The sequence below is a fragment of the Moschus berezovskii genome, chromosome 16 (genome assembly GCF_049115385.1).
Source record: "Moschus berezovskii isolate FMDL1 chromosome 16, NW_MosBer_1.0, whole genome shotgun sequence".
NCBI classification, from domain to species: Eukaryota; Metazoa; Chordata; class Mammalia; order Artiodactyla; family Moschidae; genus Moschus; species Moschus berezovskii.
Genome location: NC_142475.1, coordinates 36,715,671 through 36,787,759, shown reverse-complemented (window position 1 = coordinate 36,787,759; position 72,089 = coordinate 36,715,671). Strand labels below are relative to the sequence as shown.

Below are 72,089 nucleotides of genomic sequence, written 5' to 3'. Positions count from 1 at the left end.
TCTTTCTACCCTTGACTCAGATTTTCTTTCTTTTTTTACCTAGGTCATTCCCATCACTGCACAAAATTCTATACTATCTTCCATATTAAAAACTAAATGGGGACTTTTCCTGGCCATCCAGTGGTTAAGCCTCCACACTTCCAATACAGGGAGTGCAGGTTCGATCCCTGGTAAGGGAACTGAGATCACATCTGCCACGTGGTCAAAAAAACAACAACAATCTGCAAAACCCCACTCTACCCTATATTGTTTTCAGTTTCCTTTTATCGCAAACTCCTTGAAATATTATCTGGATCACAGTCCCTAATTCCTCTCCATCCATTCTCTTTTGAACCCAATCCTCTTAGGCAACCACCTATTACACCCATGAAACTGCACTTGCCAATATTTCCATGGCTAGGGTGACAGTACATCTCAGTTTGCACAGACAGTCTGGGCCTTTGCCTGTTCTCCCGGAATAACTTGTCACTATCAAAGTGTCTTGGTTTGGATGATGAAGTATATGCTCACCCTCTGTATGACCTCCGCATTGATAAATCCAGCTAAATGAGTTCTCAGTCCTCACTGCACTTGAGGTACTAGTATATAACACAACTTATCACACCTTTTCTTTTCACTTGTCTTCCAGGATCTCACATTCTGGTTCTCCTCTTATTTTTCTAGTAGTTTCCCAGGTTTTTCATCTAGTTCTTCCTCATCTTTCTACTTAGTGAAAGTTGCAGTGCCCAAGGGCTCATGTCAATTGAATTCTCTTCTTCTCTACCCCATCTGTATTCATTCTTTTGCTCTCTCCTCTGGTTGCATGACTTTAAATACCATTCCTGTACTATTCATACCTACATGTGAAGCTTTATCCTGAAAATTTTCCTTGAAGTTCAGACTCATACATCTAACTATCTATTTGTCTAACAGCATCCCACAACAGATCCAGAAGTGAACACTTGACGTACTCCTAATAAAAAATTTGTTCCTGCTCCAGTCCTCTCCATCAAAAGTATTAATACCAACTACAGCGTGCAGGAGGGCTTCCCCAGTGGCTCAATCGTAAAGAATCTGTCTGCCATGGAGAAGACGTGGGTTTGATTCCTGGGTTGGGAAGATCCCATGGAGGAGAGAATGTTTACCCACTCCAATATTCTTGCCTGGAGAATCACATGGACAGAGGAGCCTGGAAGTCTACAATCTTTGATGTTGCAAAGAATCGGACAAATTAAATGACTGAGCACGTGTGCACAGTGTGCAGGAAACAAAAACCCTGATATTATCTTTGACCCACACTTTCTCTTACAACCAGTATGTCATCCATACCGATGTATCCAGTATACCATCAGATCTTGTTTGCTCTAATGTACAACTCCTATACTTCTCACCATCCTCGCCATTTCCACAGGGGTCTCTCACCTGGATGACTGCAGTATCCTCAAAATAGACCTTCCTCCTTCCATCTTTGCTTCCTTAGACCACCTTCTCAATAGAGCGGTCAGAGCAATCTTTTCCACAACTAAGCCACATGTCACTCTTCTGCTCAAAATACCCCAGTCAGTATAAGATCCAAATTCCGTACACTGACCACTGGCCTGCTGTCATCCTACTCCGTTCACTTTTCTGATTTTCTCACCTCCTTTCTGATGTTCTCACCTCATTTTCTTCCCATCACCACTTTGCCCCAGGCACAGGGGCATCTATGATCTCTCCTGCTTAGAGTCTGAACACTCACTGTTTCCTCTGCTTGGGTTACTTTCACTGTTCCTATGAGCTACACCTTCACCTTCTCATTGAAGTTTTCCTTATCATCCTTTCTGCAATGGCAATTCCATTCCTTCTTGTACAGAAAGTCCCCTAAATACGAACGAGTTCCAGGAAAGTCTCTTGGACATTTTATTTACACAGTATATTACTGACTGTAATTATAAGCTCTATAGGACAGGGATTTTTAACTGCTTTGTACCTTGCTGTTATCCTGGTATTTAGAATAAGCGTTTGGAACAGTACACACACAATACATAGCTGTTGTGCATATGTTATTAACTGAATGCTGATTTTATTTCTTTTGCAGGAATTCTTCCAAGTCTCTGGAAATTTGGGAGAATGAAGGGACATTTGCAAGTGTAGCTTGGAAAGGCATATCGGTTCTATTTTCCTTTGCGGAGGTGGTAAGCAATTGCCCGTAGGACACATCTGGTCTGCTGCTTCTTTTTGCAAATAAAATTTTATTGCCATTTGCTCATTTGTTTATCTATTGTCTACTGCTGCCCTCATGCTCTAATACCAGAGTTGTACAGTTTCAACAGAGTCTATATGGCACACAAAGCTTAAAATATTTGCTGTTGGCTCCTTTATAGATAAAGTAAATATTCCAACCCTTGTTCTTCTCTGTTTCCATAATTTTAACTGAGGGTATTGCTGATCATTAAAAGAGGATCGGATTAAAAGATTAATAAACATTCTCAATTAATAAACATTAATAAATATATTCTCAAGTGAAAATGAAATGAAGCAGAAGATGGTTTTCAGCAGGTAAGTTTCATTTAGACCACTGGGTGTCTCTCTTCCCTAAACATTACAAGTAAATTTTGAATCAGACATCAGCCAACTTGGGGCTGTGACATACCAGACAAATATTGACAGTTGCTAAGGCAACTGGGATAACTTATTGCCCAAAGGATAATATAGGCGCCAATTGTGCATGCCATGTTTCTCACATAGAGGAGAGACAGACATGAATGAAAAAATGTATTTCATGATCTCTCTTCAACTGTGGCTTAAAAACAACATATAGCTGATGCTTATCTTAATTCCTCTTTCAGTTTTTCTGGAAATTAACACTTTGAGGGTCCTTGCTGCTGCTGCTAAGTCGCTTCAGTCGTGTCCTACTCTGTGCGACCCCATAGACGGCAGCCCACCAGGCTCCCCTGTCCTTGGGATTTTCCAGGCAAGAACACTGGAGTGGGTTGCCATTTCCTTCTCCAGTCAAAATATGTCACAAATGGGCAATCTCTTTGGTTATCAATTCTTTTCCCAGTTATCCCTGGAGTTTATCTTTCCAAATTGTGTTCTAATGGCCAACCATAAGGCCACATGTATTTTCTAGCTCATCCATCTTGTCACAAAAGTGGTTTCTGCAGCATCTTTTTTTTCAGCGATTTCTTATTGGTCAACACTGGAATAATTAGTCTGTCACTTTCTTTGCCTCCTACAACATAGTTGGAGAGAGTGTTTAAACTTGAGCTTTTTCTGACATTAAGCTTTTGCTATTATGCAAGGCTTCTTCACCGTGGCATTATTGGCAGCTGGGTTGGATAATTCCTTATTGTGAGAGCTTTCATGTGCGTTGTAGGATGTTTGGAAGTATCTGTAACCTTTATCCACCAGATGCCAGTAGCAATTCCCCTGCTGTTAAAATAAAAATAAAATGTCTTTAGATATTGTTAAACATCCCCTGGGATTCAAAATCACCCCAGCTAAAACAATGTGCTAGTCAATCCTAACCATGTTCCTTCTCAGATTATCCTTAAGGCATCCTCAAGTGGAGCTGAAGTTTCAAAACACAGGGCAAGAATTGGTAGGAATCTTACATCAACCAAATTGCAAAGGAGAACCTAGTTTTACACAAAGTTAAAAAATACAGAAATTAAAATATTGATTATAACAAGTCCAGAAAGATCACTCAGTGAGAACTGCTTTCATTCAGTGAGATACAAAATAAAATCTCAAAGATAAAATCTCCCAGAGGAAACTTTGAGGTTCTTTTTTTCTGGAATATATAATCATATTGTGTGCTCAGTCATGTCCAACTGTAGCCTACCAAGCTCCTCTGTCCATGGAATTTTCCAGGCAAGAATACTGAAGCAGGTTGCCATTTTCTCCTCCAGGAGATCTTCCTTACCCATGGTTTGAACTCACGTCTCTTGCATCTTCTGCATTGGCAGGTGGATCATTTACCACTAGCAGTTCCTGGGAAGCCTTTCTGGGCTGTATATATAGAAGTCTTGCTATTGTGAACTTCTGGGCAGTGAGAAGGATGGGCTCTGACCATGCCTTTGCTCTGCTGTCCTCAAAGCCTTTCCAGTGACTGAGTTTGGCTCTCTGAGTTTGGAGCATCTGGGACTGATTAAGGCATGGCATCTAGGAAACTTGTACATTTGACATTTGTCTTCTAGAAAACCATCAGCCTGTCCACAACTCTTAGGAATTGCTTAGCCTTTGAGTGCCTCCTTGAAGGCTGGGTGATCCCATTTCCCACTGGACAGGAGGGGCTGGGTGAGGTCATTATGACGATTCATATGCAACATGCTGGGCTGTAACTCCCAAAGGAGCTTGAAATATTGATTTTATGCATGTCATGCTAAAGGCTGAACAGTTGTAATCCTGCTTTGTATATTACTTCTTGAAGATTTAAAACAAGATGGCTTTGCCACCAGCATAGCTGACATATTTTAATTAATCTTTGTGAAAGAGCTTGACATGTTTAAATGAGCTCATCCAAATAGAATCAGTTATCCTCCTCTGATATAGAATACATTGGAATGAAGCATGATTTATGAAGAATAGAAATCTTGCCCTCATTTTTTCATTTTTTTCTGGGGTATGTCTGTCATCTTCATGATGGGTTATGATTTATAAAGTCTGTAAGAGTGTGTTGTATAGCATATTTTGGTATGCCTTGCAATACGGAGAAATAGGTAACTCCCAGTCTATGACGATGGGGTGATACATACTTAATGGAGATTGTCTTCTCCTAAGTTCTCTAATGGATACTGCTTAAGAATGTTCTAGAAAAGATTGAAAGCCACAAAACCAATGGTATGCTTTGCTACTCCTTTGGAAAAGTCAGGCAATTAAAGACTTACGTCATTTGTGGGAAACATGACTGATGGTTCAAATGAACTCATTACAAGCTATTTCTTTTGAGTTTATAGATTGCATATTTTTCTCTCAAATACCAGTTAACGAGTGAAATAGGCAGGAAAATCAGTACCTCAGTGAGTGGCTATGAACACCGAATGAGATGCTGTGTGTAAGAGTATTTGGAATGGAAATCCATCTAGTTAGAACTGGAGTTACGCCATTAAGATGCTGGAGTATAAACCGGACCTAAAAAAGAGTCAACGGTTCCTTTGTCAATAATTCTAGGGTTTTTGTTTCCACCAAGGGTGAAGTTCAAGCCATGTTGAAAGAAGATATACAGTTTTTCATGATATCAGAATAGATTGGATTTTTGGGTTTGATCTTTGTTTTTGAGGCAAAATTAGTGCTTGCCCTGAGGTGGTTTTGCTTTGTTTTGTTGTGTTTTTTTTTTTTTTTTAACGTAGTCGCTAAGTTGTGGCCAACTCTTTTGGGACCCCATGGACTGTAGTCTGCCAGGTTCCTCTGTCCATGGGATTTCCCAGGCAAGAATACTGGAGTGGGTTGCCATCTCCTTCTCCAGGGGATCTTCCCAATGTCTGAACAAACCTGGGTCTCCTGCACTGGCAGACAGGGACTGTCTGAGGGACAGCTGAGGGAAGCTCTGTCCTGAGGCATCCTCCTTTTTTTTTTTTTTTTTTTTAAGGTGAACTCTTGAGGTTATCAGCGGTAAGGACAGAAACAATGCAAAATGAGGTGTGAACCAACAGGAGGGCTGCTGAGAACCAGCAAAGGGGGCATGGAACAATTGTTGTTGGGTGGGTGTGAGTTCCGGACGAATTCCCTACATTATAACTGATGACTTTCAGCATCAATTTTGCAAAGGGAAAACTTTTATTTAAACCATCAGGGAAAGAGAGTCATAAAGTTCCAGGTCTCATTTGTTTGTTTGTTTGTCAGTTAATACTTTAAGCATCCAATTCCTCCAGCTCACGGTCCTTTCATTCTTTCATCATTTTATCCTTTCATTTTTTATTCAGCATTTACTGAGTTTCCCATTTTGTGTGAAATTATTGTTTAATATTTTGTAAAGCGACTTCACTTTCACTTTTCACTTTCACACATTGGAGAAGGAAATGGCAACCCACTCCAGTGTTCTTGCCTGGAGAATCCCAGGGACGGCGGAGCCTGGTCGGCTGCCATTTATGGGGTCGCACAGAGTCGGACACGACTGAAGCAACTTAGCAGCAGCAGCAGCAGAGGAGTAAAGACTGTTGAACATAGCCCATAAACTATTATCTGTGAACCATAACAATGGCTATGATGGCTTCAGATTGATGGATAAAGATTCTTTCTCAGTTGTGCTCATATAGAGATTTCTCTTATGTTTGTTTTCTACCTCTTAAGAGTAAGGCTGATTCCAAAGATGGTATACTGAACTTGAGAAGGGCAGTTCAATAGTTTCCTCTAGAAAAGAGGCCATTGGTGGGCGCACAGACCAACTGTTACAGTTCAGTGTCATCCTAGTGGACCAATGTATTGGGGAATGACTGCATTTTCCAAAAATCTCTGAAGAAAAAAAGCAAGAAATTGAAAAGTTGAGAGAGAGAGAGGTGAAAAGAAAGTAAATGTGAAATCTTGGAAACAAAGTAACAGCTTTAATACTACTTCCTCCTGAGCTGTGGTGTATCAACTACCCTTAAAGAAGATGTACATATATCAGGCTTCCCTGGTAGCTCAGCTGGTGAAGAACCTGCCAGCAATGCAGGAGACCCTGGTTCGATTCCTGGGTTGGGAAGATCTGCTGGAGAAGGGATAGGCTACCCACTCTGGTATTTTTGTGCTTCCCTTGTGGCTCAGCCGGTAAAGAATCTGCCTGCAATGTGGGAGACCTGGGTTTGATCCCTGGTTGGGAAGATCCCCTGGAAGAGGGAAAGGCTACTCACTCCACAGAGATGAAAAGAAGGCAAGTGTGAAGTCTTGGAAACAAAGTAGCAGCCTCAATACTACCTCAAGCTGTTCCTCCTGAGTTGTGATGTATCCACTACCCTTAAAAAAGATATGGTACATGTACAGGATGGAATATTACTCAGCCACTAAAGAAATGAAACAGGATCATCTCTAGATGATCTAGATGGAGATGGAGATAGAGTCTGTCAGGCAGAGTGAACTAAGTCAGAAAGAGAAAAGTATCATATGTTAATGCATGTCTGTGGAATCTAGAAAAGAATGGCACAGATGAACCTATTTCTGAGGCAGGAATGGAGATGCAGAGGTAGAGAACAGACCTGTGGACATGCGGTGGGGGAACGGGAAGGTGAGATGAACGGGGAGACTGAGATCGACATGTGTAAAACAGATAGTGGGAACCTGTTGCAAAGCTCAGGAAGCTCAGCTCGGTGCTCTGTTAATGACGTGGATGGGAGGGATGAGGGGGTGGCTGGGAGATCCAAGGGGGGTGGATATATGTATGCATACGGCTGATATACTTCATTGTATGGCAGAAACTAACACAAATACTGTAAAGCAGTTGTATATATTCCAATAAAAAAAATTCCTTAAAAAAAGAAAAACAACGGATTCATGTAACCAGCAGGGAATCTAAAATAGCCAAGAACATGTAAATGGTCTTTCATTCTGTGGAAGACACAAACCCTGAGTAATTTAAAATTTAGCCAAATGCCTGTGAAGGCTCTAGATAACCAACAAAAGGACATTTACTCTGGGCTTAAGGCCCATGGAAAAAATGCCACACACCTAGCTAGCCAGGGTAGCGATGAGAGTTCTTGGCTGTTACTATTTTTTTTCATAGTGAGATTGTAGAGTTCAGGGAACACTCAAGTGAAATAATGTCATTTTCCCCTTCAGGAAAAAAATAGTGACTTCTCTAAACATTTTCAAAGCTATAAATATTAATCAAAGACGAGCAAGACACAGAACTAAAAGAGTGGTAGAAAATTAGTAGGTGAAAAAGGTTTTGTGCAATTTACAAGATTTGAGTGTCTTATAAATCCACAGTTAAGTTGTATAGGGCTAAAGAGACGTGCAACTCAATGCAAAGTGCTGGGAAAAAGTGTGCTCACTAAAAGGCAGGACTTTGTGTTTTTAAGGAAGTCAATGGAAAATAATACTTGGATTTACTTTTGTTCCAAGGTTGAATAATTTAAACTTCATCAGCCATTCCAGTGTGGTATGAAGTTCAGCTCTTTTTGTCTAAGAACCTGTGTCCAACATTGGAAGAATTATCTGTGATGATCAGTCTAATAGGAGAAGAGGTGTGTGGTCAGGCCTTAGACAGTCTCAAGCTTTGATCAAGTGAAAGTATTAACTAATTAATACATTTTTCTTGGATAAATCATAAAGGCTAATTTTAAAAATGGTAGTAGGCACTACTAAACAAATGACTTGTTTTTAAGATATGGAATGATCATTAACTAGTTAGTAACTTCGGTTATAAACAAGTTGTTAGAATGAAATGACCTACTTCAAAAAATGGTCTGACCAATTAAATGAATCTGTCTACAAAACTTTGCATTTATGGATGCTCCTTGATATCTTATTTCAGTCCAACAAATCAGTGCCTCCATAGAAAAGCCAAATTCTTTGATTGGTGATATAGTTTTAGTAGCTGGTTTCCTGTTTGATTTTTTTTTAATCTTTCAAATAGGTTGGGGGTTGTATACATACAGTTTTAATTAATATCTTCATTGCTTCATCAAAAAATTTACAAACAACAAATGCTGGAAAGGGTATAGACAGAAGGGAACCCTCTTGCACTGTTGTCAGGAATGTAAATTGGTACAGCCACTATGGAGAACATAATGGAAACAACTCAAAAATCTAGAAATACATCTACCATATGACCAGCAAACTCACTCCTGGGTGTATATCAGGAGAAAGCCATAATTCAAAACAATCCATGTGCCTCAATGTGCACTGCAGCATTATTTACAATAGTCAGAGCATGGAAATAACCTCAATGCCCATCAACAGAAGAATGGATAAGGGAGATGTGGTACATATATACAATGGAATATTACTCAGTCATAACAGGAATGAAATTGGGCCATTTGTAGAGACATAAGTAAACCTAGAGACTGTCACACAGAGTGAATGACTCATAAAGAGAAAAAGAAATATCATATAGCATGGCTTATATGTGGAATCTAGAATAATGATTCAGCTAAACTTATTTGCAAAGCAGAAATAAAGAGAGATGTAGAGAACAAACTTACACATAACAAGGGGGAAAGGAAGGGTGGGATGAATTGTGAGATTGGAGCTGATGTATATGCCCTGCTGCTGCTGCTGCTGCTAAGTCGCTTCAGTCGTGTCCGACTCTGTGCGACCCCATAGACGGCAGCCCACCAGGCTCCTCCGTCCATGTGCTAACTAATGAGAACCTATTGTACAGAACAGGGAATTCTACTCAGTGCTCTGTGATGACCTAAATGGGAAGGAAATCCAAAAAAGAGAGTATATATATGCATGTATAAAGGATTCACTTTGTTGTACAACAGAAACTAACACAACATTATAAAGCAACTACACTCCAATAAAATTTAAAAAAAAATACTTCACTGCTTATTTTATCACCATAGTGCCTAGAAAGACCAGAATAAATCTAAAGGCTTTGGTGGTTATTTTCTAATCCAAAAAAACAGAAGTGCTTCTATTGCAGTGAGTTCAACCTTTAAAATGTTCATTATAATAAAAGAGAAAAGGAGAAATAAGTGCACTGCAAGCTCTTGGGAAATGATGGTTAAGTCATGCTATCATGAGTCTGGTCTCTACAGCCACGTGCCCTGGAGTTTGAATCCTTATTAGTCTTATCTGCAAAGCGGGGTAATATTGCTCACCTTTTAGGGTTGTGGTGAGGAAAAATAAGGTTATGAAGACAAAATTTATTAGTGCATGGCTCATAGTAGGTACTCCATAAGTATCCATGTGGATACAACCACAAGAGTTGTTGAAGTCAAAATCCTTGTCCACATCGCTGTTACTTAGGACTTCCCAGCATGCTGTTTAAGCCTGGATGTTGATTTTCTCAATTTAGAGATGTGTGTGCTGTTACTCTTCTTTGTTTCTATTTCTCTTTTAATGATTGTATATTGAGTTAAATAACTATGTATTACATACTGAAATTGTTTATTTGTGTGTAATGAGTGGTTTCTTTTGTTAACAAATCCTTTGAACCTGAAACAAAAGTGAAATTTTTGACAAAAACAAGTACATGTAACCCAGGATACAGATAGTAAAGCAGAGGGGTTAAACAAATTCTGGATATGGAATGGGAGAATTCAGATCCAATCCTCACCACATAATGGATTTTTGATTCTGTATAAGCTGTTCATCTTTCCAAAGCTTTGCTTTCCTCATCTGGAATTGAGATAAAATGGTATCGCCCACATAGGATTTTTATAAGGAGTAAAGTGAATGGATCATCTGTGTAAAAGATTTTACGTGTTGTCTGGAACCTGATAAGCTTGATAAATGTTAATTCTTTCCCTCTTCCACCATCCTCTCATTCTTTATCTCCTTCTTAAATTTTAAACATTCTTAAAGAAATATTTAACAACATTTTTGTACTTCTAAAAGTGGGACTTATAAAAGTACTTATAATTGATGGTATGTCCTAGGTCATTTGGAAGAATTTATTTCTTTTTGATGTATAATTGTTAATAGTACTTCTTAAGATTGATGCCTCATAAACTGAGATAGAATTTGGAATTATTATTATTACTGCTAAATCTGACCATGTGAAGTATGCAAGGAAATATGAGAAACTTCAGTTAAATACCATTATGTAGCATCAATTTTACTTGAAGATTTAGGTGGTAAAAACTGAATAACCAATTAGAAAATTTAAATGTTATTTTTATATTTAAGCAAGCATGGACAGATTCAAGAAAAGTCAAGATTTACGTAAATTTTTAAGAAGAATGTGGCATGGCCTAGAAACTTCAGCTCGAAATGCTACATTTATGTTGGAGTTGTTCGCCATGCTCAGCTGTTTGGAATAAGGTGATGGAAGTTTGAGAAGCCCAGTGTGAGGCAGTGGCAAGAAAACCAAAGGAGGTCCCTGCCCTGATGGAGCTTAGAGTCTAATGGGAGAAAGACGTGAAAACAAATAACAGATGCAGGGCATTTTAGTAGCTATGATAGAATCGCTACGAGGAGCATTTAGGCACAAAGGAGAAATGTGGCTCAGGTCTGTTCAAGACTTAAGGGTGCAGTTGAGAAGACTTCTTAGAGAAAGTGACCTTGAAGTATATATTTTTTGTCTTTTATTTTATTAATGTATTTTAATTGAAGGCTAATTGCTTTACAATACTGTGGTGTTTTTTGTCGTACATTGACATGAATCAGCCATGGGTGTACATGTGTCTCCCCGTCCCAAACTGCCCTCCCTCTTGATCGTCCCAGCACAGTAGCTTTGAGTGCCCTGTTTTATGCATTGAACTTGGACTGGTCATCTATTTCACGCATGGTAATATACATGCTTCAATGCTATTCTCTCAAATCACCCCACCCTTGGCTTTTCCCACAAAGTCCGAAAATCTGTTCTTCATATCTGTGTCTCTTTTGTTGTCTTACACAAAAGGTCATTGTTACCATCTTTCTAAATTCCATATATATGCGTTAATATTCTGTATTGGTGCTTTTATTTCTGACTTACTTCACTCTGTATAATAAGCTCCAGAAATTTGTGGTACATATACACAATGGAATGTTCAGTTCAATTCAGTTCAGTCGCTCAGTCGTGTCCCACTCTTTGCGACCCCATGAATCACAGCACGCCAGGCCTCCCTGTCCATCACCAATTCCTGGAGGTTACTCAAACTCATGTCCATCGAGTCAGTGATGCCATCCAGCCATCTCATTCTCTGTCATCTCCTTCTCCTCCTGCCCCCAATCCCTCCAAGCATCAGTCTTTTCCAGTGAGTCAACTTGTCGCATGAGGTGGCCAAAGTATTGGAGCTTCAGCTTTAGCATCAGTCCTTCCAGTGAACATCCAGGACTGATCTCCTTTAGGATGGACTGGTTGGATCTCCTCGCAGTCCAAGGGACTCTCAAGGGTCTTCTCCAGCACCACAGTTCAAAAGCATCAATTTTTCGGTGATCAGCTTTCTTCACAGTCCAACTCTCACATCCATACATGACCACTGGAAAAACCATAGCCTTGACTGGAATGTTACTCAACTATTAAAAACAGCACATTTGTGTCTGTTCTAATGAGGTGGATGAAATTGAAGTATATTCTTGAATGAGGGTATGTAGTTTGGAGAGATGATAGGGCACACTCAATAAGACTTGTAATTTTTATTCTTTTTCTTGCGTGCTGAGAAGCTCTGAAAATATTGGGGAAGATTCTCACTGCTGAACTTTCAGAAGAACTAGAACATACATTTATTGGGATCTCCTCTGCCAAGGACCCCCAAGAATCTTGTGGATGGCCTTGCTTCAGCAGGACAAATCTGGGTCATTTGGGTGCATACTGACCCTTATTTAACACAGGCTAAGAACTTTGTGACCTCTTCTAGACTTCTAAATCTATGCCACAAACAGATCTTGCTTCTCTGATTTTGCTAATAAAATATAAGTCCAAGCAACATCCTCTTCTTGGATCATAAAGCATTTCTTTCCAAGATCCTTTTGGCCCAAAGGTACTGGTGGGCTCTTTATTCTGTGAAATGCTGCCATTTGAATGGAACTGTATATTCTTTTGTAGAGCTTCCTGGGTTGAAATTCACACCTTCAGTTTCTTGTCCTAAAAAGAAAGACATATATTCTTTAGGAAAAATTGTACAGCCTTGCCATCCTTACCCTTTGTACCTCCTAATTATCCCCAGAACAGCTGGCTTAATGTAACAGTAATTCACAGTCCTCAGCTGGATGACTGCAGAGAATTCTTCTTTATTCAGAGTTCAGCAAGTGCCAGCAGTGTTATTGAAGCAGTAATTGAATTTGGTGAACCCTCTGCGGTCAAGACAGCATAACACTGCCTGAAAGAACCATGCGGTGTGGTTAAGATGAATAGACTTCCAACAAAAATGAATCTTCAAACTAAGCTCAATAGCACACAGCCAAAAGGACATACTGTTTTGATGATCTGACTTATGATATTGAGCATTTTTGGGGCAAAACCTGTTCAGAAGCATGACAACGTGTATCTACAAGGAAAATGCTGGGAGAGAAATCTAATACTGTCCCGAAATCTCCAGCAAAATCTTTATAGATAATCTCATCAAGCACAGATAGGCATATGACAAACATATTTCCTAGCATAAATGTGTCCTCACTGCATTGTTGAATTGAATCAAGTGACAAAATAAAAGAAAAATCCTCCATTAATTTTCAATGAAGTGTGCCTTGTCACTAAACAGCAATTAAGTGATTTCAAAAGTTTCACATTCACAGAATGATCTCAACAATCTCACGACTTTGCAATGCTATTTCTAAAAGAGAACATTTATAGTTTGGGAAAACAGCACAAAAATGAAAACTGTTGGAATTGTTTTGGTTGCTGAAAATATACTTGGCCTCAGTATCTGTGGCGCTGTAGAAAGGAAAGAACTTTGGCTCTGAGCTCATGCAGACTCTTGAGTTTGAATCCCAGCCCCTTCATTCACTGTGTCCTTAATAGGTCATTAACTTTCTTTGAATCTCTTGGTCTTTTCTTGAGGTCAGTAATGTCTGCCTCTGAACACTATGTGCATGATTAAGGGGCGGTGCTTGACTCTACTGGAGAATTTTATTTTAGCAGCTGTCATTTGCTGGCCTACTGTGTGCCTGGCATGATCAAGTGCTTGTGAACACATACTCAGTTACAACAATACGTGTTTGGTACCTAGGATGACCATTTCATCCAACTTTGCCTGGAACTGTCTTGATTTTACAACTGACATTCCTGAGTCCCAGGGACCATATCAGTTCAGGACAACTTAGGGTGATTGGCTACTCTCTCAATAATATGATTTCATCTTACAATACCTGTAAGAAACCAAGTCACAGAGGGTGTGTCCAAATTGCCCAATCTCCCAAAGCTGGGAAATAACAGACCTGATTTGCAAACCCAAGCTTGAATAACTCCCAAACCTGTACTCTTTTTGCAGTCTTAAACTCTGCTCTGTAAATATTACGTTCATTGCTGTATCATTAGAACGTTCTAGAATTAATAAATATTTGTAGATCAGATCACTTTTTTCCCCCCAACTGTCTGAAATCATGATTTCAGGAATGCACATATGTCTGTTTGTAGATAATAGAGAGTGGGAAGACCTCTAAGTGAGAGATTAAGAAAATTATAGTGACAGTGACACTGAAAATGAGAGTTTAAGAGCCTAACATCTATTTCGAAGAACATTTTATCTTTTTGTCAATGCATAGTTCATTGATTCATTCCTATATCCATCCATCCACTCATTCAATGAGTGAGGTTCTGCTGTGTGCCAGGCTGTGTTGCATGCATGCTTCGTCGTATCCAACTCTTTGCGATCCTTTAGACTGTAGCTCCCCAGGCTCCTCTGTCCGTGGGATTTCCAAGGCAAGAATCCTGGAGTGGGTTGCCATTTCCTCCTCTGGGGGATCTTCCTGACCCAGGGATTGAACCCACGTCTCCTGTGTCACCTGCATGGCAGGCAGATTCTTTACCTGTTGAGTCATCAGAGAAAGCCCAGGAACTTCTTTACAAAGAAGACTAAAATGTTGGCCTCAAGATGGTCATTGAAATGGGATTTTTAAAGAATTAGTTGTAAATGATGTGAAAGCTAGGATGATAGAGGCAAGCCCTACATGTTTGAGCCCCTGCATTTATATCATCACCTGTCTCCATATTGCTCGAGCCACCTGGATATTTTTTAATGAAGCTCCAAGCTTATTCCAGATGCTGTTTTTTGTTTTTTGTTTTTTTTATCCTAAGCTGTTATCTCAGCCTGCAAGATTCTCTCTCCTAATCTTGGTGATTCAGATGTAAGATGAAATACTACATCTTCAGAAAGAAACACCTTTACTACCTCCAGCTAAATTACCCACCCAGAAACTATTAGGCCACCTTAGGTTAATAATCTTCTTAGGCTTTATCTTCTTTGACTTTTCATTTACTGCTTTTTGCTTGCTGGGGCCTATAGTGAGTCATTTCCAGGGAGAAAAGTAACATTTATTTTATTGTTTGTTTTATTCATGACTGTATTCTCAGGACTTAAAACTATGCTAGTCACACAAATGCAGTCAATAAGTATTTTTTGAATGAACAAAATGAATGAATTGATAAACGTCTCGGATGCTGCAAGGGGCAGGCAGTGCGGGATGAATGGGCAGAGGTGTGAAAGGAAATTGTGCTTGAAGGGGTATGTGAATTCAGACTTGTTATTTTATTTTCCTGTTGTTGCTGCTCTCATCATATTCAGTTCAGTTCAGTTCATATTACAGGTAGTATATCCTAAGTTGGATTTCCCTGGTGGCTCAGCAGTGAAGAGCCTGCCTGCCAATGCAAGAAACACAGGAAACTCGGTTCAATCCTGGGTCAGGAAGATCCCCTGGAAAAGGAAATGGCAACCCACTCCAGTATTCTTGCCTGGGAAATCCCATGGACAGAGGAGCCTGGTGGGCTACAGTTCATGGGATGGCGCAAGAGTTGGACATGACTTAGCAACTAAATTACAACAACAAAAATGTCCTAGTTTAAAAAAAGGTTCAAAAAGAAATCACAAAAAAGGGGAAAATATGACTCCAATTTGACATAATTGCTAATATTTTGTTGCCCATTTTCTCAGAGTTTTTTCAATTCATGGAAACTTAAATAAACATCACTCTTTCCAAAATTCTATATGTTTTATGGGGGTAAGTATTTTCTGACATTTTCATTTTAAATATTGCTTTGTTCTTCATCATAATGGATGTCCTGGGATTTATCTAACCAAACATGTACTTTTGGACCTCAGAGTCTTCCTATTTTGCTCTTATGAACAACATGGGGTTGAATAGTATTATAGATAATCTTTGCAGAGATCCACAAGGTAGCAGAAGGACATTGATTTGAGTTCTATGTCCACCAGTTCCTTTTAAACATTTAGTATATTAAAAAGCAGAGACATTACTTTGCCAACAAAGGTCCATCTAGTCAAGGCTATGGTTTTTCCAGTGGTCATGTATGGATGTGAGAGTTGGACTGTGAAGAAAGCTGATCGCTGAAGAATTGATGCTTTTAAACTGTGGTGCTGGAGAAGACTCTTGAGAGTCCGTTGGACTTCAAGTAGATCCAACCAGTCCATTCTAAAGGAGATCAATCCTGGGTGTTCTTTGGAAGGACTGATGCTAAAGCTGAAACTGCAATACTTTGGCCACCTCATGCGACGAGTTGACTCACTGGAAAAGACTCTGATGCTGGGAGGAATTGGGGGCAGGAGGAGAAGGGGACGACAGAGGATGAGATGGCTGGATGGCATCACCGACTCAATGGACATGAGTTTGGGTGAACTCTGGGAGTTGGTGATGGAGAGGGAGGCCTGGCGTGCTGTGGTTCATGGGGTTGCAAAGAGTTGGACACGACTAAACGACTGAACTGAACTGAAAAAATTTTAGATGTTCCCTCAATTGTAATACAGGGAAGAGTGTCACATTGTAGGATTATTATGCAAATTAAACAATACAATGATGGTGAAGTGCTCGGTACAAAGTAAGTATGAAATCAAAGTCAGCACCCCTTGATAATTTCCTTTGAATAAACTCCTAGAAATAAAACTGGCTTTCCATCTATCTTTTTTAAAAGAATATTTATTTATGGTTGTGCTAGGTCTTTGTTGCTGTCCCTGGGCTTTCTCTAGTTGCAGAGAGCAAGGGCTTCTCTTCACTGCAGTACACAAGCTTCTCATTGTGGTGGGTTCTCCTGTTGCACAGCACAGGCTCTAGACATGCGGGCTTCAGTAGTTGCAGTACACAGGCTCAGCAGTTGTGGGGCATGGGCTTAGTTGTTCCGTGGCATGTGGAATCTTCCAGGACCAGGGATTAAACCTGTGTTCCCTGCATTGGCAGGTAGAGTCCTATCCAGTGTATCACCAGGGAAGTCCTTTCTAGCCTATTTTAAAAGGCAAATAGACGCTAGCTAAAGTTATGGGTGGGAAGAAGGCTTGCAGCTTGGGGAAGTGAAGTCAGGAATTAAGGAAACTTTTTTAAAAAAATTATGAAAGAACCAGAATTATGACAGCCCTGCTCACGACTGTGTTCTGCATCACCACTGGACACTGAGTAAAGGCAGGCTGATCAAGGTAATCCTGGCATCAGGAGCCCCAGAACTCATAGAAGCATTAGTGTATTAGCCAAGATACAGGAGCAACCTAAGTGCCCATCACCAGATGAATGAATAAAGAAGATGTGGTATCCATACATATGTATACACACACACACACAGACACAATATATGTTTATATACACATACGCACATAAAATAGAATATTACTCAGCCCTAAAAAAATTGAAATTCTGCCATTTGTAACAATGTGGAAGGACCTAGAGGGTATTACGCTAAGTGAAATTAAGATGAGAAAGACATATACTGTATGTTATCACATATATGGAAGATGAAAAACAAAATGAATGAATATAATATAACACAAGAGAAAGACTCATAGATACAGAGAGCAAAGTGGTGGTCACCAAAGGGGAGAGGGAAGGTGGGAGGGACAAGATAGGGGAAGGGGATTAGGAGGCCCACGCTATTATGTATAAAATAGATAAGATAGAAGGACACATTGTATAGCACAGGGGATGTAGCCAATATTTCATAGCAACTGTAAATGGAGTATAAACTATAAAAATACAGAATCATTATTTGTACACCTAAAACTACTATAATGTTGTAAATCAGCTATACTTCAATTTAAAAAAGAAGACACTCTCGGCAATTTAAGTTGGCTAATTGAGAGAATGGGGGGGTACTTTAACTAGATAAGGAAGACAGTAAGGTGAGTTTTGTTTGGTCCAACCACAAGTTCAATTTTTAATATATGGAGGTATCTCGAAGGCTGTCCAGAACAAAATATCAGGGTTCTAGATATTGGATTGAATAAAAAGGGTGGAGAATATCTGAGGCCTTGGCAATACAGATCACCAAATTAACAACGGTCTTTTGTTTTCCTTCTGATCAGAAATTTTAAGTTCATCTAAAAGTATTCACTTTGCTTTCAATAGATGCTGTCACTTGTTATCTGATTTAATTGGTAAATTTTAATTTAATTTATGCTCTCAATAAACAACTTAGAAGCACAAAACTAATAGCAGAGTCATACTTTGATAAGATGTTTATTTAGTAATGTCCAACAAGTAGCGAAAGTAAAAAAGAATATTTTTAAAAATGTATAATTTATATTTATATAAATACTTTAAAGGAGAAAAGCTGAACACATAGGGTGACAATAGAAGAATGTATACATTTAAGTTTGCAGTCTATCTTATAGCCTGACAAGTTAGATAAACGTATGTAGATGCATATATCTTGTTCATGAGTTTGCCTAACTAAGACCCAAGGATAAGTTTGGGGCATCTGTACAATAATTCTGAACTCCCGTGGAGTTTGTGGTATCTCGCCACTGCAGTCATGTCGATTTTGTTTTTCTTTTTCAAAATTCCAATACCAGCATATTTGAAAGTTATCAAAAGTTGTAATCAGGTGCTTTGGGCCTCAGTTTATTCATTGGTAAAGTAAGAGGATCCCTGCTGATGTGTTCTGCTTCTTCTGAATTAAAAAACTAGTGATCCCCAGGAACCTCCAGACACATACAATGTCTGAGGGCTGATAGAGGCTGGTCATCTCTATATAAGGGGTAATTTTCTGTTTAGCTTCTTTCTTGTGGAAAGGAGTCAACTTGTCTGAAATGGAGCCAGTTCACGACACCAGTGCACATAATTAATAAGCTTCCATTATTGTAGATATAGCTTGTTTTCCATGTACACAGAAAACAGATTTCAAGTTGGAGAACTATATGTTTCATCAGATCTCAGAATTTGAAGTTCAGAGTTAAGTTACTGAAAAAGAGTGCTCCACAGAGAACCCTTAGGTCAATCCTCAATCTATGGTGAAATATTTATATGACAATACTCTCGGTATGACCGTGGACTTAACCGTGTCATTCATTACAGTGACCTTTTCTTGAAATTTCACAAGTGTATAACAAAATAAGCGCAATGTGATACTGTTTACACAGTAAGATCTGTATCTGATTTCTGAAATTTATAGAAGTTTTCACACGTAGTAAACGTGTAGTAAATATGTGTAGTAAACATGTAAAAGAAAGTCATCCCTAAGTACTCTCCTGAGCTTACCTTGATTCCAGGTTTACAGTTAATCATATCCTTCATGAAAAAAAGACACATATAACTGACCTCATGTGACCACAGAAAATACATGAGACTCAGAGGAGGCTAATAATTCTTCGTAATTTTTCTTATATTCATCTGATGGTGGGTGGCTGCAGTTTGCCTCTGTAGGTGGGCTTCTCAAGGGACACGTTACATCCTCCCTCTGCTGCTGTCTGGCTTTAAGTCTTAGAGGAAAGACGAGTTGCTGTGAGGACAGTTGTTGTGACAGGTGCAGGTCCCGATGACCATCACTGGCTTCTTGAGGATCTGCCCTGGGGAGCACTGGAACTCCACCTGGATGGTTTTGGTGTTGTGGGGAGTGCAGCATCGGCCATCACTACAGATCCCACAGAACCTGGGCTTGTAGGTGTGCAGGCTCGTGCAGTTCTCGAACTGCAGGTGGATAGCTTTGAGTGACTTGATGCTACGGAGACACTTTTTTCCTTTCTAAGAAAGAAGAAAAGGAGTGATGCATGAAATGGCCATCATTCCTCTGAGGGACCCATCTAGGCATATGGAATAACTTGCCAGTTGCCTATCCAATATCTGTTGTTCTTTCTTCCTTGCTAAGAGAATGTTAATTTTGTTCTAGCAGTGTGGTCCACTACAAGTATTTGCTTCCCCCAGAATATTTGGAACCTTGTGACAAAGTTCTGGGCCATGATACATAAACCAAGAGATTCTGGGAAATTCTTTGCCCGTCAGACAGGGACAGTTCTTAACTGCTTCCTGTATTCGTCTGCCTTCCTACCTAGAATGTGGAAACCACGCCTAATTGTCTATAACCATCTTTTGACCAAGCGACATAAGCATGAGGGTGAAAGCATATGCACGATGAAGAAAGTTGCTTTTTCAATCTATCATAAGAAAACTGGCATTAGTTTCAGTCTAATACATTCTTTAGGTGCTATCAAGAGAAATGGAATAAATATGGCATCACTGCAAGCCTATTAATGTTTCAAATTTTTTCAGACACTAACTCACTTAACCTTATTAGCAACATTCACTCATACAAGGAGCAATTATTCATGTTAAGAGCAATTGTCCAAGTTTTATAGATGAGTAAATGGAGTTGCAGAAGGCTGAAGTGATCAGAAGACAACTAGTAACTGAATTTGTCTGACACAATGTGATATTACACTGTGATCTCAGGAAAGTCTAATACAGTGGGATTTAAGGTTATTTTACATGAAGGCATGGTAAGTGGGGAATTTATTCAACATGCCATTAGTAATTACTGATGAAGAACCCCAATACTGATAATGCAGTAAGACACTGATTATATGTTAATTTCCCACCTAGATTTCTTCACCTAATTTGTCACAATTCTCCACTGCTTTTCATGTTTTTAGGCACAGTCCATAGATCGTAGAGTGATGAGACTTGGAATTCTCTAAAATCAGTAGCTCTAAAGCTTTAAGAGTACATGAAAATGTACTAAATACACATTGCTATAACACACACTTTTGGGCCTTAAACCCAGGGCTTTGATTCAGTAGATCTGATGTGGATTCCATAATTTATAATTCTAAAAAGTTCTTAGATGATGCTTCTGGTCTGGGGACCACACTTACAGAAGTACTGTTTCATATTTAAGAATATTTCAGTGACAAGAAAGTAATGATTAATGGGCTAGCATTTCCCTAGATTCTGAGCACATTTTTGGACTTTGAATGAAATATATACATATACTATAAATAAATATCTTAAATATAATATCTCCTAATATTAAACTGGATGCAAGATTATATTTTTTATAAGAAAAATTATAAATTCAGGGAAAAGAAACAGTGGAAAAAGCAAAATGTTAAAGTCATGGCATGGAAAAGCCTTATGTAATAAAGTACTATGTTCTTGACAGTACTTAAAGGCTCTTGCTTTTTCTTTGTTGATATTTAATACTTAGTGTATGTTTTCGCCAATATAAACCAAAAGGCACAAGGTCTGAAACATTTGTGTGTGTGTGTGTGTGTGTGTGAGAGAGAGAGAGAGAGAGAGATGAAGGGACGGAAACAGCGAGGAAGGTGTTTCTAGGTGTTCTTTCTAAACTGGTAGAAGAAGCATAAAGTTAGAATGGACTTTAAAAAGTCAGAGAGCTCAGTAGCCATATAACAATGCAACAACTAGAGACTCTTATTTTACCAATAACAGAAATAACAGTTAATATCAAGTAATGATATGTGTATTAATACAGTAATCTATGCTTCCCAGGTGGCGCTAGTGGTAAAGAATCTGCCTGCAATGCATGAGATGTAAGAGCCCCAGGGTTCGATTCCTGGGTAGGGAAGATTCCCTAGAGGAGGGAAATGGCAACCCAGTGGGCTACAGTCCATGGGTTGCAAAGAATCGGACTTAACTGAGCATCTGAGCGCCGGGTCAGCAATCTATGCCCAGCACTTTTCAAATTCATGGAGTTTAATCTTCATGACAACTCTGAGTAAGAAACTGTAGCTACTGTTAGTGTCTCTGTTATGTAAGGGAAGGAACTGAAGCTTAAAGGTTAAGAAAATCACCCAAGTCCCATAGCTAGCTCATATGAGAAGCCAGGATTTAAAGTCAGCTGTCTGGCTCCAGAGTTGTGCTCTTAAGCATGAGATGATATTGCCTCAGTGGAGAGATATGTAAATCTTTCATTGCTAGGGACTGTTTTATTTTGGCTTTAGTTTTGTACAAGGGTCCATCAACTAGTTTGATTTGAGTATTGCATTTATCTGATCTTGGGTTCTGCTAACAAGGACTGTGATGTCATCAGGAACCAATCAGAGCTTCTGATCTGCATGCCTTCTGCTCAGCATTAACACACTGAGTTGATATCATTCCAGCAAAAAAGGAAAGCAATGTGCTATTTTATTTGGCACATATCACCTCTTCCTGGCATATGTGCTGGTGGCACTAGGCTTTTTGAAAGACTGAAAATATTCCCAGACACCCATTCATTTATTCATCCACAGTTGTTTATCAAGCACACAGTACATTCCAGGTAGGATGCAGAGGATGGAGGGATTTGGAAGGCAGATGTGGTCCCTACTCTGTTGCTCCTTTCAGACTAAACCTAAAGCGGGAAGACAACTGGGCTCAGAAATGACCTCTCTAAAATCAAGCATGCTTGATCATTGAGTAACTGTGTTTTTCCAGGATGAAAGGAGATTTGCCAGACTTTTCTCAATTGGGGACAGTACTAGAGTTATCCAACCTCTCCCTCTTTTTTTCTTTTCTTTGGTGGCACTATGTGGTATGTAGATCTTAGTTCCCCGACCCAGGATTGAATCCGTGACCCCTGTAATGGAAGCGTGGAGTCTTAACCACTGGACCACCAGGGACATTCCTGACCTCTCCCTCTTTACCTGCTGTGAGTTGCTTAGGATATTTCAATACATTAAAGAAAAAAAAAAAGGTAAACTCCTCTATCCTCTACTGGAGGTGACTGAAGAGTCAACTAACATCGCAGAGACTTGCTAAGGCCCAGGGCCCAATGAGCAAGGCCACCTCCTCTGTCACGGAAGGCTTCCCCCAGGCTTGTACCTTGTCTGCCGGCTGCCTGTGCTCTTGGTCACAGGGCCGCACCATGCAGAGCCGGGTCTGCTTCACCATTTCACAGTGAGGATTCCTGTTGGTGACGCGGGTGGAAAAACCCATGCCACAGCTCTTGGAACATGCACTCCACTCTGTGGTCTGTTCAATGCAGTTGATACTTGAGTCCGAGACTGCAACTCCTAGAGTGGCTTCTGTCCTGTAGGCTATGGGATTTTGGAATAAAGACAGCACTATTGAGTGAAACATGGGGATGGCAGAGTGGTCCTTTCAACCATTATTAGAAAAAGCATCTCATCCAATCAGGTACCTGCTCAACTCAGGTGCTTTCAGGGGACAGACCTGGAACTCTGTATTTATGTATTTATAAGCCCCAACAGGCAGCACAATGCCTAGCACACAGTTGACCTTCAAGAAATCTTTGTGGAATGACTGTCCAATTTGTTCATGAGAAGCTTAGGAGAACCTGTGTTTGAGAAGCTTAGTAGTTTTAAGAATATAGCACCGTATAGCATCAACAACCATTCCAAAAACTGTACTGAAATCACATGATTTCAACACGTGATTTTTGTCTAGAAAGATGATCAGTTAAAAATTGTAATTGGATGAGAAAGTAGAACCAACTAACTCAAAATAGTGATGAAAGCAAAACTCTGCCTTAGTGCAACTAGTTGTCTGGGTTGTGGGATACAGTCACTTTCAGACAGTTCAGTCTCAATACTTAATGTGTTGGCCTTAATATGCTGGGTACATCTCCTCCCTCACATGGCAATTTTCCTATCTGTGAGGCATGGCTGATAATTCCTGACTTCAGAAAGACTGTAAAGTTCTGTGTCCTGCCAGTGTAAATAATCTGGCTGACTAATGGCTTCTAAAATATTCTCTACTGGATCTTGAATTTTTGCTCTTCAAAAAAAAAACCCAAAAAAACAGTCATTTCCTTTATGAGCCAAAACAAAAGGAAAAGCAAACAAAGATCTTAAAGTGTCACTTGATCCCTCCTGCAGCATCTAGAAAGGTGGCATTTCTCTGTGACATTTGTCCAGGGCTGGCATTCCTTAAGGGAGATGGTCTTAAGAGTGCATAGGTAGTTGACAGAATCCAGAAAAGAAAGAGCTATCACCAGGCCCTTTGCAAAATGACCTAAAAGGCATTCCCCTTGAACTGATGGACTTCCCCATTGGCTCATACGGTAAAAAAAATCTACCTGCAATGTGGGAAACCTGGGTTCAATCCCTGGGTCGGGAAGATGCCCTGGGGAAGGGAATGGCTAACCGCTCCCATAGTCTTGAGTGGAGAATTCCATGGACAGAGGAGCCTGGAGAGCTACAGTCCATGGGGCTGCAAAGAGTTGGACATGACTGAGTGACTCACATAAATTGACTCTTGCCATAAATATAGAAGCTATATCAATTGTGTGTTTTGCATAAAGTTGCCAAAACGTACCTTTGCAATGTCAATAAGGGTCAAGTGAGACAGACTAAAATATAAATAGTAGCCATGTAACAAGACTACAAAAATCACTCCTATGACTCAAAAGAACCACTGAACATGACTCTTCTTCAGGAGAGGCTGTGTACATACTTCAATAGCTTGGCTGGGATTCCCACACGTGATGTGTCTAATCTCCGTGGGCCAGCTGGACTCCACGAATGAATGGGCAGAAACTGAAGCTGGTTTCTCACTGCAAATCCCAAAGAGCACACGTACTTTTTGCCTGCATTTCTTCCTGTGCTGGCACTGTTAAATTCAGGTATGCTGAATTTCTTACCTGGAAGCGTCTGGAGGTCCCCTAATGTCCCCGTCTCATTGGAGTCACAGATCCACTTTTCACAGCACTCCCCCGGCACTTTAACTTTTCTGGGAGCTGGGCAGTCGGGCTGGGGCAGTAGCAGGTCCTCTTCACAGCGGGGCACACAGCCAACCTGTCCATCTTGGCAGGCGCACTGGTATTTGCAACTTGGCTGGAAGGTCTCCCCACTCTGGTAGATGACTCCATCAAACACACAGTTGTCTCCTTCTACCGCTAGAATCATGGGGAAGAAGAGAAGAGAGGGAAGGGGCTTCCCTGGTGGCTTAGACAGTAAAACACCTGCCTGCAATGCAGGAGATCTGAGTTCGATCCCTGGGTCAGGAAGGTCCCCTGAAGAAGGAAATGGCTGCCCCACCCCAGTATTCTTGCCTGGGAAATCCCATGGACAGAGGAGCTTGGTGGGCTGCAGTGATTATTAATGGGGTGATGAAGAGTCTTGGGGAGAGAAAAAAAAAAAAGAAAAGGATGCACTGGAGAAGCTATAGAAGATGCACAGCACATGTTCCAAACCCCAATTCATTCTTTCTCTAGTTGAAGGCATCTGGTTGCTGGTCTGTCACCAGTAGAGAGATGTCCTCATGGAGCTTCCCAGAGGAAGAAGAAACACTCAAGACCACCCAGTCCTGCCACGCATGTTACAGATGAAGGAAGAGGGGCCAAACCATGAGTGACTCTCCCAAAGGTCTCACAGCTTTTGCTCCCAATGAAAAGGTCGTTTTGCAAGAACCTCCTTAGATTCTCCTATTCCAGGAGCTCACAATTAAAAAGAAAAACAGAACTCTTCAGTCTCCAAACAGGTTAACTGGGCAAACTGGGAAGGGCTTCGGGGATTCTTTGGCATTTCAGCACAATAAATCATCGCTAGTTTAGAAGAAGCTAAAAGACTATCCCAAGCCCCCTCATCCAGGGAGGTGGGGACAGCCTCCAACTAAATGGTACACCAGGTGGGAAACTGATCCCAGACTGATTGAGTTTCACCATCTTGATTTTACTCACAACTCAGACAGGGGTTCCATAGGTCCCAGGAGAGTAGGGCTGCTTTGGCTCAAATGGGACAATTACAGGTGTGAAAACAAACCTGAATGGCTACAGTTGAGGGAACTCTGAGACTATGAGTAAGCCCAAGTTTCCATCACCCCCCAAGCGTCCCCTGGAAACGGATAGGAAATGACTTCACTGGCCCTTAACTCTGCTCTGCTCCCAGTCTATTTGGATTCTTCTCTAGGGAGGCAAGTGACCACCGCTTCTCACCTCCGCGGGAGAGCAGGTTTCCTTCGAGCTTCTGGCTCTCCTCCAAACCCCATGCGACCCCAGACCATCCCTGGCACAGGCGCTCCATAAACATCAACTAGGGCATCACTATTAGTATTTGCGCAGCACCCTCTAGGAACAAAGAGAAGAGGAGAGGAAAGAGGCGACAGCTCCGCTATCGAGAGACAGGAGGTCAGGTGGCGGGTTGGGGGCAGGTTTACCCATGCAGATGCCAGTCTGGGCGCTGGGGTCCGCTCTGCGGTCGCAGAAGAGGCCGCGGCTCTCCTCGCAGGGCAGCAGCACCGAGCAGCTCTCGCCGCGCTGCCGAGCGCACACCAGGCAGCAGGAGCAGTCGTCCAGCACCGCTCTCACCCCGGGGGCGCAGGTCGGCGGCTTTGGGGGGCACGTGGCCGGGCACGAAGAGGGGCAACGCTCAGCCGCAGCGACCTGGGCGCGGGAAAGACCAGGAGAAACTTCTCATCAGGGACGCTGGAAAGCCGAGTGAGCCAGGGATCGAGCAGGGGCTTTGCTCAGAAAGTGACCAGAGGCACCTGGTGAGTGCGCCACTCACCTGTCCCAGGAGATGGAGGAGCAGGAAAGCCAGGCAGAGGCACTGCTTGGGCAGACCGAGACTCGGGCTCTGCGCACCCTGCATGTTCAGGCTTTCCCCTGTCGCTCTCATAGGCCTCTTCCAGGTCGCAGATTGGCTCCGCTCGCCACGATCCAGGTCGGGCTCGCCCGGGGCCAGCGCCACAGCGCAGATTTTATAGCGCGCTCCTGGGGCGCGCGCAAGCCGGTTGGCTGCAGCTCAGGCAGGGGGCGGGGGCACCGGCGGGGTGGGGAATGGAACGAACCCCGGGGTTGCCATAGCAATTGGCCGTGGGTGCCGCTCTCCTTTGGGCGCGGCCCCAGGGCCTGCGAGTGCCTGTGTGTGGCGACTGGCTTTTCCCAGAGCTCCGGGCGGGGCTGGGTGGAGGCCCGGGGCCAGGACCCAGAGCTCGCCGAGCGCGTGGGAAGGAAACGCCCGTTTCCTCCTGGAAGCGGCTGCCCCTTCCCCCAGGACTAAGACACCGCCACTCCCCATCACGCTTCTCCGCCTGGCCGTTCCCAGCCGGGTTGCAAACGTGGGGCTCCCCTAAAGGGGTGTCTGATGTTTGCGACCATCTGTGGGGGGTTGGCGAGAGGCCCAGGAGTTTAGTCATAAAGGAAGCACATGCAAGTTTGTCACTGTTTAGGGCACTCTCGCTCTGAGTGTGGAGAGCTGGGGGTTGGGGGGCGGAGGGAGGAAAGGGGAAACAGAAGGGACAAAGTAGTTGGGGGGCGGTGCAGAAAATAGAAGTCTTAAAGTTAGGATGGGGGATGCTATTGGCCAAAAGGCAAAGTTTTTTTTGTTGTTGTTTTTAATTTTTATTTATTTGGCTGTAACAAGTCTTAGGTGCAGCTTGCCGTATCTTTCATTGTGGCATGTGGGACCAGGGTTCAAAGCCCCGGCCCCAGAGAGTTAGCCACTGGACCACTATGGAAGTCCCAAGCAGAGTTCTTTTGACTCTAATCATTTCAAGCCCTGCTGATTCTTAAATTCCCAATTCTGCAGGTTTGGTAGAAATACAAGTAAAACAGAATGAAAATATGAGAGCCTGAGGTACATAAAAAATGTCCTTTCTTGTAGAGAAAAACTTTGAAACACCTGTGGTATCATGCCTCCCGTGAAAGGGCACCTGTCAGAACATAAGCCTGTGAGGGTGTTTAAGATGGCTTCAGCTCAGGCCCTGTCAAAACCTCAGCAAATTAAGGAAGGACTGGGAAAGGTACTTCCTTTCCTGAGCTGGCATTCCAGCACATCAAATCCTTCTTCCACCTGGCACGTACTTTCAAAAAATTCAAAAAATGACTGCTGGGAAATTCTTGTCATCTCTCATGAGAAAGAACAGTTTGTTCCAAAGGTGACAGTGCTGGATGGTTTTCAAAAAATCTGTCCTGTATTTCAGCTTTGCTGCTGCCTCTGGGATCACTGTGTCCACCTCCTTTGGGGTAGCCCTGTTGGAAAGCCACTTTTCAGGAAAATTATACTGGCTTGTGATGGAACTTTAGGCTTTGAAAGGAACCAAATTTCCTCTACATCATCCATCTCCAACTTGAAGGAAATCAAAGGCAGCTTGTGTAAGGGGCCAGGTCTGCCTCTGCCACACCTAGCTTCCAGGATGAAATCATCCCCAGCCCCTTCAGAGTAGTTCTCTGAACAAGTTAAGGCTGCTCTTACCTACTTCTGAGCCTCCCTGAATTCCACTTTCTTTGAGGAAATGCAGACTGATTAGGAAAGCTTGGTGAGAGGCTGCACCGTTAATTTGTGCCACGTCAGGGACACTCAGTACACTCTTCAAGTTGATGGGCTTCATGAGTCATCCGGCATAGCGATGCTTACACCTGGTTGTACATCAGAATTAACCAGGGTGTATTTTGAAAGATGTATATTTTTGTTTATAATGATTTTTTAAAAAATTGAAGTATAGTCAGTTTACAATGTTGTGATAGCTTCAAGTGTACAACAAAGTGATTCAGCCATATGTATGTATATATTTATATGTATTTATACATTTACGTCAAGGTTGTATATTGTCACCTTGCTTATTTAACTTATATGCAGAGTACATCATGAGGAACGCTGGGCTGGAAGAAGCACAAGCTGGAATCAAGATTGCTGGGAGAAATATCAGTAACCTCAGATATGCAGATGACACTACCCTTATGGCAGAAAGTGAAGAGGAACTCAAAAGCCTCTTGATGAAAGTGAAAGAGGAGAGTGAAAAGGGTGGCTTGAAGCTCAACATTCAGAAAACAAAGATCATGGCATCTGGTCCCATCACTTCATGGGAAATAGATGGAAAGACAGTGGAAACAGTGTCAGACTTTATGTTTTTGGGCTCCAAAATCACTGCGGATGCTGATTGCAGCCATGAAATTAAAAGACGCTTACTCCTTGGAAGGAAAGTTATGACCAACCTTGATAGTATATTAAAAAGCAGAGACATTACTTTGCCAACCAAGGTCCGTCTAGTCAAGGCAATGGTTTTTCCCGTGGTCATGTATGGATGTGAGAGTTGGACTGTGAAGAAGGCTGATCGCCGAAGAATCGATGCTTTTGAACTGTGGTGTTGGAGAAGACTCTTGAGAGTCCTTGTACTGCAAGGAGATCCAACCAGTCCATTCTAAAGGAGATCAATCCTGGATGTTCATTGGAGGGACTGATGCTAAAGCTGAAACTGCAATACTTTGGCCACCTCATGCGACGAGTTGACTCACTGGAAAAGACTCTGATGCTGGGAAAGGTTGGGGGCAGGAGGAGAAGGGGACGACAGAGAATGAGATGGCTGGATGGCATCACCGACTCTGTGGACATGAGTTTGAGTGTACTCCGGGAGTTGGTGATGGACAGGGAGGCCTGGCGTGCTGTGATTCATGGGGTCGCGGAGAGTCGGACACGACTGAGCGACTGAACTGAACTGAACTGATACATTTACATATACAAACATATATACATTATATTTATATATGTGTGTTTATATATATACTATCTTTCATATTATTTTCCTTTATAGGTTATCACAAGATATTAAGTATAGTTGCTTGTGTTATACAGTAGTTCTCTGTTTATCTGTTTTATATGTAGTAGTGTATATATGTTAATCCTAGCCTCCTAATTTATCCACCCACCCCGCACCCCCTTCCCCCTTTGGTAACCATAAGTTTGTTTTCTGTGAGTCTCTGCTTTGGATATAAGTTCATTTGTGTCATTTTTTTCTTTTAGAGTCCACATTTAAACAATATCATATGACATCTGTCTTTTGCTGTCTGGCTTGCTTCGCCTAAAACAATAATCTCTATGTCCGTCCATGTTGCTACACGTGGCATGATTTCATTATTTTTATGGCTGAGTTATATTCCATTGTATATGAAAAATGTAGTTTCTTGGACCCCACCCTCAACCCACTCAAGTTGGATTTTCTGGGGAAGGCTCTTGGTAAACAGCATTTCAATGCATTAATACTTGAAAATGGGAACTGGCTTTGGGAAACCTTGATATGGAACAAGTAGGAGTACAACTGACCAGGAGGCAGGAACACTGGCTCAATTTTCAATGTGTGTATTGACAGAAGGAGGAGAAATTGGCAGCACTAAGATTGGACTGACTCTTCTTGGGAAGGGGGAGGTTGAGAAGAGAAATGTAAGACAAGGAAGACGTCAAGTCATTGCTGGTGTGTGCTCCAGTTCAAGTCTCTTGATTGCTACAAGTGATAAAAACCAAACGAGCTAGTTTGAGAAAGACAAGTTTATTAGGCAGAGGCTGTGGTATTTCACATAAAAACGACACGGAAACAGTACTGCTAAACCTCAGAGACAACTAAGATCAGGGCCTCAGAGGTATGAGGACTCCATCCTTCTATCTAAATTTTGCTTCTCTTTGTGTCAGATTTTCAGTCTGTCCCACCTCAGACCAGCTTCTAACATTTTAGAAAAATGTCATCCTCAAGTTCTCCCTAATTGCTTCCATTACGACCCTATCACCAGAGAAGGAATATCCACTCTGTAATCTCCTATAGATGCTCCTGGTTAAGGACCTCTGCATGAAAACAACTGGCAATTGAAAGTGGATCCATCTGATGACAACATGTCAGGTCCTGCGTGGCCACCTTCAGGATAAGGTCTCTGGACTCCTCCTTGCTGGGAGACATTTCATCCTCTCTGAAGGCCCGGCATCTCTTGTTTTTCTCTTACATCTCTTATCGAATAATAATGATGTGTCTGTTTCTGCATCTGTCTCCCTCTCTTGCCTGGGAGCCTTTGAGGACAGGGGGCAGGTCATATTCTCCATAACATCCCCAGCATCTACTTCAGGGACAGGTATGTGATTAGTTGGTTTAGGACATTTTGAGACACTGCTCAGTTCAGTTCAGCCTCACTTAAAGTTTTGTCATTTGTCACTGTTTTGCATATGAGGAGGTAAGAAAGAACTGGAGGCCATTTGTTTCTTGGCAGCAGTAGGGGCTGTGTTGGTCTTACCAATCGTCATCCATCTGCCCCTGACATGCACCTTTTCTTAGTCTTTCTGGGCACTCAGAGTCTAAAGGATGGCACACAGGCTGGTGATCCCTCGTTTGAAATAAACCATGTGTCAGCTGAGTTGTCTGGGGAAGTTAAAGTGAAAGTGTGAGTTGCTCAGTCGTGTCTGAATCTTTGTGACACCACGGACTTTAGCCCAGGCTCCTCTGTCCATAGAATTCTCCAGGCAAGAATACCACAGTAGGTTGCCATTTCCTTCTCCAGGGGATCTGCCTGACCCAGGGATGGAACCTGGGTCTCCTGCATTGCAGACAGGTTCTTTGCCATGTGAGCCACCAGGGAAGCCCCTGGGGAAGTTAGGAGAAACTGTAATAGACTTCTCATACATCTTGGCTGCCCACCAAGATGGCAGCTCCACTGGGTGAGAAGGTGCAAGTACTGTGTTTATTTCACTTTTCCTCTTTCATTTCTTTCTCTCCTCCCTTTCCCTTATCCCAGATGTGGCACCAGAGACTCATTTCTCCTTCTCTGTCAATGGATTTTTATTTTTATGACTCATCAGTCAGTGCTCATACATTTAGAGAATACATATAGAGAACTTCCTACATTTTATAGAGGCTTACATTGTTGTTTTATCTTTTTCATTATAATAAAAGATGTAAAAATACATTGACACTGGTTTCTGTAGCAGGCAAGAGAAATATAAAGCACAGAATCCCATATTAAAAATGAAACCTATAAAAAGCTGGGACTGTTGTCACCCACGCACAACTCCATCTCTCCCCTTTCCTCAGTGATCACATTCTCTGTAAGCTCACAGTCATTCACTGCATTAAGTGAATTGTTAAGCCCACCCACATGATACTTAGGTCCCATATTGTGCCTCATAAGTCAGCCTCACAGCTTGTTAAAAATTTTGTTGTTCTTTTCTGAATTTCCTTCATAGGTCCCTTTTCTGGGGCCTTGGAGACTTGGTGGAACACAAGGTAATTCCGAGTATATGTTAGGCAAGCCAGCCCTACATGGTGTCCAATTATATGGCTAATTTCAACCACACCCTCTTGTTTTTCTGACAACTCTCTTGACTTCTTGCTTTTTCAGAAACAAAGAGGGGCAGAGAAGGAACAGTGATGAGAGGCAAAATATTAAATATATGATGTTTAGTGTTATCCCCTTTGGAAACATCTTATTGCCCACATTTTAAAATTTTATTTTTAGTGCATTTATTATTTAAAAAACCCAAATCTAAAGGTTTTTTTTTTTTTTTTTAAAAGTCATACTAGAAATTACAGAGAAATTTGAGAAATAAGTTTCTTTCTCACACTGCTAAATGACCTCCTTCTAGGGAAATGAGCTTCGGGGGAATCAAATGATTATTTTAAGTGTTTTGAACTGGAGTGGAGTTTATCAAGTCTACCGTTGTGCATACCACATTCTGCTTCATGGACTAGAATCCTTTAGTCCAGAAACTGGTGTCAGAAACAAAGGCATATCCATATGGCGGTCGTGTTAGCCAAGCCTCAGGGGTGCTCCCATTGGGTGATGGTGGGTGTAGCCCACAAATGCCGGTGGCCAAGTGAACAAGGAGAAGGGAAGTAGTATCACCTGAATACAGTCAAAGTTCTGAATAACTTTTAATGATTGTTCCTGGAGAAAAAAAATTAGATTCTTTTTTGGGTGAGTCTCTATTCCAAATGCTATCTCAGAGTATTAAAAAAACTCATACAGCCTCTCCCACCAATCTCTGAAATCTCAGCAACAAAACGCAGACTTATAGGAGAGACATGGCCACAAAACAGGGTCGTGTTTGATGATGTGAATGTTCATGTCGTCCAATTCATGAAATGATAATTATTTTATTCTTCATGACATGAATCAAAGATGAATAAGATGTTTTGCTTTTTCAAGAACCTGATAACCTAGTAGGAAAATGAAGTAAAAAAGTAACTACTGTGTAAGGCAGAATGTGGTAATTCCTGTAAATCAACAAAGGCAAAATAACACAGGAACATAAAGGAAGATGAAATTAGTTTCTTTGCTGTGAGAGCAGGAGTGTAGTGCAGATTGGAAAGGGATTGTTGTAAAAATTATAATCCCTTTTTCATTGTTTGTCTTTTTACTAAACCCTGAAGAATAAATGATATTAAGTTGAATAAAGCATGGATAAAATTTGGAAATCTGAAGATGTGGGCTGAGCAGAGACAGTTGAACAAAGGCATAAGGATAGGAAAATTCAGGACTTGTTCAGGAAATGAAGAATTATTTAATTTATCTGAAACAGGGGAAGGTCACGGGAAATAAGTTTGGAAAAGTGGACCACAGCTGCCAACTCTTGGAAGAATATAAATGCCAAATTCTCAAGTTTAATTAAAAAAAAATCTGTCTATCAATCTATCTGTCATCTATCTCTCATTCCCTACTTATCAGCAAGGAGTTGCAAAGCAGAGCTTTATTTAGGAACATTATCCTTTAAGAGTTTGTTTGATTATAGGAGGAGATGACCAGAGGTAAGCTTAGACATTGTTGCAGCAGTTCAACGAGAGATGAGGACTTGAACTTGCAGAATGGCAATGGGAATGGAAAGAGGAGTTTGGAGGGAAGCTATGTTTGCCTTCAGTGAAGCTCTGACTGGCTGCAGAAGGTCAGGGTAATGGCAGTATGAAACCAGGTTTTGACCTTAGATAATTAAGTAGCTTGTGATAGCATTTTAGTAGAAGCCAAATAACTTCTGTAATGAAACATCTCTACCAATAGACTACTTGGGTTCAGATCCTTAGATCTTAGACTACCTGGCCAGTCTGTGTTTCCTGGCCTTTCTCTGTCTGTAAGATAGGAATGATAATAATTGTTCTTTTTTCCTAGGATTGTTATTAAGCTAAATAATATGATACACAGAAAGCCCTAGAGCCATTTCAGCAGGGTTCTGTGAGAGAACTAATCCCTAACACCCCAAGTCTTCCATTTCAATGAAATAACTTCTCTTTTCTGCAGCTTGAATGGTACTAACATGTAACAGGTGGCTCAGTGGTAAAAGAATCTGCCTGCCAAACAGGAGATGTGAGTTTGATCCCTGATAGCAACCCACTCCAGTAATCTTGCCTGGGAAATTCCATGGACAGAGGAGCTTCATGGGTTACAGTCCATGACATCACATAGAGTAGGATACGACTGAAGCGACCAAAAACAGCATGTGACACACAAGGGTGGCTTATTATAAGATTTGAATTTGGATTAGATGATGTTGAGGACAGTTCAAAGAAATTGTGTTCTGTTTTGGGTTGGGCAATTACAGGATGTGGAGGTAATTCCCTGATTGGTTATCTTATTGATAATCTTTATGGCAGAGGCAGGATAAACAAAGAACAAAAAGAATTGTGTTTGCAGAAGAAATGATAGCTGTTCATGTTAGCTGGGTCGGGGGAAGCTCCATCATTTGGGGAACTGTACATTGTCTTTATTTTTATTTCCACCACACATGATCTCTTGTCATGGAGAATCCTCATCAGATGCTGATATTCTGTGAAATTCACAGTAGAGGAAACTCACCACTTAGTTGGTAGCAACAGTTACCAGTAGCCAGGGTTTGTTTGTTTTTACCTTATTGCATCCTGTGAATAGCTTTGATTTTTTTCTTTGAGATTAATAGAGCAAAGATTTGTATAATTTATGATTTTGGATATAAATTTCCAATTTGCTTTCTGGGGATGCATCCTTTGGCTCTTCTGTTAGCACTGTATGAAAGTAGGATAAATATTGGGTGATTTCCAGAAAGTCAGTATGTTGAGTGGTTGGGGTGATTGGTTAGACAGGGATGTAAACCCTCAGTGAAAGTTTAGTGGTTCTACCTACTTTATTCTCTTTCACTAGGTTTTACAGCTGAATTTGCTGATCACATGGGGAAGGATCTTTCGCAGTCTTCCCTTCCCATGCACTCTTCCTTTCCTCCTCCTGTAGCAGAACTCTCCTTTTGGTTGATTGAGATCACTTATTCCAGCCAACTCTGGGACTCACTTGTATTCTTGTTACCCAGTCCTGGCCATTTTGTTCTCCTCATGTCACTACTTATGAATTGCTATAGTTCCTTCCTTCAAGTCATCTTTACCTAGGTTAAAAACACAGCAAGATACAACTAATGAAATATCCTCTCTTTCATGTCTTTTAGGACTCTCTACTGTGAAGCTCCGGAGAAGGCAATGGCAAGCCACTCCAGTACTCTTGCCTAGAAAATCCCATGGGCGGAGGAGCCTGGTAGGCTGCAGTCCGTGGGGTCGCTAAGGGTCGGACACCACTGAGCAACTTCACTTTCACTTTTCACTTTCCCTTTTCACTTTCACACATTGGAGAAGGAAATGGCAACCCACTCCAGTGTTCTTGCCTGGAGAATCCCAGGGATGGGGGAGCCTGGTGGGCTTCTGTCTATGGGGTCACACAGAGTCGGACATGACTGAAGTGACTTAGCAGCTTAGCAGCAGCAGTGTGAAGCTCAGCTTTAGGAAGAATTGCTTCTTGCTGCTGCAGGCTCGTGTGTATCAGGTCATCTATAACAAACCCGAACATTGGCTGTCAAATGTTTTTGACCATGACACTCAATAAGATATAATGAAATTTTACATCATAAACAAAAATGCATAAATGTATGTTCATATATACACATACATACATAAAAGTATATCTATATGTATATTGTATAATTGGAACAAAAGTTTTGTAAAATAAATGTCTTTACTACATGCCTTGTGTTCAGATTTTTTGCTATTTAGCCTCTTTCATTGAAAATAAAAATGTCCATTATGATCCCCTAAATTAATGATTTAGCTTCTTAGTGATAGAATGTGACCCCTTGGTTATAGGTTGGTGAGAATTTCTTCCTTTTTCTTATACCAAGAAATTTCAACTTGTTTGGTACAGCCCAGTCCTGAGTCCAAGTATTCATTATTCAGCCCCAGATGCCTAAGTAAGAGGATTAAATTCAGAATCTCTAATCAATTCAACCATAACCATAAATTCAGCCTGATCTAAAAATGATATTTTATTTCTCCTTAATTAAATACCATTAATCCTTATTCTCATAAATATGTTCTCACATTTCCCCCAAAGTTTGGCAGTTATTCTGCTAATTGTAAACCCATATCTCCTTCTACATGTGACTTCTTCTGAGGAATGGGGGGCAGGTCCCATTATCCAAGAGAACTGGGTACCCTGGACAAGGTTAGAATCTCAGCTGAAATAGGAGGCTTGCCTTTAGGTAAAAGAGAAAACATCTTTATTAAACAAGGAAGGAGGAGTTCTTTCAGTTGCTAAGGTGTTTTTAGAGGCATCTGTAGCTCCTAACGGCTTCCCAGATGGCACACCAGTAAAGAATCTGCCTGCTAATGCAGGAGACACAAGAGACACGAGTTTGATCCCTGGGTCGGGAAGATCCCCTGGAGAAGGAAATGGCAACCCACTGCAGTATTCTTGCCTGGAGAATCCCATGGACAGAGGAGCCTGGCAGGCTACAGTCCATGGGGTAGTATCCGGGTCTTTCCATTTCCAGTTCTACTTATTTAGATTATCTGTTTCTTCTTCTTCAGTGAGTTTCGGTAATTTGTTTTTTTCAAGGAAATTTTCCATTTCATATAAGTTGTTGAATTTGTAGGCACAAAATTGCTCATAATATTCCCTTACTGTCCTTTTAACTTCTCCAGGATCTGTAATGTCTCCTCTTTCATTTCTGCTGTAGTTAATTTCTTCCTTCTTTGTTCACTGATTGTTCTGGTTAGAAGTCTATCAATTTTATTGGTGTTTTCAAAAAATTAGCTTTGATCATTTTCTTTTCTTTTGTTCTGTTTTCAATTTTATTGATTTCTGTTCTTATTTTTTCTGTCTGATTGCTTTGGCTTTAACTTGCTCTTCAATTTCTAGTTTCTTAAGGTGGAAGCTTAAATATTTTTTTTGAGAACTTTCTTGTTTTAATGGTATGCATTTTCCCCTAAACCCTGGTTTAGCTGAATCCCACACATTTGGATATATTGTGTTTTCATTTTTATCCAATTCAAAATATTTTCTACTTTTTTGTGTGTGACTCCTGTTTTGATCTCTAAGTTATTTAGAAGTATGCTGCTTAATTTTGAAATGTTTGGGAGTTTTTCAGATGGCTCTCAGTTATTTATTTGTAGTTTAATTCTGTTTTGGTCACAGCACTTGCTTGGTTTATAATTTCAATTCTTTCAAAATTAGTAAGGTTTGACTTTTATGCCTCAAAATATGAGCTATTTTGGTGAATGTTTTGTGTGCACTTGAAAAAGCTGTTTACTCATTTTGAAAATGGAAATAATTATTGAATTGCCTCAAGGGATTTTTATGAGGATTAAATGAGGTAATACTTATAAGTGTTCAGGAGAGTCTGGCTTGTGGGAAGTACTCAAAAAAATGTTAACTAATTTTATTGTTGTAGTTGTTTTCTTCACCCTAGAACACAATATTTTTTTAAAATCCCTTTTGTAAGGTTAACATTTTCTCCATATAAATACTGCTTTTGGCTTGTGAAATTTGTCCAGAGTATTTTGTTATGGTTACTGTTTTGACAATATTGTCTAAGACATTGTTTGTTATGTATCTGACATATGACTATTTATCATTAGTTCTAATTTCTTTCACACATCTAATTATCTAGCAGTTTTAGTCAAAATTTTTTACTAGTTAAAAACATTAGTAATTTATATCTGATTTCTTGGATATCTTCTCATTTCTATTTATTTTTGCATTGCTCCAGACTTCCAAAATAACGTTAATTGTTGGGATGGTAGTAGATATCCTTGTTTCCTTCTTGACTTTCTTGGTAATTTCTCTAGCATTTTACCAATAAGGGTCCTGTTAATTACTCTATCAAAGAAAACTTTTAAAGCCAGTAATGTTTATATGGTTTTACTGAATACATTTTGACATTTTATTGTATAGGATTTTTATTGAATTATGTATATTGCATCTTAAATATGAATTGATTTCTAAATATGAAATCATCCTTGTGTTTTCAGAAAAGGCCAAGTTGGTTATGGTGTAAGCTGATAAATTGATCTGCTGTTTTTTATTTATAATTTGTGTGTTCATATTTATAAATAAAATATATTTATAGTTTCTTCTTTTTAATCTTTGTTAAGAATTTGATGTTAGTTGATAATAACAAATTAGGAAGCTCTCCTTTTTTCACTTACATTGGAAGAGTTTATTTTGCTTGTGGATTATTTGTTTTTCCAAAGTTTAAAGCAAGTCACTTTATTTTTGTAAATGTTTCATAGAATTTGAAAAAGTTTATTTCCCATGGTTATAATGTTGTATATATGTTTTGTTTGCTGTTTAGTCACTAAGTCTTGTCTGACTCTTTCGCCACCCCATGGACTATAGCTTGCAAGGCTCCTCTATCCATGGGATTTCCCAGGCAAGAAGACTGGAGTGGGTCACCATTTTCTTCTTTGAGGGTTCTTTCCAACCCAGGGATCAAACCCACATCTCCTGATCGAACACAAGTCTCCAGCATTGCAAGAAGATTCTTTATGCCTGAGCCACCAGGGAAGTCCTGTGTATATGTACATGTGTTTAATTAATATTATTGACATGATGATATTATACTTATTAAGCTTTTTTAGATCATACATTTTTCATGTACTTTATTTATGACAAATAATTATGTTGGAATCTTTTATGAAATTTATTTGTATTCTTTGTGTATTTATGATATTTTAGTATGTTAAAAGTATATTCTCATAATAAATTAAAAATTTATATATATATTCTATATAAAATATTTCCTATTGTATCTTTAAATAATTTTCCCTTGGATTCTGCTTTGTCTAGTACAAATATTTCAATTCTTTGTTTTTATTCTTGTTTTTAATGTAGCCTTGATGATTCATTGATTTTTAAATTTCCTGTGTTGTTTTGGCTTTAGGTGTGTATATTTCTATTTTTCAAACAGCATCCTGTAATGGTATTATCATTCATTATTTTCATTGACACATACATAGACTCAATGTTTTAATAGGCAAGATTCATACATTTACGTTTATTGTCATAACCGACAAGATTTTTCTTGTCTCTCTCTTTTTGTTTTATGTTCTATAATATTTTCAATCACCTGCTTTCTTTTTCTTGTTCTTGTTTTCTTTGTTTTCTTGTTTTTGACCTCAGCTTTTTCCTCAAGTGATTTGAGAATAAATAACTCATTTTTATTACATTTAAATGTAAATTTCATTACCTTTAAATGAAAATGCCTTTTTATATTAATTATTTAGCTAGAGAGTGAATATTACTTATTTTCTCCTAATAAGATTGGGAATAAACTTCTTTATAGTCTTAATTTTTGTTCATTGAGAATTTTAATTTATATATTTTATTGTATGAGTAAATTATAACATTTTCATTAAGCTACTTATACATTATCTTTGATGATAGTTTCAATGATGACGTCTGTTTTTAGTGCCTTGACTTCTCTTTTCTTACCTTCTTCACTTTGATTAACGTTTTAGTTTCCCAGGAGGGGTAAGTGAGTTGTACACTTGGTGAGGAGTTTTGCACATGAAGATTTCCTCTACAGCTGAAGAGCAACTTGACTGGACACAGAATTCTTGGATAACAAAATTTTCACTTTGGATAATGCTTATATTTAGGTAGAGTTGTTGCAAACACTAGCCATATATTGATTGATTGAATTCTTCTGTACAAAAACTCTATAATCATTATCTCCATTCTGAAGATGGTATAACTGAAAGACAGAAAGCTTAAGTAAATTGCTGAAGGTGAGACAACTGGTAAGTGTAGTCAAGATTTGAACCCAGACAATTTTGTTTCATAGCCTATACTCATAACCACAATAGCAAATGGTTCATTAGATAGTCATTTGGAGATTATTGTGTCTTAGGTATTTATTGATGTTAATAAATGTTAACAATGGTCTCTTGACTTTTAGAGAAGATACTTCTGAGAAGTCATATTTTTCTTCACTGGAAGATAAGTTGTATTTTTTTCTTCACTTTGCCTGGATGCAGTATCAAACTATTAGTCTCTGTTTTGTATTTTTAAGCAACTTTTCTGTATATTCGGACTTACTTCATCTCTGTAAAGTTTTCTTCTAGCATTTCATTCATTTTTTTGTTTCTTTAGTATTGTCTCCTTTTCAGATCCCTATGTATGTAGGTGGTGTATACACTGGTACTTGACTTGCACATTTATTTAACAAACATTTATTGATTATTTACCATGTGTCAGGTACTGTGAATACAATAATGATGAAAATATGCCCACCAGCCTTATTAGTCTTATAGTCTAATTAGTGGGAAGTGGTTTTTTAAAAAAATAAACACTGCTATAATTTTAAATGTCATTTACTACAAAATCTGAAGGATGAATAGACTTTGCCAGTTTAAAGAGTGAAAGGGTATATCAGGCAGAGGGAGCAGAATGAAAAAGGGTTCAAGCAGGGTACATTTAATGACCTCCAGGGTCTGCTGAAGAGCAGTGAACAATGGGAAGATTATTGTAACCTAAGGTGATCCATGTGAAAAAGTTGGCTTAAAGCTCAACATTCAGAAAACTAAGATCATGGCATCCGGTCCCATCACTTCATGGGAAATAGATGGAGAAACAGTGGAAACAGTGTCAGACTTAATTTTGGGGGGGCTCCAAAATCACTGCAGATGGTGATTGTAGCCATGAAATTAAAAGATGCTTACTTCTTGGAAGGAAAGTTATGACCAACCTAGATAGCACATTAAAAAGCAGAGACATTACTTTGCCAACCAAGGTCCGTCTAGTCAAGGCTATGGTTTTTCCAGTGGTCATGTACAGATGTGAAAGTTGGACTGTGAAGAAAGCTGAGTGCTGAAGAATTGATGCTTTTGAACTGTGGTGTTGGAGAAGACTCTTGAGAGTCCTTGTACTGCAAGGAGATCCAACCAGTCCATTCTAAAGGAGATCAGTCCTGGTTGTTCATTGGAAGGACTGATGCTAAAGCTGAAACTCCAATACTTTGGTCACCTCATGTGAAGAGTTGACTCACTGGAAAAGACTGATGCTGGGAGGGATTGGGGGCAGGAGAAGAAGGAGATGACAGAGAATGAAATGGCTGGATGGCGTCACTGACTTGATGGACATAAGTTTCAGTGAACTCCGGGAGTTGGTGATGGACATGGAGGCCTGGCGTGCTGTGATTCATGGGGTCTCAAAGAGTCAGACATGACTGAGTGACTGAACTGAACTGAACTGAAGGTGATCCATATAGTTAGGAACTTGATAATATAGGTCTGCACAGTATATGTTAATCTTTGTTTTTTTGACAAAAGGAAGCCATTAAAAGTTTTAAAGTAGTAAAACCAAGTGATCTCATCCAACTAGAGTGTTCATTAAATGAAGCTAAACGGGTATGTAGGGAGACCAGTAGATGGACATTACAATTATCCAGCTAAAAGATGATGACAGCTTAGACTAGAATCTTGCTTGGAGAGGGGGAGAAAAGAAAAAGTTTCACAAACAATTACAAAGTAGATGCTTTATGTTTATAAATTTTAGTAGAAGTGACAGAAACCAACCTAAACTGTCATGACAAGCCTAATTATACAATTACAGGGATGTCTCCAAGGAAACGAAGACACATAGCTGACTTAGGTCCTGGAACCAAGAAGTGACTTACTTTTATTTCTCACCTCTGTTTCTAAAATTTCTCTGCCATCCTCTCTACCTGTGCGTACTGACTTAATCTGTTCTATACTGCCGATGGATGATGGTCATAGCATATCACTTACATTTCTACATCTCTTCCAGTCAGAAGTAAGAATGCAACTGAATTTTTAATTCTTTAGTTTCAATTCTAATTTCTCAAGAGCATGATCCAGGATGTCCAAATTGGGTCTTTTCAACTGGATTCAAGGGGGAGTTTCATGATAAAAATAAGATTCTGAGGACCTACCACATTGGATGGGGCTAGGGTTAGGGTTAGGAGTATGCATGAGAAAGTTCCTGTCTAGTAATTTTTATTTTCTCATGAAGAAATAGATGAGGTAGATTGCTGAGAGTAAGAGAAGGTGGAAGAGTCAAAGATTTGAGGAGACGGTTAAGGTTTTACGTTGCAATTGCAGAAAGAGAGAAACTGAGTACTAGAGAGAATTAGTACGACCTTGGGTAGCAGCTGGGATTATCAGCCTTCCGTTTATGATGGTACTAAGCTTTCCAGCTGGTGCAATGCTAAAGAATCTGCCTATGTGTATTATGCCAATGAAGGGGGCACAAGAAACATGGGTTCTATCCCTGGGTCAGGAAGACCCACTGTAGGAGGAAATGGCAACAAACTCCAGTATTCTTGCTTGGAGAATCCCATGGACAGAGGAGCCTGGCAGGCTACAGTCCATGGAGTTGCAAAGAATCAGACAGTCAACCAACTGACAGAGGCACCATGAGTTTAGGTGTTGGATGACACAGTGATGAGCCAAGCATGTTAAAGATGAGATGTGTGAAGAGAAGAGACTCATGGTTGGAGAGAAAGTAAAAAGACCAGCATACACGAAGACCCTGAGACAGGTGGTGGGTTTGAAGCACTATGAGAAATTTAGCAGCTGGAGTTACAAGTTGACTTTTCCCACTTATCATTCATCTCAGTGTCTCTAGTGCTCAACCCAATATCTACTCGTAGTAGATGCTCAATAAACACTTTTTGAATGAATCTAGCCTTATCTGTGTTTTATCTAGCAATTTTCCTTCAAATTTTCTGTCCTCTAGATGGCACCCTTCCATAGTTTACAGGTGATGGAGTTTTCTTCCTTTTTTAAATTGGAAAAATTACTTAAATATTCTGGACCTCAATGTCCTCATCTGTAATACATAGGTGTACTATATAACAGCTACTTCACAGGTGGTTATGAGGTTTCAATCTAGCAAAATATGTAAAACATTCAGCTTGTAACTTAGTAGTCAATCAATACATTTTATCCAATATAATTATTAATTTTATTGCTGTTTTGGGTATTATTTCAGCCTATGAGATTATCTATGTTCATGTTATTGTCTTGGTCAGAAATCCTTCAGTTTGTAGTTGACATTTGTAATTAGGAGGACACCAAACATCCTTTACCCATTTAATTGTATCCTGAGCTCCCCTTTGAGACACTAACCTTTCCCAATGCTGAGTCCATATGTTCTGTGTGGGATGTCTACTCCCAGTTATAGAGCATCAACTCTGGAGGCTTATGTCAATACTTATATTTCATCTCCCTGATCATAGGGATTGTGGAAGTCCAACTAGAGCTAATGATATGTGCAATAATTTGGGGCTTACTAGAGCTAATGATATGTACAATAATTTGGGGCTTTTGTCTCTTCTCTGGGAAAACTACTAGAGACCATCATTTTTTACAATACTATGAGGTGAGGTCCTGAAGTCTGTATCTATGGAAACCACTGATGCTGTAAGGAGAGCTGAGAGGGCTTTCAAAGGGAGCCTGAGGATCAAGGAGAGCAAAACAAAGAGAGGTTTAATAATGAAGTTCTGGGTGGTTATTTTTTGAGCCCCTGGATCCATCCTGCCTCAAACTGTTTCTGATACATTTCATTTTTAGTCTAAACTAGCTTAAGGTGGAATTTTGCCACTTGAATTTTACAATCTTAACTTATACACGATTTTCACTGAGGATGCAATTTTGTCCACACTCTATTAAATATACATTGACAGAAATAGAATTATTATTTCAATAATTTTACCTAAAAATTCCACTAGTGTAATAATCAATGGATGCTGTGCCATTAGGTAGGACACATATTCCTTTTTTTTTTTGGCATAATAAGATCTTTTGGAAATTAGTGACTTTTAATATTTATGCTGTGGTTCTTATGGGTGATCACTGGGTAAATGATATCTCTGATTATGAATTAGTTCTTTTTTTCCTATGGCTTGTTTCACTTCTTAACGTAAAATAGGAACATTACCAAGATCTATTATTATCCACTTACTATAAATCTGAGATCAGCATTTTGCTATGAATATTTATTATTTAGGGCTTCCCTGGAGGCTCAGATGGTAAAGAATCCATATGCAATGTGGGAGACCTGGGTTTGATCCCTGGGTTGGGAAGATCCCCTGGAGGAGGGCATGGCAACCCACTCCTGTATTCTTGCCTGGAGAATCTCCATGGACAGAGGAGCCTGGCAGGCTACAGTCCATGGGATCTCAGAGTCAGACAAGACTGAGCAACTAAGCACACACATAGCACACTTATTATTTAATTTCTACCTTTCCATTGTATCCAAATTTTGAAAGACCATGGTTTTTTATTACTCACAGAGGGAATATTTGAAGTGGAAGGAATTTTGGAATCAGACAGAACTGGGTTCCAATCTCAGCTCAGCTACTTGCTAGCTCAGTGAACTCAGACCAGTTATTTAACCCTGAACCTTAACTGTATTTTTTTTTTTTCAAATTGGAGCAATTAGAAATTCCCAGAGGGAAAAATGTAGTGAGGAATACTGAGGCAGAATATGTAAAACTCTTAGTGTATATTAAGATATCTAATAGCTTGTAGCAAGTAGTATTTTCCTTTTCCCAATAAGTACATTTAGCTTTATCTTCTAATATTTTAGTGAGAGGCCGTGCAGATGTATTGTTCTTTGATTTAAAATATTAAATGTTTTTCTTTACTTCCTTCTACATACTCAGTGAGAAAGAGTCTATTTAGATAAGATCTGGTTCAAGGTTAATTTGGTGTCATGTGTATGAATTACATGAAGTGGCATAATCTATGGATAGCGATAGGAATATCTATATCTCAGCATATTATACATTTAGAATCATTAGGCGCTTAGAAAGCCATTAAACCCCCCTCCTATCATAATGTCCATACATCAGGTTTTTTTTTAATATATATTCTTTCAGTTCCATTGCAGCATTTTGGCTTCCTAATTTTTCATTTGTTTCTAAACTTTACATTATTGTATGTTGCTACCTATGTAACTCATAATAAGGACATTAAAAAAAATATCTGTGCAAACCATGTCCCATCCATTTAATATGAGCTGAGAGAGGTCTCATCCCCTTGGTTTTATTCTTATTATGGACGCGTTCTCAACATTTGGATACCAAGTCTGAAGAGTTTTGTTCTTTACAGTATTTTTTGTATAAATATCTTGAATAGTGTTCATGAGAAATAAATTTTGCTTTTCTTCAGTCTTCAGTTCTTTGACGATCAGAAACCTTTCTATTATTTTGGCCTCCCTATGTGGTCTGTGAGATCTCAGTTCCCTGACCAGAGATTGAAACCCCAGTCCTTGGCCTTGAATGTGCAGTCTTAACCACTGGACTGCCAGGGAATTCCCCAACAATCAGAAACCATTTAAAAATCTCCCAATTGCATACCTTACCCAGTGGTCCAATGGCAATGACCTGTTCATGCCAGGATCCCTCCTTTGTTTCCAGCTGGAAAGTGAGATCTAGTAGCTAAGAAGTCCTCTTAAACAGGGGGATTAAACATTTCCAAGTTTGAATCTGTCTGAGTTCTGGTATAGTTATACAAGTGACTTTGCTATCCTTTTTTTTATTGTTCAAGCTAATGTGCAGGAGGGAGAAATAAGCTCCTGAAAGTTAGTGAAGACAGAAAAAGAGAACAAGACTCTATTGCCTGAGATGCTTCTTTAGGTAAAATGATAGCTACAATTTACAACCAAGATGCAAGACAGCGTGATGATTAGAAGCATGCATACAGAGCTGTCTGGGCTGGAACACAGGCCTGCCATTTACTCAGTTGGGAAGGGAACCTCCCTGTGTGCTTCTGTGAAATGGAGATAAAAAACAGGACCGACCTCATGGATTCTTGGGAGGACTGGTAAAGGTGAATAAAATACGTGCACTGAGAAAAGTGCCAGGGATGTTGTAAATGCTCAAAAAACAATTGTTGTGTTTATTATTATTGTTGTTTCTCAATGTTTAACAATACACTGAACAGAAACTTTATATCAATGAATTAATTCAAAATATGCAGACTAAATGGGGCTTCCCCAGTGGCTCGGTGGTTAAGAATCTGCCTGCAGTGCAGGAGACCTGGGAGATGTGGGTTCAGTTCCTAGGTTTAGAAGATCCCCTGGAGGAGGAAATGGCAACCCACTCCAATATTCTTGCCTGGAAAATCCCATGGACAGAGGAGCTTGAGGGCTACAGTCTATGGGGTTGCAAAAAGAGTTAGACATCACTGAGTGACTAAGCACGAGCATGCTGACTAAATGCAGGTAAATATAACTTTAAGATTCTAGGTAGAGCGGAGGGGCAGCAGCCAGTGATGCCTGCAGGCCGGCGGGGTCCCCTCTTCCAGGCCGGCTCACCTGCGCCCCCGCGGGGTCCGCGCGGCAGGAGAGATGCCCTCGCCCCTCCCACGGCGCCCTCACCTGCCCGCAGACCTCTCGCCGTCGAGCCCCTGCGAGCTCTTGGGGGGCATCCCGCCGCGGGCCCCGCGCCTCCGGCGCCGGCTGGCCTGGTGCTCCATCGACTGGGAGCAGGTGTGTGTGCTACGGAGGCTGGGCGCGGGGGGGCTTCGGCTCAGTGTACAAGGCCACCTACCACGGCATTAAAAAAAAAAAAAAGATTCTAGTAAATTTAGTTATATAGAAATCGGTGATATTAATATTAATATTATATTGATTCATGTTCATGAACATGATGGTTGCTGTCCAACATATATTTTTACAGAAATCTTTACTTCAGAAATTTCTGCATAAGCACAGAATAAAAGCACTTTGCAAACAGAGCCTAAAGGAAACAAAGAGACAAAAGCATTTTGACTTCCCATTTATTCTCCCGTAAACCGAATTGTAAGTCTGGCTAGAACTATTCCAGTTCTCTTCTTAATTCTTCTTTTTTCCAAAAATCTTGAAAGAATCGTCTATATTTGAAGCTACAATCTATTGCTGCAGGTTTCTTCTTGGCCTCAGGTAACATCATTTCAACTTCCCTGATAGCTCAGACAGTAAAGTGTCTGCCTACAGTGAGGGAGAACCCACATCTTCCAGGTTCGATCCCAAGGTCGGGAAGATCCCTTGGAGAAGGAAATGGAAACTCACTCCAGTATCATTGCTCCTCTGCAGCTGTTCTTGCAGGAGCCATTGAAAAACCCAGAACTACTAAAACCCAACAAATCCTTTTTACTTGTTACTGATGGAGGCTTCGAAGCAACCGACAACGTTGGCTTTACCTTCCTTCTTGAAGTTCTTCTCCCCTGGCTTCCTCTTCCCTATATTTACCCTGTCTCTCTCTACACTCCTTAATCTTCTCAGATACCTCTATTCGTGGCAATGTTGTTAATTTTTTATACTCCTTAGAATTTGTATCTTGAACATCTCAATGTTACACTCTCTCTGACTCCTTTGACCCAAGCCAATAATTTCAGGTTATCACCCAAAGTGTCCCAATTTATATTTCTCAGTTTATGTCTCAGTTGTTTATATTTCTGTCTCTTAGATACCATGGTGTTCCATAAATATCTTAAGGTCACTGTGACCTCAACTAAAACTCAGTATTTTTCTTCCCACTCTAAAGTTGCTTTCATATTAATTCTTATTTAGACGGATGACTCTACGATCAATATGCTCATCTGAGATAGAAACATTTAAAGCACACTGGATTGTTTCCTGAACACTTTCCAGTATTTCCAATAGGTGCTCAAGACCAACTGAATCTGTCTTTTAAATTACTTAACTCTATCCTTTCTCCACATCTACAGGCCTAGTGAGTTTTCCTTTTCTTTGTTTTCATTTTTTACTTACAATATTACAATAATCCCTACATTGCAGGGCAAGAAAAGACCATAAAGGTAATGAAGAACACTGGATTTTCAGAGAAAAAGAAAAGTGAGTACGTAGAATGTTTAATGTAAAGTAGGAATAGGGTGTAGTAAGTTGGCAATTGATCCTTACACAGAATGAAAATTTCTTAGCTCTTAACTTCTCTGCCACTCTGTATCCTTTTCATGGCACTTACTACAGTCTGCTCTCAGTTCAGTTCAATTCAGTCACTCAGTCATGTCTGACTCTCTGCGACCCCATGAATCACAGCACGCCAGGCCTCCCTGTCCATCACCAATTCCCGGAGTTCACTCAAACTCATGTCCATAGAGTCGGTGATGCCATCCAGCCATCTCATCCTCTGTCGTCCCCTTCTCCTCCCGCCCCCAACCTTTCCCAGCATCAGAGTCTTTTCCAGTGAGTCAACTCGTCACATGAAGTGGCCAAAGTATTTCAGTTTCAGCTTTAGCATCAGTCCTTCCAAGGAACACCCAGGATTGATCTCCTTTAGAATGGACTGGTTGGATCTCCTTGCAGTCCAAGGGACTCTCAAGAGTCTTCTCCAGCACCACAATTCAAAAGCATCAATTCTTGGGCGATCAGCTTTCTTCACAGTCCAACTCTCACATCCATACATGACCACGGGAAAAACCATAGCCTTGACTAGATGGACCTTTGTTGGCAAAGTAATGTCTCTGCTTTTTAATATAATATCTAGGTTGGTCATAACTTTCCTTCCAAGGAGTAAGCGTCTTTTAATTTCACGGCTGCAATCAGCATCCGCAGTGATTTGGGATCCCAAAAAATAAAGTCTGACACTGTTTCCACTGTTTCCCCATCTATTTCCCATGAAGTGATGGGACCAGATGCCATGATCTTTGTTTTCTGAATGTTGAGCTTCAAGCCAACATTTTCACTCTCCTCTTTCACTTTCATCAAGAGGCTTCTTAGTTCCTCTTCACTTTCTGCAATAAGGGTCATGTCATCTGCATATCTGAGGTTATTGATATTTCTCCAGGCAATCTTGATTCCAGCTTGTGCTTCTTCCAGCCCAGCGTTCCTCATGATGTACTCTGCATATAAGTTAAATAAGCAGGGTGACAATATTCAACCTTGACGTACTCCTTTTCCTATTTGGAACCAGTCTGTTGTTCCATGTACAGTTCTGACTGTTGCTTCCTGACCTGCATACAGGTTTCTCAAGAGGCAGGTCAGGTGGTCTGGTATTCCCATCTCTTTCAGTATTTTCCACAGTTTATTGTGATCCACACAGTCAAAGGCTTTGGCATAGTCAATGAAGCAGAAATAGATGTTTTTCTGGAACTCTCTTGCTTTCTCCATGATCCAGTGGATGTGGGCAATTTGATCTCTGGTGCCTCTGCCTTTTCTAAAACCTGCTTGAACATCTGGGAGTTCTCGGTTCACATATTGCTGAAGCCTGGCTTGGAGAACTTTGAGCATGTCTTTACTAGCGTGTGAGACGAGTGCAATTATGCGGTAGTTTGAGCATTCTTTGGCATTCCCTTTCTTTGGGATTGGAATGAAGACTGACCTTTTCCAGTCCTGTGGCCACTGCTGAGTCTTCCAAATTTGCTGGCATATTGAATGTAGCACTTTCACAGCATCATCTTTCAAGATTTGAAATAGCTCAACTGGAATTCCATCACCTCCACTAGCTTTGTTAGTAGTGATGCTTTCTAAGGCCCACTTGACTTCACATTCCAAGATGTCTGGCTCTAGGTCAGTGATCACGTTATCGTGACTATCTTGGTCATGAAGATATTTTGTACAGTTCTTCTGTGTATTCTTGCCACCTCTTCTTAATATCTTCTGCTTCTGTTAGGTCCATACCATTTCTGACTTTTATCGAGCCCATCTTTGTGTGAAATGTTCCCTTGGAATCTCTAATTTTCTTGAAGAGATCTCTTGTTTTTCCTATCCTGTTGTTTTTCTCTATTTCTTTGCATTGATCACTGAGGAAGCCTTTCTCATCTCTCCTTGCTATTCTTTGGAATTCTGCGTTCAGATGCTTATATCTCTCCTTTTCTCCTTTGCTTTTCACTTCTTTTCTTTTCACAGCTATTTGTAAGGCCTCCTCAGATAGCCATTTTGCTTTTTTGCATTTCTTTTCCATGGGGATGGTCTTGGTCCCTGTCTCCTGTACAATGTCATGAACCTCCGTCCAGAGTTCATCAGGCACTCTATCTATCAGATCTAGTCCCTTAAATCTATTTCTCACTTCCACTGTATAATCATAAGCGATTTGATTTAGGTCATATCTGAATGGTCTAGTGGTTTTCCCTACTTTCTTCAATTTAAGTCTGAATTTGGCAATAAGGAGTTCATGATCTGAGCCACAGTCAGCTCCTGGTCTTGTTTTTGCTAACTGTATAGAGCTTCTCCATCTTTGGCTGCAAAGAATATAATCAATCTGATTTCGGTGTTGACCTTCTGGTGATGCCCTTGTGTAGAGTCTTCTCTTGTGTTGTTGGAAGAGGGTGTTTGCTATGACCAGTGCATTCTTTTGACAAAACTCTATTAGCCTTTGCCCTGCTTCATTCCATGCTCCAAGGCCAAATTTGCCTGTTACTCCAGGTGTTTCTTGACTTCCTACTTTTGCATTCCAGTCCCCTATAATGAAAAGGACATCTTTTTTGGGTGTTAGTTCTAAAAGGTCTTGTAGGTCTTCATAGAACCGTTCAACTTCAGCTTCTTCAGCGTTACTGGTTGGGGCATAGGCTTGGATTACTGTAATATTGAATGGCTTGCCTTGGAAATGAACAGAAATCATTCTGTTGTTTTTAAGATTGCATCCAAGAAATGTATTTCGGACTCATTTGTTGACCATGATGGCTATTCCATTTCTTCTAAGGGATTCCTGCCCACAGTAGTAAATATAATGGTCATCTGAGTTAAATTCACCAATTCCAGTCCATTTTAGTTTACTGATTCCTAGAATGTCTATGTTCACTCTTGCCATCTCCTGTTTGACCACTTCCAATTTGCCTTGATCCATGGACCTAACATTCCAGGTTCCTATGCAATATTGCTCTTTACAGCATCGGACCTTGCTTCTATCACCAGTCACACCACAACTGGGTATTGTTTCTGCTTTGGCTCCATCCCTTCCTTCCTTCTAGAGTTATTTCTCCACTGAGCTCCAGTAGCATACTGGGCACCTACCGACCTGGGGATTTCCTCATTCAGTATCCTATCATTTTGCCGTTTGATACTGTTCAAGACGCGCGAGACACCGGCCCCGGAGCAAAGAGGCGCGGCCGATAGGAGCTACCACACGCCTGAGGCCAGGGCTGGCGGCTGAGAGGAGCTACCCCACGTCCAGTAGGCAGTGGCTGCGCGGGTGCAGAAGGGCTCAGAGGAGCTACTCCACGTTCAAGGTCAGGAGGGGTGGCCTTGAGGAGATACCCCTCCTCCAAGGTAAGGTGCAGCGGCTGAGCTTTGCTGGAGCAGCTGTGAAGAGATATCCCATGACTAAGGTAAGAGAAACCCGAATAAGATGGTAGGTATTGCGAGGGGGCATCTGAGGGCAGACACACTGAAATCATAATCATGGGAATCTAGTCGATTTGATCACATGGACCAGAGCCAAATGTGGTCCACTGGAGAAGGGAATGGCAAACCACTTCAGTATACTTGCCTTGAGAACCCCATGAACAGTATCAAACAGCCTGCTCTACACTATAATTATTTGTGTATTAGATTCATCTTACATGCTAGTGTTTAAGTTCAGTCGCTCAGTCATGTCTGACTCTTTGCAACCCCATGGACTGCAGCATGCCAGGCCTCCCTGTCCATCACCAACTCCCGGAGTCCACCCAAACCCATGTCCATAGAATCCGTGATGCCATCCAACCATCTCATCCTCTGTCATCCCCTTCTCCTCCTGCCTTCAATCTTTCCCAGCATCAGGGTCTTTTCAAATGAGTCACTTCTTCACATCAGGTGGCCAAAGTATTGGAGCTTCAGCTTCAGCATCCGGCCTGCCAATGAATATTCAGGACTGATTTTCTTTTAGGATGGACTGGTTGGATCTCCTTGCAGTCCAAGGGACTCTCAAGAGTCTTCTCCAACACCGCAGTTAAAAAGCATCAATTTTTCAGCGCTCAGCTTTCTTTATGGTCCAACTCTCACATCCAAACATGACTACTGGAAAAACTGTAGCTTTGACTAGATGGACCTTTGTCGGCAAAGTAATGTCTCTGCTTTTAAATATACCATCTATATTTGGCAGAGTTTTTCTTCCAAGGATCAAGTGTCTTTTAGTTTCACAGCTAAAGTCACCATCTGTAGTGATTTTGGAACCCAAGAAAATAAAGTCTGCCAATGTTTCCATTGTTCCCCCATATATTTGCGATGAAATGATGGGACCAGATGCCATGATCTTAGTTTTCTGAATGTTGAGTTTTAAGCCAACTTTTCCACTCTCCTCTTTCACTTTCAACAAGAGGCTCTTTTTAATTCCTCTTTCCTTTCTTCCATAAGGGTGGTGTCATCTGCATTTCTGAGGTTATTGATATTTCTCCCAGCAATCTTGATTCCAGTTTGTACTTCATCCAGCCTGGCATTTCACATGATATACTCTGTATATAAGTTAAATAAGCAGGGTGACAGCATACAGTCTTGATGTACTCCTTTCCCAATTTGGAACCAGTCTGTTGTTCCATGTCCAGTTCTAAATATTGCTTCCTGACCTGCATAAAGATTTCTCAAGAGGCAGGTCAGGTGGTCTGGTATTCCCATCTCATGAAGAATTATCCACAGTTTGTGGTGATCCACACAGTCAAAGGCTTTGACATAGTCAATAAAGCAGAAATAGATGTTTTACTGGAACTCTCTTGCTTTTTCAATGATCCAACAGATGTTGGCAGTTTGATCCCTGGTTCTTCTGCCTTTTTGAAATCCAGCTTGAACATCTGGAAGTTCACAGTTCACATACTGTTGAAGCCTGGCTTGGAAATTTTTGAGCATTACTTTGCTAGCAAGTGAGAAGAGTGTAATTATTTGAGCATTCTTTGGCATTGCCTTTCTTTGGGATTGGGATGAAAACTGACTTTTTCAGTCCTGTGACCACTGCTGAGTTTTCCATATTTGCTGCTATATTGAGTGCAGCACTTTCACAGCATCATCTTTTAAGATTTGAAATAGCTCAAATTGAATTCCTTCACCTCCACTAGCTTTGTTCATAGTGATGCTTCCCAAGGACCACTTGATTTCGCATTCCAGGATGTCTGGCTCTAGGTGAGTGATCACATCATCATGGTTATCTGGGTCATGAAAATGCTTTCTGGATAGTTCTTCTGTGTATTCTTGCCACCTCTTCTTAATATCTTCTGCTTCTGTGAGGTCCATACATCTCTGTCCTTTATTGTGCCCATCTTTGCAAGAAATAATCCCTTGGGCGGCGGCGGTTGGTGGCGCGCGGGCTGCGTGAAGTGAGCCCGGGCGGCTCCGGATCCACGGACCCACCGACCGGGCGGCCCCTACGGCCGTCGGCTGCCCGGCGGCCCGACATGTTGTCTGGGAAGAAGGCGGCGGCGGCGGCGGCTGCCGGGTCGCAGGCCGGTGTGGGGGTGGCGGGCGGCGCGGAGAACGGCTCTGAGGTGGCCGCTCCGCCCGCGGGCCTGTCCGGCCCTGGCGAGGCGGGGCCGGGGGCGGCTGGGGAGCGCACTCCCCACAAGAAGGAGCCCCCGCGGGCCTCGCCCCCCGGCGGCCTGGCCGAGCCGCCGGGGTCCGCCGGGCCTCAAGCCGGGCCTACCGCCGTGCCTGGGTCTGCGACCCCCATGGAAACGGGAATCGCAGAGACACCGGAGGGGCGACGGACCAGCCGGCGCAAGCGGGCGAAGGTAGAGTACAGAGAGATGGATGAAAGTTTGGCCAACCTCTCAGAAGACGAGTATTATTCAGAAGAAGAGAGAAATGCTAAAGCAGAGAAGGAAAAGAAGCTTCCCCCACCACCCCCTCAAGCCCCACCTGAGGAAGAAAATGAAAGTGAGCCCGAGGAACCATCTGGGCAAGCAGGAGGACTTCAAGACGACAGTTCTGGAGGGTATGGAGACGGCCAAGCATCAGGTGTGGAGGGTGCAGCTTTCCAGAGTAGACTTCCTCATGAGCGGATGACTTCTCAAGAAGCAGCCTGTTTTCCGGATATCATCCGTAGACCACAGCAGACCCAGAAGGTTTTTCTGTTCATTAGAAATCGCACATTGCAGTTGTGGTTGGATAATCCAAAGATTCAGCTGACATTTGAGGCTACTCTCCAACAATTAGAAGCACCTTACAACAGTGATACTGTGCTTGTCCACCGAGTTCACAGTTATTTAGAGCGTCATGGTCTTATCAACTTCGGCATCTATAAGAGGATAAAGCCTCTCCCAACTAAGAAGACAGGAAAGGTAATCATCATAGGCTCTGGGGTTTCAGGCTTGGCAGCAGCTCGTCAATTACAAAGTTTTGGAATGGATGTCACATTTCTGGAAGCCAGGGATCGTGTGGGTGGACGAGTTGCTACATTTCGCAAAGGAAACTATGTAGCTGACCTTGGAGCCATGGTAGTAACAGGTCTTGGAGGGAATCCCATGGCTGTGGTCAGCAAACAAGTAAATATGGAACTGGCCAAGATCAAGCAAAAATGCCCACTTTAAGAAGCGAATGGACAAGCTGTTCCTAAAGAGAAAGATGAAATGGTAGAGCAAGATTTTAACCGGTTGCTAGAAGCTACGTCTTACCTTAGTCATCAACTGGACTTCAACGTCCTCAATAATAAGCCTGTGTCCCTTGGCCAGGCATTGGAAGTTGTCATTCAGTTACAAGAAAAGCATGTCAAAGATGAGCAGATTGAACATTGGAAGAAGATAGTGAAAACTCAGGAAGAACTGAAGGAACTGCTTAATAAGATGGTAAATTTAAAAGAAAAAATTAAAGAACTCCATCAGCAATACAAAGAAGCATCTGAAGTCAAACCACCCAGAGATATCACTGCTGAGTTCTTAGTGAAAAGCAAACACAGGGATCTAACTGCCCTGTGCAAGGAATATGATGAATTAGCTGAAACACAAGGAAAACTAGAAGAAAAACTTCAGGAGTTGGAAGCCAATCCCCCAAGTGATGTGTATCTCTCATCAAGAGACAGACAGATACTTGATTGGCATTTTGCAAATCTTGAATTCGCTAATGCCACACCTCTCTCTACACTCTCCCTTAAGCACTGGGATCAGGATGATGACTTTGAGTTTACTGGCAGCCACCTGACAGTGAGGAATGGCTACTCATGTGTGCCTGTGGCTTTAGCAGAAGGCCTGGACATTAAACTGAATACTGCAGTTCGGCAGGTTCGCTACACAGCTTCAGGATGTGAAGTGATAGCTGTGAATACCCACTCCACAAGCCAGACCTTCACTTATAAGTGTGATGCGGTTCTCTGTACCCTTCCCTTGGGCATGTTGAAGCAGCAGCCACCAGCTGTTCAGTTTGTGCCGCCTCTTCCTGAGTGGAAAACATCTGCAGTCCAGAGGATGGGATTTGGCAACCTTAACAAGGTTGTGTTATGTTTTGACCGGGTGTTCTGGGACCCAAGTGTCAATTTGTTTGGCCATGTTGGCAGTACGACTGCAAGCAGGGGTGAACTCTTCCTCTTCTGGAACCTCTATAAAGCTCCAATACTGTTGGCACTCGTGGCGGGAGAAGCTGCTGGCATCATGGAAAACATAAGTGATGATGTGATTGTTGGCCGATGCCTGGCCATCCTCAAGGGGATTTTTGGCAGCAGTGCGGTGCCCCAGCCCAAGGAAACTGTGGTGTCTCGCTGGCGTGCTGATCCCTGGGCCCGAGGCTCCTATTCCTATGTAGCCGCAGGATCGTCTGGAAATGACTATGACTTAATGGCTCAGCCAATCACTCCTGGCCCCTCAATTCCAGGTGCCCCACAGCCTATTCCCCGACTCTTCTTTGCTGGAGAACATACAATCCGTAACTACCCAGCCACGGTCCACGGTGCTCTGCTGAGCGGGCTGCGAGAAGCTGGAAGGATTGCAGACCAGTTCCTGGGGGCCATGTACACCCTGCCTCACCAGGCCACCCCTGGTGCCCCTGCACAGCAGCCCCCGAACATGTGAGACAGACGTGTTCTAAGCGAAGAAGCCCGTGCATGCCTGCTGCTGCATAAGCAAAGCTCTTCTAGCAATGTAGGTTCCACTCACCCTGCATCTGGGCTCCAGCTCAGCTGCTAAAGCAAAGCCCATGATGGTCAGGTGGCCGAGGAGGTTGTCTGCTCTAAGTGACTCAGAGCTGGGGAGGCACTTCTTCCATTAGTGTGAGTCTGTGTTCTTCATTAGGACTGAGGGAAGCAAGTACTGGGAGAGAATGTCTTAGTCTCTTTGTCTGTGGTGGTTTTTTATATTTTGAGAATAAAACTTCATAGAAAATTAAAAAAAAAAAAAGAAAGAAATAATCCCTTGGTATCTCTAATTTTTTTGAAGAGATCTCTAGTCTTTCCCATTCTATTGTTTTCCTCTATTTCTTTGCATTGATCACTGAGGAAGACTTTCTTATCTCTCCTTGCTATTCTTTGGAACTCTGGATTGAGATGGGTATATCTTTCCTTTTCTCCTTTGCCTTTAACTTCTTTTCTTTTCTCAGCTATTTGTAAGCCCTTGTCAGACAACCATTTTGCCTTTTTGCATTTCTTTTTCTTGGGGACAGTCTTGATCCCTGCCTCCTGTACAGTGTCATGAACTTCCGCCCATAGTTCTTCAGGCACTCTATCAGATCTAGTCCCTTGAATCTATTTCTCACTTCCACTGTATAATTATAAGGGATTTGATTTAGATCATACCTGAATGGTCTAGTGTCTTTCCTTACTTTCTTCCATTTCAGTTCAGTTCAGTCACTCAGTCATGTCCGACTCTTTGCTACCCCATGAACCACAGAACACCAGGCCTCCCTGTCCATCACCATCTCCCGGAGTTCACCCAAACTCATGTCCATTGAGTTGGTGATGCCATCCAACCATCTCATCCTCTGTCGTCCCCTTCTCCTCCTGCCCCCAATCTTTCACAACATCAGGGTCTTTTCAAATGAGTCAGCTCTTCGCATCAGGTGACCAAAATACTGGAGTTTCAGTTTTAATATCAGTCCTTCCAATGAACACCCAGGACCAATTTCCCTTGGGATGGACTGGTTGAATCTCCTTGCAGTCCAAGGGACTGTCAAGAGTCTTCTACAACACCACAGTTCAAAAACACCAGTTCTTCTGTGCTCAGCCCTCTTTATGGTCCAACTCTCACATCCATACATGACCACTGGAAAAACCATAGCCTTGACTAGAAGGACCTTTGTTGGCAAAGTAATGTCTCTGTTTTTTAATATGCTGTCTAGGTTGGTCATAACTTTCCTTCCAAGGAGTGTCTTAATTTCATGGCTGCAATCACCAGCTGCAGTGATTTTGGAGCCCCCCAAAATAAAATCAGCCACTGTTTCCACTGTTTCCCCATCTATTTGCCATGAAGTGATGGGACCGGATGCCACAATCTTAGTTTTCTGAATGTTGAGCTTTAAGCCAAGTTTTTCTTTCACTTTCATCAAGAGGCTCTTTAGTTCTTCTTCGCTTTCTGCCTTAAGGGTGGTGTCATCTGCATATCTGAGGTTATTGATATTTCTCCCAGCAATCTTGATTCCAGTTCTTGCTTCCTCCAGCCCATGATGTACTCTGATGATGCACGTTTCTCATGATGTACTCTGCGTATAAGTTAAATAAGCAGGGTGACAATACACAGCCTTGACGTACTCCTTTTCCTATTTGGAACCAGTCTGTTGTTCCATGTCCAATTCTTCCATTTAAGTCTGGATTTTGCGATAAGGAGTTTATAATCTGAGCCACTGTCATCTCCTGGTCTTGTTTTTGCTGATGGTACAGAGCTTCTTTGCTGCTGCAAGGAATATAATCAGTCTGACTTCGGTATTGACCATTTAGTGATGTCATGCATAGAGTCATCTCTTGTGCTGTTGGAAGAGGGTGTTTGCTATGATCAGTGTGTTCTTTTTTTTTTTTTATTGGAGGCTAATTATTTTACAATATTATATTGGTTGGTTTTGCCATACATTGACATGAATCTGCCCCGGGTGTACATGAGTTCCCCTTTCTGAACCCCCCTCCCCCCTCCCTCCTCCCCTTATCCTCCCTCTGGTTCATCCCCACACACCAGCCCCGAGAATCCTGTAACATGCATTGACCCTGAATTGGCGATTCGTTTCACATATGATAATATACATGTTTCAATGCCATTCTCCCAAATCATCCCACCCTCACCCTCTCCCACAGAGTCCCAAAGACTGTTCTATACATCTGTGTCTCTTTTGCTGTCTCGTATACAGGGTTATCATTTGCATCTTTCTAAATTACATATATATGCGTTAGTATACTGTATTGGTGTTTTTCTTTCTGGCTTACTTCACTATGTATAATAGGCTCTAGTTTCATCCACCTCATTAGAACTGATTCAAATGCATTCTTTCTAATGGCTGAGTAATACTCCATTGTGTATATGTACCAAAGCTTTCTTATTCGTTCGTCTGCAGATGGACATCTAGGTTGCTTCCATGTCCTGGTTATTATAAACAGTGCTGTGATGAACATTGGAGTACACGTGTCTCTTTCAATTCTGGTTTCCTCAGTGTTTATGCCCAGGAGTGCGATCGCTGGATCATATGGCAGTTCTATTTCCAGTTTTTTGAGGAATCTCCACACTGTTCTCCATAGTGGCTGTACTAGTTTGCATTCCCACCAACAGTGTAAGAGGGTTCCCTTCTCTCCACACCCTCTCCAGCATTTATTGCATGTAGACTTTTGGATAGCAGCCATTCTGACTGGTGTGAAATGGTATCTCATAGTGGTGTTGATTTGCATTTCTCTGATTATGAGGGATTTTGAGCATTCTTTCATGTGTTTGTTAGCCATCTTTATGTCTTCTTTGGAGAAATGTCTGTATAGTTCTTTGGCCCATTTTTTGATTGGGTCATTTATTTTTCTGGAATTGAGCTTCAGTAGCTGCTTATATCTTTTGGAGATTAATCCTTTATCAGTTGTTTCATTTGCTATTATTTTCTCCCATTCTGAAGGCTGTCTTTTCACCTTGCTTATAGTTTCCTTTGCTGTGCAGAAGCTTTTGATTTTAATTAGGTCCCATTTGTTTATTTTTGCTTTTATTTCCAATATTCTGGGAGGTGGGTCTTGGAGGATCCTGCTGTGATTTATGTCGGAGAGTGTTTTGCCTATGTTCTCCTCTAGGAGTTTTATAGTTTCTGGTCTTACATTTAGCTCTCTAATCCATTTTGAGTTTATTTTGGTGTATGGTGTTAGGAAGTGTTCTAGTTTCATTCTTTTACAAGTGGCTGACCAGTTTTCCCAGCACCACTTGTTAAAGAGACTGTCTTTTCTCCATTTTATATTCTTGCCTCCTTTGTCAAAGATAAGGTGTCCATAGGTGCGTGGATTTATCTCTGGGCTTCCTATTTTGTTCCCTTGATCTATATTTCTGTCTTTATACCAGTACCATACTGTCTTGATGACTGGGGCTTTGTAGTAGAGCCTGAAGTCCGGCAGGTTGATTCCCCCAGTTCCATTCTTCTTCCTCAAGATTGCTTTGGCTATTCGAGGTTTTCTTGTATTGCCATACAAATTGTGAGATTATTTGTTCTAATTCTGTGAAAAATATCATTGGTAGCTTGATATTCTTCCAATCCACTAACACGGTATATTTCTCCATCTATTAGTGTCCTCTTTGATTACTTTCATTAGTGTTTGATAGTTTTCTATGTATAAGTCTTTTGTTTCCTTAGGTAGATATATTCCTAAGTATTTAATTCTTTTCGTTGCAACAGTGAATGGAATAGTTTCCTTAATTTCTCTTTCTATTTTCTCATTATTAGTGTATAGGAATGCAAGGGATTTCTGTGTGTTGATTTTATATCCTGCAACTACTGTATTCATTGATTAGCTCTAGTAGTTTTCTGGTAGAGTCTTTAGGGTTTTCTGTGTAGAGGATCATGTCATCAGCGAACAGTGAAAGTTTTACTACTTCTTTTCCAATTTGTATTCCTTTTATTTCTTTTTCTGCTCTGATTGCTGTAGCCAGAACTTCCAGAACTATGTTGAATAGTAGTGGTGAGAGTGGGCACCCTTGTCTTGTTCCTGACTTTAGGGGAAATGCTTTCAGTTTTTCACTGTTGAGGATAATGTTTGCTGTGGGTTTGTCATATATAGCTTTTATTATGTTGAGATATATCCCTTCTATTCCCCCTTTCTGGAGGGTTTTTATCATAAATGGATGTTGAAATTTGTCGAAGGCTTTCTCTGCATCTATTGAGATAATCATATGATTTTTATTTTTCAGTTTGTTAATGTGGTGTATTACATTGATTGATTTGTGGATATTGAAGAATCCTTGCATTCCTGGGATAAAGCCCACTTGGTCATGATGTATGATCTTCTTAATTGTGTTGTTGGATTCTGATTGCTAGAATTTTGTTCAGGATTTTTGCATCTATGTTCATCAGTGATATTGGCCTGTAGTTTTCTTTTTTTTGTGGGATCTTTACCAGGTTTTGGGATTAGGGTGATGGTGGCCTCATAGAATGAGTTTGGAAGTTTCCCTTCCTCAGCAATTTTCTGGAAGAGTTTGAGTAGAATAGGTGTTAGCTCTTCTGAGAATGAGATGGCTGGATGGCATCACTGACTCGATGGACATGAGTTTGAGTGAACTCCAGGAGTTGGTGATGGACAGGGAGGCCTGGCGTGCTATGATTCATGGGGTCACAAGGAGTCGGACACGACTGAGCGACTGAACTGAACTGAACTGAAATTTTTGGTAGAATTCAGCTGTGAAGCCGTCTGGACCTGGGCTTTTGTGTGCTGGAAGATTTCTGATTACAGCCTCTAGTTCCGTGCTTGTGATGGGTCTCTTCAGATTTTCTATTTCTTCCTGGTTCAGTTTTGGAAAGTTGTACTTTTCTAGGAATTTGTCCCTTTCTTCCAGGTTATTCATTTTATTGCCATATAATTGCTGATAGTATTCTCTAATAATCCTTTGTATTCTGTGTTGTCGGTTGTGATCTCTCCATTTTCGTTTCTAATTTTATTGATTTCATTCTTCTCCCTTTGTTTCTTGATGAGTCTGGCTAGTGGTTTGTCAATTTTATTTACCTTCTCAAAGAACCAGCTTTTGGCTTTGTTGATTTTTGCTATGGTCTCTTTTGTTTATTTTACATTTATCTCTGCCCTAATTTTTACGATTTCTTTCCTTCTACTGACCCTGGGGTTCTTCATTTCTTCCTTTTCTAATTTCTTTAGATGTAGGGTTAGGTTATTTAGTTGACTTTTTTCTTGTTTCTTGAGGTGTGCCTGTATTGCTATGAACTTCCCCCTTAGCACTGCTTTTACAGTGTCCCAGAGGTTTTGGGTTGTTGTGTTTTCATTTTCATTCATTTCTATGCATATTTTTATTTCTCTTTTGATTTCTTCTATGATTTGTTCATTATTCAGCAGTGTGTTGTTCAGCCTCCATATGTTGGCATTTTTAATAGTTTTTCTCCTGTAATTGAGATCGAATCTTACTGCATTGTGGTCAGAAAAGATGCTTAGAATAATTTCAATTTTTTTGAATTTACCAAGGCTAGATTTATGGCCCAGGATGTGATCTATCCTGGAAAAGTTTCCCTGTGCGCTTGAGAAGAAGGTGACATTCATTGTTTTGGGGTGAAATGTCCTATAGATATCTATTAGGTCTAACTGGTCTATTGTATCATTTAAAGTTTCTGTTTCCTTGTTAATTTTCTGTTTAGTTGATCTATCCATAGATGTAAGTGGGGTATTAAAATCTCCCACTATTATTGCATTATTGTTAATTTCCCCTTTCATACTTGTTAGTAATTGTCTTACATATTGTGGTGCTCCTATGTTGGGTGCATAAATATTTATAATTGTTATATCTTCTTCTTGGATTGATCCTTTGATCATTATGTAGTTTCCTTCTTTGTCTCTTTTCACAGCCTTTGTTTTAAAGTCTATTTTATCTGATATGAGTATTGCTACTCCTGCTTTCTTTTGGTCTCTATTTGCGTGGAATATCTTTTTCCAGCCCTTCACTTTCAGTCTGTATGTGTCCCTCGTTTTAAGATGGGTCTCCTGTGGACAACATATATGGGGGTTTTGTTTTTGTATACATTCAGCCAGCCTTTGTCTTTTGGTTGGGGCATTCAACCCATTTACGTTTAAGGTAATTATTGATAAATATGATCCCGTTGCCATTTTCTTTATTGTTTTGGGTTCGAGTTTATACACCCTTTCTGTGTTTCCTGTCTAGAAAAGATCCTTTAGCATTTGTTGGAGAGCTGGTTTTGTGATGCTGAATTCTCTCAGCTTTTGCTTGTCTGTAAAGCTTTTGATTTCTCCTTCATATTTGAATGAGATCCTTGCTGGGTACAGTAATCTGGGCTGTAGGTTATTTTCTTTCATCACTTTAAGTATGTCTTGCCATTCCCTCCTGGCCTGAAGAGTTTCTGCTGAAAGATCAGCTGTTATCCTTATGGGAATCCCCTTATGTGTTATTTGCTGCTTTTCTCTTGCTGCTTTTAATATTTGTTCTTTGTGTTTGATCTTTGTTAATTTGATTAATATGTGTCTTGGAGTATTTCGCCTTGGGTTTATCCTGTTTGGGACTCTCTGGGTTTCTTGGACTTGGGTGATTATTTCTTTCCCCATTTTAGGGAAGTTTTGAACTATTATCTCCTCAAGTATTCTCTCATGGTCTTTCTTTTTGTCTTCTTCTTCTGGGACTCCTATGATTCGAATGTTGGAGCATTTAACATTGTCCCAGAGGTCTCTAATATTGTCCTCATTTCTTTTAATTCGTTTTTCTTTTTTCCTCTCTGTTTCATTTATTTCTACAATTCTATCTTCTAGGTCGCTTAGGGTCGCTTATCCTGTCTTCTGCCTCTGTTATTCTACTGTTTGTTCCCTCCAGAGTGTTTTTGATCTCATCTATTGCATTATTCATTGAATATTGACTCTTTTTTATTTCCTCTAAGTCCTTATTAAACCTTTCTTCCATCTTCTCAATCCTTTTCTCCAGGTTATTTATCTGTAACTCCATTTTGTTTTCAAGATTTTGAATCATTTTCACCATCAAAATTTGAAATTCTTTATCAGATAGATTCCCTATATCTTCCTCTTTTGTTTGTGTTGGTGGGCATTTATCCTGTTCCTTTACTTGCTGGGTATTTCTCTGCCTCTTCATCTTGCTTATATTGCTTTGCTTGGGGTGGCCTTTCCCTCTTCTGGCAGTTTGTGGAGTTCTCTTTATTATGTAGTTTCCTCGCTGTGTGTGGGGTTGGACGGGTGACTTGTCAAGGTTCTCTGGTTAGGGAAGCTTGTGTCGGTGTTCTGATGGGTGGAGCTGGATTTCTTCTCTCTGGAGTGCAATGAAGTGTCCAGTAATGAGTTATGAGATGTCAGTGGGTTTGGAGTGACTTTGGGCAGCCTGTGTATTGAAGCTCAGGGCTATTTTCCTGTGTTGCTGGAGAATTTGTGTGGTATGTCTTGCTCTGGAACTTGTTGACCCTTGGGTGGTGCTTGGTTTTAGTGTAGGTATGGAGGCATTTGATGAGCTCCTATCGATTAATGTTCCCTGGAGTCAGGAGTTCTCTGGTGTTCTCAGGATTCAGGCTTAAGCCTCTTGCCTCTGGTTTTTGGTCTCCTTCTTAGAGTAGCCTCTAGACTTCTCTATCTGTCTTTTCCAAGGTGGTTCCCTCTGTTTTAGCTTCTGTTTGCTGGTCTCTTCAGTGTCTAATTTCCGCCCTGATACTAGGGGGCAGGTGGACACTTTTTAAGGCTCAGTTGTTCAGTCCTGTTCTGGGAAGGGAGGAACACTGCAGACAAATATCTCTGACGTCTATGGGGAGTGCTCGCAGCATCTCGGCCACACTGGGTTTGCCCCCGCTCACAGCGCATGTGCTATCCCAGTCTACACTGCAGAGGCTCTAGGTTGCTCTGCCGGGAACTGTCTGAGGCCAGCGCTGGGTTGTATGCACTTCCCAGGTCTGAGCGGCTCAAGTTCAGGTTCTTGGGTACTCCACAAAGGCGCAGACTTGGTTGGGCCTGCGTTTTGTGCCTTCCCCAGTCTGAGCAGCTCAGGTGACCAGGTGTTTGGCGAGCGCAGTCACTGCAACTTATCACCTCCCCAGTCCCTGCTGCTCGGTTTTCTGGGTGTACAACCAGCGCACCTTCTCAGGGGCATATCGACCGGCCCAAGCCCAAGAAGTCTTGATTAGCAACAAGCCTGCCTTCAGTTTGTATCAGATGCCTTTCTGGGGCCACGGTTGCCCCCTCCGGCTCTGGCTGACCTCCCTGCCTGTCTCGGCGGGGGATGGAGGATGGGCCGACCACAGCCAGCTTGCTCTGCTCAGCCCTTTGTTCTGTGAGTGGGGCTGGCAGAGTCTTAGATTAGAGCTTTCCACCTTTTCATGGGGAAGCTATCCCAGTCTGCTTTGCTACCTCCAGTCAGCTCCCTCAGACTGCCCTCGAGGCATTCAGGCCCAGTCCTCCCTCTAAGCAGTTCAGCCGGCTCCTCCCTGCCCAGCCCCTGCTTGCTAATGGCGTATGCAGGCGTCTGTGCTGCTTCTCTGCTGGGAGTTACCGTTTGGTGGGTAATCTGTGGGTTTTAATTATTTCTTTCTTTTTCCTCCCAGTTATGTGGCCCTCTGAGCTTCCAAGGCTCACCACAGATTCGCCAGTGAGAGTGTTTCCTGGTGTTTGGAAACTTCTCTCTTTTTAAAGCATCCCTTCCTGGGACGGAGCTCCGTCCTTACCTCTTTTGTCTCTCTTTTTATCTTTTATGTTTTTTCCTACCTCCTTTCGAAGACAATGGGCTGCTTTTCTGGGTGCCTGATGTCCTCTGCCAGCATTCAGAAGTTGTTTTGTGGACTTTACACTGAGTTCAAATGTTCTTTTGATGAATTTGTGGGGGAGAGAATGGTCTCACCGTCCTATTCCTCCGCCATCTTGTTCCTTCTCCAATCAGTGTGTTCTCTTGGCAAAACTATGTTAGCCTTTGCCCTCCTTCATTTTGTACTTCAAAGTCAAACTTACGTATTACTCCAGGTATCTCTGGAGTTCCTACTTTTGAATTCCAGTCCCCTGTGATGAAAAGGACATCTTTTTTTTTGGCATTAGTTCCAGAGGGCCTTTTAGATTATCACAGAACCATTCAACTTGAGCTTCTTTAGCATTACTAGTTGCGGCATAGACTTGGATTACTGTAATATTGAATGGTTTATCTTGGAAATGAACAGAGATCATTCTGTCATTTTTGAGATTGCACCCAGGGACTGCATTTCATGTTCTTTTGTTGACTATGAAGGCTACTCCATTTCTTGCCCACATTAGTAGATATAATGGTTATCTGAATTAAATTCACCCATTCTGGTTCTTTTTAGTTCAGAGTCCTAAAATGTTGATGTTCACTCTTGTCATTTCCTGTTGGACCACTTCCAATTTACCTTGATTCATGGACCTAATATTCCAGGTTCCTGTGTAATATTTCTAGAGTTTAAGCTTTCTAAAATTAAGAGACTTCTTTTATTTTTATCCTTCCCCCTTCCCCCCAAGAAATGCTTGGTACAGTTTTGCTATTCAATAGGTATATAATTCAGATGAGCTTTGAATTTTGTCATTAATAAGTTTCTTGGGAGCTAACAGAAACACACATGTCTATTACTAAACCTGTGCTAAATTGCATGGAATGTCCACATCTTCTTTCTAATATACACTGAAAATCTCTATTTTCAAAGCTTCTCATCAACAGATTATTTATTTAAAAAAATAAGAATAATCATAAACATCTTTAAAGTAGCACCCTCTAGCCTTCTTAGCCCTGAATTATCACCATGTTGAAAGAGGCAATAAGGTGCATTGTCAGGATCAGACTCTGATCTAGATCTATTTGGGTTGAAACCTTGGCTCCACCCTCAGAAGCTGTGTGTCCTAAGTAAGGTACTTAAGCCACCTGTGCCTCACTTTCAGTATGTGTAAGACAGGTGATAGAACAGTATCTACCTCATAAGGCTGGTGTGAGAATGAAACAAATGAATCTGTATAAAGTGCTTAGAAAACTATTTGGGACATTGTTAGTGCTCAAGTGGTTTTAGCTGTTACACTATTATTATTATTATGTGCACTCAGTTGTTTATGTCTGCCCCTCCCTTGAAAGCATGAACTTCTAAATGGTTGATACTGTGTTTTCTTGGTCTTTGTATTTCAAGTGACCAGCACAGTGCCTGACACGTAATAAACTCTGAAAGAGAAAGCCTGGAATAAAACTTCTTATCCTAGAGGTGAACATGAACTTGCTCCCTGTCTTGGGTATCCACAGAACTTTCTTTTCCTCCTGTCATCAACCTCATATTTAACCCTGCTGGTTTTCATTTATTTTATAATTCAGTCATAATGAATTTTAAAATCCATTCTAACTTCCAGAGATCTCTAGAGACTTGCCTCATCAGTCTGACATCGCATTCATTTACATTCCTTATTTTTTCATTTCCTTGTATGAGGTCTAAGAATTGTTCCAATAAAACACTTTTAAGATTGCATTACACATACTGTGTGCTATTTATTCCTGGCTACATGTTCAAATTAACAAACAAGAAATTGCGTATGCCCTGATCAACTATTAAAACTGTAATGCTATATCTTATAACTGAAAAAAATTAGACCTGGACTATGCTTAACAGTTTAAATGGAAAGTATTTATGCTACTTGATCATTCTCCCATGATGGTAAGTCCTTCAGTAGCCTCCATGATAAAAAAAAGAGAATAATTTGTCTTTTGCCTGTGTTTTTCCAGAAAGAGAGAACACATTACTCCAAAGACATCTTGTTCTTTTGGTGGGAAATTATTTCTTATATTGAATATAACCCATTGATCTAAAAACTAACATAGGTTAAAGCAGATCACCATCTTCCATGATGGTCTTTAAATATTTGAGAACAGGTATTTTATTTCCTGATATAAATCAATAGACTGTACTGATGGAGTTCAAGAATTTTTAGAATTAAATGCACATAAGTATAATTCAATCCTATTATTTTGCAGATGAAGAAATGGAAAAGAAGAGAGGTTGAATAATTTGCCCAATGTCACACATTTGTTCATTCATTGCGTACTCAGACACCAGCCTGATAAATTCACAATAAAATTTATTATAATGTATAACAATTTTATAATTTATTATAACATATGACAGTTTCATGATTGAATATAACATGCATCATTTTATAATATATGATATAATTTGCTGTAGCAAATACATTATGCACAAATTGTTATTTTATTACATAAATAACATTGAAGACCTTACAGCCAATTCATTCTCTTCCTTCTCTCCCCAGAGGCTACCACTAACCCTTATTAGTTATTTAACATTCAAACATATTGTATCAGTCAGTGTTTCAGCAGAGAAACAGAATCACTGTGGGTGACATGGAATAAAGGATTTACGTTAAGGGTCTGATTTTACACAGTTGTAGGCGCTGTCAAAGAGATGGAAGCCTGTTGCCTCTGCATCTGGGATGGAAGTCATTGAAGATTCATAGACATGAAGCAGGGCAGAATGACAAATGGGAACATAAATCAGTTCCTCATTGCCTCCAACCTTGTCAATGCCGGTGAAATTGAAGGAGCTGGAACCCTTTGCCATGAGGCTACACACATGCCTGGCACTGGACTCAGAGTAGCTGAAACAGAAGCTGCTGGCCTGGATGAGGAGCAAGCCTGGTGGCTCCTCCAGGCCAGTGAGGAAAGCAGCAGTCAGACACAATGTATGGGATCTATAGTGGCTCCTGGTCGCCATGGAGCCCATAATGCTGTGTAGTTGTCTAGAGTATGCCTTTAATCTCTGCCAGTCATCCAAAGCTAGGGCTCAGCAGCAAAGAGAACCCACGAGCTCTTCCCTCATCTTGCTTTGTCAACAGATTTCTCAGTGTGATGTTTTCTCAGGACTGACAACCAGCTTGGACTAAAAAGTGTGTCATGTCGATCAGTTTCAATACTTAAAACACTTGCTCCTTTAATCATTTGTAAAGTGAGGATGTGTCGTGAACATGAGAATCAATGCAGCACCTAAACATTGTCCTGAGGGTGAAATGAGATGATTATGAAGTATCTGGTTTAGTGAGAGGCATACAGTAAGCACTCAATAAATAGTTATTAATAGTATTAGATAGTGTTAGTCCCTCAGTTATGTCTGACTCTTTGAAACCCCATGGACTGTATGTAGCCTGCCAGGCTCTTCTGTCCATAGAATTCTCTAGGCAAGAATAATGGAGTGGGTTGCCATTCCCTTCTCCAGTGGATCTTCCTGACCCAGGGATAGAATCTGCATTGCAGGTGGATTCTTTACCATCTGAGCCACCAAGGAAGTCCTCAGTATTACTGTACCTTCAAACTCTCTCTGCTTCTCAGGACTTCCCTGGTGGTCCAGTGGTTAAGAATCTACCTTCCAATGCAGAGGACATGGGTTTGATCCCTGATTGGTGAACTCAGATCCTGCAGGCTGCAATGAAGATCTTGCCTTCCACAGTTAAGACCCAATACAGCCAAATTAATTAATTTAAAAACTCCTACTGCTTCTATTTGTTTCTCACCATTGAACACTAGACTTCTTGAAGATAAGATCTGTGACTGTTAAGTCCTATATCCTCAGAAGCCTAGCTCAGAGCCTGATCTATAGAAGGTGTTCAACACTTGGAGATTGTATTGAAAATGAATTTATAAGACACTTCCATGGCAGCAGTTCCTAGGAGAGGAGAGAGAATTTATGAGGATATTCAACACATGAGAATGAGGAGGACACCATCACTGGGGGGATATACTCAAATACCAATCCTACTGTTTGCATGAATTCTGTGATGTTAGAGCTTAAGATGTTCTTCACTTACTCTGTAAATGGTATTGGTATATTCAGCTAACAATTTAGAAAAATTCTAGCTCTATCACTAGGTAATACCACATGGTAAAATGAATTTCAGGTGGATAAAACATTTAAATGGAAAAAGTAAAGTCATCAAATCTTGGAGGAAAATAAGTAAGGATGAATGTGCAACTTTGGAGCAACATTTTCTAAGCATGTCACCAAAGAACAATTTAATAAAAATTTTAATCCTATAAAAATAAGAAAAAAAATCTATTTAAAAATCTTAATGAACTAAGGAGGAAAAGAATGAATTGTACTGATATTTTCAAAATACATGATTAAGTGTTAACATGTTAACTTGTGAGGGATTCCAATAAACTAGTATGAAAAATATGAATAAATCAATAGAAAAATGTACAGTCATTTCAAAAAAGAAGAAAAAGAAATTGCCAATAAGAATACGAAAAAAATAATAGTTCCCCTTAATAGTTTAAAAATTGCCAGTTAAAAAAATATAAACAAAAAGATCTACTCTACACTACAGGGAACTATATTCAACATTTTGTAGTAACTATTTTTCTATAATGAAAAACAATATGGAAAGAATCACTTTGTTGTACAACTGAAATGAACATGACATTGTAAACAACTATACTTCAGTTTAAAAAAAAAATCTGGGGACTTCCCAGGTGGCACAGTGGATAAGAATCCACCTACCAATGCAGAGAACATGGGTTTGGTCCCCAGTCCAGGAAGATTCCACATGCTATGGAGCAACTAAGCCTGTGTGCCGTTAACTACTAAAGTCTGCGTGCTTTAGGGCCCATAACAAAGAAGAGCCCTCACTCTCTGCAACTAGAGAAAGCCCTCAAGCACCAATGAAGACACAGCACAGCTATAAATAAATAAAATTAAAAAAAAAATTCTGGGACTTCCCAGTTCGGTCCAGTGGTTAAGAATCCACCTGGCAATGCCAGGGACAGAGGTTCAGTCCCTGGTCTGGGCAGCTTTCACATGCTGCAAAGCAAACTACTGAGCCCACGTGCCACAGCTCCTGGACCCCGCATGCCTGTGCTCTGATACAGAGACGGCACACAATGAGAAGCCCACACACCACAACTAGTCCTAGGGACTAGGAAGTCCCTGCTTGCTCTCTGCAACTGGAGAAAGCCTGAGTGCAGCAATGAATACCCAGAGCAGCCAATAAATAAGTAAATAATTTTTGAAAGTTCTACTTAAAAAAAAATTTTTTTTTTTTTTTAATCTGCGAAGTCCCTATCGTTACACAAAATAACATGTTCTCAGGCTCTAAGGATTATGACATAGCCGCCTTTGGGGATCATTATTGTCTGCCACAGTAGGTTTAAAATGATTGATTCTTATGTAGATTTCTCATACCCCTCTGCTCTGAGTGAGAACACCAATATCAGAGCAGTCACAAACCATACTAGACAGCAACTTGCAGTGTCACTTTGTCTAGAATTTGAGTAGTTTGGACTTGGCAACACTGCCCCAGCCTGTTGCATTTATTTTCTGACATTTAAACAGGAGTCAATCTTTCAAAATATTGATTCTGAACTTTTAAAAACCTCTATTAAGTAACCATAAATATTAATTTTTTTATCTCCTGCTTTCTCATCCCTCAACTTTAATAATGTGTCAAATATTATTTTATACCAGAACCATTTTCCTTTTCTCTCTTTTTTTTTTTTTTTTTTGCTAAGTATTAAATTTGAAGGTGAACAAAGGAAAGCACCTCATCAAGTAGTAATGGGTTTACCTTGCAGTCAGTGTGAAAAAATTCTCTCTGATCCAGACATGCAGGAGTCTCCATCCTTCTTAATCGATTTTACACTTCTACTTCACTTGCAGACACAAAAATATTTGGTCCAAAAAAGAAATGAGAAATCACAATGGCTTGAGGTTGAGTTTTTGAGTGAATCAGCACAAAGTTGTTCCACGAATGTTTCCGTCGTTTTTTAAGAGGCAATGAAATTAAGTGGAAAAAAACCTCAGTCTAACCACTGCTTTCTGCCTCGTGTTTCCCATCTTTGAGCTGAAAGAGCCCTGTCTTCCCTTATCTTATTATGTAATTTTAAAACATGAAATGTACAGGCTAATGGGCCTTTACAGCATTAGGTTACATTCATGTATTTGTTTTGCATGTGTTGAAGGTTGAATTCAGTTTTATGGACACACTTCAAAGTTTTGAGGTTGTGTTCTCTTCATTCTAAGTATTCAGTCTCTCACTCAGCTCACTGGATATTTGGCAAGTATCTATTCCTTCAATAAATATTCAATAAAATGCCTGCCTTGTGCTCTGAAAGGGCAAACTGGAAATTCCCATGCAACATAATTATAAAACTTAGACAAGTGCATAAAACCTTGAATGTGGAATAAGCTGTAAGCACAAATGCTGAAGAATGGGTCTGGAAAAAGTACCGTCAATGAATTGGCAGAAAGGAGATGGGCAAATGGAAAAGTTACAGGGAGTCTAAGACCTTCGGTGAATCATTTTGTATTGACTCTGTTATAATAAGCAAAAACCAAATACGGGTAGCCATTTCAAATGGTTTACATTATATTAACATTCAAATGAACAGCAATATTCAAAAATTAATTCAGCTTATTCAAGCTAAAATTTTCTTACAATTACACATATCACACACCAGATATACATGAGTAGGAGTAAAATGCTTCAGTGCCTAAAGTTCTAGAAAGATTACTGTGATGGTTCTTCAATACTCTCATTGGTGTTAAGTATCTCTTACACCACTGAATCTCTCCAGTGGCTCGAGAGAACCCAAAACAAGAGGTATAGTTTATTTGAGGTCCAGAATTTCCACCCAGAGGACAAACCTTCAAGAGTTAGGAGGGACTAAGGAGATCATGGACCACTGTAGGTTCAAGTCCCATTGATCATGAGAGCTAAGGTTCTTATCTTTCATCGAGGGGAGCTCAATTTCTGTGATTGGTTGCCCTATTCAGTTCATTCCCTCAGTCATGTCCAATCTTTGTGACCTCATGGACTGCAGCATGCCAGGCCTCCCTGTCCATCACCAACTCCCGGAGTTTACTCAAATTCTTCCATTGAGTCAGTGATGCCAGCCAACCTCTGTCATCCCCTTCTCCACCTGCCCTCAATCCTTCCCAGCATCAGGGTGTTTTCAAATGAGTCAGTTCTTCACATCAGGTGGCCAAAGTATTGGAGTTTCAGCTTCAGCATCTGTTCTTCTAATGAATATTCAGGACTGATTTCCTTTAGGATGGATTGGTTAGATCTCCTTGCAGTCCAAAGGACTCTCAAGAGTCTTCTCCAACACCACAGTTCAAAAGCATCAATTCTTCAGCACTCAGCTTTCTTTATAGTACAACTCTCACATCCATACATGACCACTGGAAAAACCATAGCTTTGACTACATGGACCTTTGTTGACAAAGTAATCTCTCTGCTTTTTAATATGCTATC

The 72,089-nt window shown here is 40.7% G+C and overlaps 1 protein-coding gene and 1 pseudogene across 1 annotated transcript; one reads left to right on the top strand and one right to left on the bottom strand.

The window, feature by feature from the left end:
• Positions 1 to 18,118: 18,118 nt before the first annotated feature.
• Positions 18,119 to 26,559, bottom strand: CCN3 (cellular communication network factor 3). The gene is made up of 5 exons (XM_055432471.2): positions 26,367 to 26,559; positions 26,017 to 26,242; positions 24,503 to 24,757; positions 22,723 to 22,937; positions 18,119 to 19,647 (listed from the first exon to the last, which is right to left on the bottom strand). The coding sequence occupies exons 1-5, from the start codon at positions 26,475 to 26,477 to the stop codon at positions 19,387 to 19,389; spliced, it is 1,068 nt and encodes a 355-aa protein (XP_055288446.2). The 5' UTR covers positions 26,478 to 26,559; the 3' UTR covers positions 18,119 to 19,386.
• A 26,595-nt stretch (positions 26,560 to 53,154) lies between these two features.
• LOC129559913 (lysine-specific histone demethylase 1A pseudogene) lies at positions 53,155 to 56,065 on the top strand (annotated as a pseudogene).
• The last annotated feature ends 16,024 nt before the right edge of the window (positions 56,066 to 72,089 follow it).

Excerpts from the sequence above, each read along its gene's own strand:
- CCN3 (XM_055432471.2), bottom strand. The coding sequence starts at position 26,477 with ATGAGAGCGACAGGGGAAAGCCTGAACATGCAGGGTGCGCAGAGCCCG. Across the intron at positions 26,243-26,366 it reads TCCTCCATCTCCTGGGACAG|GTCGCTGCGGCTGAGCGTTG; the intron begins GTGAGTGGCGCA and ends TCCCGCGCCCAG. Across the intron at positions 24,758-26,016 it reads CCAGACTGGCATCTGCATGG|CGGTAGAAGGAGACAACTGT; the intron begins GTAAACCTGCCC and ends CCATGATTCTAG.